Raw genomic sequence first — 72089 nt, 5'->3', positions numbered from 1 at the left:
CGTAGGAAGAGTGCTCTAGATCATATACCCGAGGGGTCCTAGTGACAAGGGTAACCCGTTCACAGACGTTTAGAACATTTTCTTGAAAGGAGAGGCAATTCCTCCATAAGGAAGTAGGAAATCGTACCAAATCTCTACCTTTATCCTTATTGTTATTTACTAGACATGTATTCCTGTGATCTACCGAGGCGCCCTCGTGACAGGGGTTAACCATTACAGGATTTCACAAGAATCGTCTCTATTCGATACTTAGGGATATTGACCAATTTAACTTCCTGCAAGAGCATGGACATAGAGGGTAGAAACTAAGCAATCTATGTAATATCTCCTAGTATTATAATGAAACTGAAATCCTAGAATCCATCTCCCAAAGCTCAATTCCCTCCAAGATCGATTCTCTCATCCTTCTCTTTCTCTCTTCAATCACTCTCATTAGTTTGCAAGCGCCAAAACTAACTTTCGACCATCTAGATAACTTACTTTGCGACATCTCTAGTGATTAATCAACAATCCATGTGGTTCAACAATCTTATATATTACTGACGACGAATCCGTGCGCTTGCGGTTCGTAATATGAGTGAAGTAAAAAAATGAAACTTTTGAACAATTATATCAAAAATTGGATACAAAAGAAGGGGAATGAGACATATATATAATAGCTAAAGTGGGAGAAAGGAAAACAAGAGATCTTAGTCAAATAAAATGTATTAAAGATGAATGTAATAGGGTATTAGTAAACAATGGAGAAATAAAAGAGCGGTGGAAGAGGTATTTTCATCAACTTTTTAACGAAGGTGTAGGTGACCAACTTAACTTAGGTAATTTAAGTAGGTCAAATGAGCATAGAAATTTTAATTTTTATCGTAGAATTTAAACTTTAGAAGTAAAATAAACTTTAAATGAGATGCACAATGGAAAAGTCGTTGGACCAGATGATATTCCGATACAGGTATGGAAATATCTAAGGAAATAAGGTATTGAATGGCTTACAAAATTATTTAACATGATATTAAAAATGAAAAAATATCTGATCAATGGAGGATAAGTATTATAGTTCCCTTATATAATAACAAGGGAGACATACAAAATTGTACAAACTATAGGGGTATTAAACTAATGAGTCATACTATGAAACTTTGGAAAAAAATAATAGAAAAAAGATTAAGGAAGGAGACCACAGTGACAGAAAATCAATTTGGGTTCATGCCTGGAAGGTCCACAATAGAAGCTATACATCTTCTTAGACAATTAATTGAAAAATATCGGGAGCAAAAACAAGATCTACACATGATATTCATTGACTTAGAAAAAGTTTATGATAGAGTCCCAAGAGAAATTATATGGAGAATTCTAGAAAAGAGATGTGTTAACGTAACATATATTGAACTAATTAAGGATATGTATGAGAATATAACGACCAGAGTAAAAATTTCAGACGGAGTAATTGAAGTATTTTCAATAAAGATAGGGTTACATCAAGGATTAACTCTAAGTCCCTATCTTTTTACACTAATTATGGATGAACTTACTGTGCACATTCAAGACACAGTACCATAGTGCATGTTGTTTGCAGATGATATTATTTTGGTAGATGAAACACGTGAAGGAATACATGCTAAACTAGAATCTTGGAGGGAAACACTAGAAGGGAAAGGTTTTAAGCTTAGTAGATTAAAGACAGAATATATGAAATTTAAGTTTAGCAATATTAGAAGTAATGAAACAATTGTTAAGATAGGAGAGGACAAGTTGTCCGGAACCGAGCTATTTAAATATTTTGGATCATTTTTGCAAAACGATGAAGGGATTGAGAGAGATGTCTTACATAGAATACAAGCAGGATGCGTGAAATGGAGGGGAGCGTCGAGTACTTTAAGTGACCATAAAGTACCTCTTAAACTTAAAAGTAAGTTCTATAAACCCCTCAGTTAGACCTGCTATGTTATTTGGAGCTAAATGTTGGACTATGACTCGAGCACATGAGTAGAAGATGAGAGTTGCAGAGATGAGGATGTTAAGATGGATGTGTGGATATACGAGGATGGACAAAATAAGAAATGAGAGCATTAGAGAGAAAGTTGGAGTTGCATCTATTGAGGAAAACTCCGAGATACACGTTTAAGATGGTAAGAACATGTACTTAGACGATTAATAAATGCTCCAATTAGACGATGTGAAACTATGATAAATATGCATATCAAATGAGGAAGAGGAAGACCAAAAAAAACTTGGTTAGCAACAATAAAATAAGATAAAATTTATTTAAATATAGATGATGATATAATAGGAGATAGAGCTCAATGGCATAAAAGAACTCATATAATATTAGTTGTGGTTAGAGCTGTCAAATGGGTTGACCTGTGGTGGGGCGGGTCGGCTCATGGCGAGCCAACTATTTGGCGAGGCGAGGTGGGTCAGCCCGTCATCTTGGTGTAAATCTCCAACCCAACCCAATTGAAGGCGGACTGCCTGTTAGGCGGGTCAACCCACTGACCCATAAAAATTTTAAAAAAAAATAAAAAAAAAGTTTCATATCTTTAACGTTTTACTTTGGAAAGATTTTTATCAATCAAGTATATGTAGAAATAGATATTGTAAATGTAAATGAATACAAACGAGTACACATATCTGATAAACAGTATTATTTTTATTTTAAAATTATAACAAAAAAAGATAATAAATTGGAATAAAACTTAGCTTACATGTGTTTCTTAATCTGCGGGTCAACCCAATCCCGTCGCGGGCCGACCCGCACAAGTCGCGGACCTAAGTCGGTCGGCCCACGGCGGGCTTGGGTTGATTAAATTTCAACTCAACCCGCTTAAATTGTTTAGCGAGGCTAGCCAACTTGATGGGCCCAACCCAAATTACGGCTCTAGCTGTGGTTATGAAGTTAGTCATTATTGTCAACAATGGGATCATGGCACAGGTGAGCATCATTATCACTATGATATTTTTACTGCTATAATAGATTTTCAAGTGATGGAACTAAATTATAGATTCAGTGAGACAACAATGGAACTTCTTTCTCTTTGTTCAACTTTGGATCCTGCTAGTTCATTTAAATAATTTAATGTGGGCGACATTTGCAAGTTTGCATCAAAATTTTATCCTGCTAATTGTTGGATCGAAAGCGCTAGAGGGGGGGTGAATAGCGCTCGTGGCTCTTTCATGTTTTTCGAAAATCGTTCGAGTAACTAAACGTAGTGGAAAGTAAATGCAAACACACACAGAAGACACAGCCGAGTTACTTCGTTCGGAGCCTAGCTCAACTCCTACTCGAAGGCCCGCGGTCGTTGACCACTTTCGGTGGGCAACAACTATAGAATCGATGATTACAAGATTAATTACAATTAAGTGCAGTAAGAAAAAATTATACCAACGAACAGTAAATAAGGAACTTTGGAGCTTTAAGTCGTTGGAGCAACAGGGCCTTGTTGAAGCGTACGGAGCAGCACACAAGAGCACAGGTTCTTCTTTCTGAGAGTTGTTGTTATTTCGAAGCTGCATCCTAAGCCTCCTTTTATAGCCTCTGCAAGTCTGATCCAGATCCCCAAGTCTTGGGATCAGCTTTGACCCGAAGCGGATCGGTCGACCGATCCTCATGTTCGGTCGACCGATCAGATGATTTCCACCGCATCTGATCCGTCGATCCGTCGCTCCGCTTCGATCTGGTCAAACTCTATCCTCGGGTTCGGTCGACCGATCCCAAGGTCCGGTCGACCGAAAAGTCTCCTCTGACCCGCTCACCTCGGCCTGATCCAGTCGACACTTATCCCAGGTTCAGTCGACCTATCCCAAGGTCTGGTCGACCGATCCCTGGTCGAGCCCGGTCCAACTTCTGGAAACTTGATCTGCCAGCTTGGGGGTTCGGTCGACCGAATCCAAGGTTCGGTCGACCGATCTCGGTCAGTTCTAACCCTGCACAAAAATATTAGTTTCCTGCAAAACAGAGTTAGAACATAAAAGATAGTATATATAAATAAATTTAACAATCTCCCGACTGTCCGGGTCTGACTTCGGATTTCCAACCGAAAATCTTAGGTCGACTCGACGCCTACTGTTCCCTCTACGGGGAACGCGTCCTCACCTACTCCACTTAGGAGATTTACCTAATGTCAGTCTGGTCCTCTAAACCGACTGGACTTTTGCTCGGTGCTCGATGCTTCCGAACTTTCTGCTGGACATCCGCTTCCCGGCTGGTCCAGTCTTTCACCTGGTTCGCGACACCAGGACTTTCCACATAGGGTTACCCCCCCCCCTAGGACTTTTGCCTGAAGCACTCGACCCACCAATACTTTCCGCATAGGGTTACCACCCCCTATGACATAGGGTTACCACCCCCTATGACATAGGGTTACCACCCCCTAGGGTTTTCACCTTGCCTAACCACAGTTAGGGTTTTTGCCTAAGTACAGTTAGGACTTTCCTGCAATCTCATTCAGACTGTCAGATCACCACACACCTTAACTTTGAGTCCTTTGCCATTATCAAAACTCAGGTTCGATCGTCGGATGCTTCCCGCACCAACAATATCCCCCTTTTTTATTAAGGCAACCCAAATTTAAAGTTAAGTAAAACAAATGCAAAAAAAGGTTTAAGTGAGCAAGCTTAAGTATATAAGTTCAAATATAGGCAAAACTTAAGCTAACACTTAAACTTTGTGAAGCTCCCCCTTAATACAGGGCTTTTTGAATCAGATTTCTTTTACTTTTTGGATTTCCCCTACTCTCCCCCTTTGCCATTTATCAAAAATAAGCTAGTTTTAAACACTTTTGAAACATATTAGCCTTTGAAAATAAGGGGAAAAAAATCTATGTTGACTTCGAAGGATAAAAAGGAATTTTCACCTAAGTTTAAAAGGCTAATATATGGTTGACTTTGAAGGATGACTTTAGCCACTTTTGAAACTTAGTTACTTTTTGAAAAATACTTAGATAAATTTTGAAAATCTGTTAAAAAAAACTTAGCTAGATTATAAATAATTTTTGGAGCCAAATAATTTTTGAAAAAATTTGAAATCTCTTTTTACTTAGCAGAAATATTTTGAAAGCAATGAGTTTAAACTTTGCAAAACTATGATTTTTAATACTTTTAGCTAAGTAAAGAATGAATCTGAAGGGTAACTTAGGAAAATATTTTAGCAAGAATTTATAAAATATTCACGGTTGGCTAAGTTTGAAAAAGTTTGAAAGTTGTTATTTGAATCATTTAGCTAAGCCTTTTGCAAACAGTGAATTTTGAAAATATAGCTTAAGTAAAAAAAGGTACTTAGCTTAATTTGAATAAGACAATACTTATTGAAAAAATAGGAGTAAGAACTTGTTAATTTTTAGGATGTTGAGGGAGTAGCTAAAAAATTTAATTTAGGTTATTTATTCAGTTGGTCCTTAAGTCCAAGCCTGAATCAAGTTTAAATAGCATTCAAATTATCTAATTTGTTTTGATCAGGTATCAGAGTCTACAATACTAGCATGCTTAATCTTAATATTTCCATTTTTCTTCACCAACTGTCTAACCTTTAGTTACTTGTTGATTGCCTAGAGGGCAGCAGCTTTCACTTGGTTAGTCAAGTTAAGTCTATAGATCCAGTTAGATTTGACTAGTGCTGGAAGACTTGACTTGATTACTTACTGTTAATAAAGTATTTAACGCCCAGACTCATCTTGATGCACAGATATAAGCATACTTGAGTCCAGGCTGTACCCTATGCATCTCACGTTGTTCTATATTTTTCAAACACAAGCAAGTTATACCTAAGTGTTTGTGAGATGCTCTGGCTTAAATCTAGGGGAACAAGATTTCTAGGGTAGAGCCTAAACTAAGTCCAATTTTTGAAACTCTAGTAAACTTGGAGTTTTAAAACCAATATTTTCCTAGAATTTTAAACTTTATTTTGAAAACAAGTAAAACATTTAAGAATGAAGGTAGGAAATTGATTTGAAACTCAATACCTACTCTACCCAATACATTCCTATTTGTCTTCTAAGTGAGCTGAACTCAAGTTTAGGTAAGGGCTTTGTGAAGATGTTAGCTAGGTTTGATTTTGACTCAACATAGTTGAGTACAATATCACCCTTGGCTACGTGATCCCTTATAAAATGGTGCTTCACTTCTATATGTTTCGTCCTTGAGTGGTGAATTAGATTTTTTGTTAGATTTATTGAACTTATATTGTCAATTGAGATTTTTGTTTTATGATATTCCAGTTGATAGTCTTTGAGAGTATGCATCATCCATAGCAACTGAGATGCGCATTCACCTAAGGCTATATATTCAGCTTCAGTGGTAGATAAAGCAACACAGTGTTGCTTTCTACTTGACCAACTTACTAGGCATTGTCCTAGAAATTGACAACTACCACTCGTGTTTTTTCTATCTAGTTTACACCCAGCATAGTCTAAGTCAGAGTAGCCGATTAGGTCAAGGGTGCCAGATCTAGGGTACCAAAGTCCTACATTTAGGGTTCCCTTAACATATCTAAGGATTCTTTTGACAAGGGTTAAGTGAGACTCTTTTGCACAAGATTGATATCGTGCACACATACCTACTGCGAAGATAATGTCTGGTCGACTTGCAGTTAGGTACAGTAGACTTCCTATCGCACTTCGATAGTATTTCAAATCTATTGGTTTACCTTCTAAGTTTGAGTTAATTGTTGCATTAGTAGTCATTGGTGTATTAATTATTTTTGAGTTCTCCATGCCAAACTTTTTTAATTAATTCTTTAACATATTTAGTTTGATAAATATAGATCCCATCTTTAGTTTGCTTAATTTGTAAACCTAAGAAGAAATTAAGTTCACCTACCAGACTCATTTCAAATTCAATTTCCATTAGTTTGGTGAATTCTTTTAGAAATTTAGAGTTTGTTGAACCGAAAATAATGTCGTCGACGTAAATTTGGGCTATGAAAATGTCATTTTCTAAGGTTTTTACAAAGAGGGTTGGATCTATTTGACCTTGGTTAAATCCTTTTGATGTTAGATAATTGGACAGACGTTCATACCAAGCCCTAGGTGCTTGTTTTAGTCCGTATATGGCCTTTTTTAGTCTGAAGACATAATTTGGTTGTTCTATGTCCTCAAATCCTGGGGGTTGACCTACATATACTTCTTCTTTAATAAATCCATTTAAAAATACAGATTTTACGTCCATTTGAAATAGCTTGAATCCCTTGTGTGCTGCATTGGCCAGCAACATCCTAATGGATTCAAGTCTTGCTACAGGGGCATAGGTCTCATCATAGTCTAACCCTTCTACTTGACTGAACCCTTTAGCTACTAACCTAGCTAGCTTTGTTTCTAACTATTTCACCTTGATCATTTAATTTGTTTCTAAAACCCCATTTAGTGTCAATTATGGATTTATTAACGGGTTTAGGCACTAATTCCCAGACCTGATTTCTTTCAAATTGGGCCAATTCTTCTTGCATTGCTAGAGTCCAATCTGGGTCTGGTATGGCTTCTTCTATGGTTTTGGGTTCGATTTTTGAAATCAAGGCTATTTGGCTCTGGTTTCTATAAGTTGACCTAGTTTTGACTCCTAAAGTTGGGTCACCCAAAATTTGGTCAGATGGGTGATTTGTACTTGTTCTTGTTGGTCGTATACCATTTGAGTCAGTGATTTGCTCTTCAAATTCGATAGGTTCAAGTTCGATTTCATCATCTTCTCTGTTTCTTGGGTTAATGTCAATATTTTGATCTATATTAGGTAGAATATTTTCTTCATCAAATATTACATTAGTTATTTCTTCAACTTTTAGGGTATTTTGATTATAGACTCTATAGGCCCTACTTGTTATAGAGTACCCTAAAAAGATTTCTTTGTTTGATTTGGGTGTAAATTTTCCTAAGTAGTCTTTAGTGTTTAAGATGTAGACTTTACATCCAAATACCTTTAAATAGTTTAAGTTGGGAATTTTATTATAATATATTTCATATGGGGTTTTATTATGAAGTTTGTTAATTAGAATTCTATTTTGAATATAGTTTGCTGTATTTATTGCTTCAGCCCAAAATTGATGGTTTAGATTATATTCGTTTAGCATGGTTCTAGCGGCTTCTTATAGGGTTCTATTTTTTCGTTCCACTAGACCGTTCTGTTGAGGGGTTCTAGGGCATGAGTATTCATGTTTATACCCATTGATTTTACAGAATTGGGTAAACCTATGATTTTTAAATTCTCCCTCATGATCACTTCTTATTCGTTTAATTTTAGTATCTTTTTCATTTTCTGTTAACTTACAAAAATTACTAAATTCTTCTAAAGTTTCATCTTTTGTTTTTAGAAATTTTACCCAGATAAACCTAGAGTAGTCATCAATTATAACTAAGCAATACTGGTTCTTGCTTAGTGACTTGGCTCCATGTGAATCAAATAAGTCAATGTGAAGAAGCTCAAGTAAAGAGTTAGTTCTTTCAAGATTAGTTGATTTGTGGGTTGACTTGGTTTGTTTTCCTTGTTGACAAGCATTACAGATTGAGTTTTCAATAAATTTTAATTTGGGCAAACCTCTAACTAGACCATTTTGACTCATTTTTGAAATGAGTCTAGTGTGAGTGTGACCCAATCTTCTGTGCCACAACTCAGTCTCCTCTTCTTGTGTTAGAAAACGCTTTATTGAGGAAGTGGGTAGATCAATTGAGTACATATTATTTTTCCTAAGTCCCTTAAGTGTGATTTCAAGGTTTTCAATATTTTTAACTAAACAACTAGATTTGTCAAAGGTAACTAAGTATCCACTATCACATAATTGGCTTATACTTAGAAGATTAAAATTGAAGTTTTTGACTAATAGAACTTTTCGAATAACAAAATCGGAACTAAGTTCGATGTTACCTCTTTCGATTACCTTAAGTTTGTCGTCGTTGCCGAATGCAACAGACCCTAAATTCTTTAGTTTGAGCTTTGTGAACTTTAATTTATCTCCAGTCATGTGTCTGGAGCATCCACTATCTAACATCCACTGATCCAATTCTTTATGTTCCTACACATAAATTGTTTGAATTGGACTCTATTTAATGAAAAGAAAGTGAAGTGATTGATTTTGTATTGGTTGAAATATAAGTTTAACTTTAGGTTAATTAAATTTGAAAAATAATTTAAAATAATTTTGAGAAAATAATTTTAAGTAATTTTGAAAAATAATTTTGGAAAAATAATTTTAAGTTAATTTTAAAAGAAATTTTAAGTTAATTTTGAAAAAAAATGATTTTAAGTTAATTTTGAAAAAAAATAATTTTAAGTTAATTTTGAAAAGTATTTTTAGAAAAAATAATTTTAAGTTAATTTTGAAAAAATAATTTTAAGTTAATTTTGAAAAGTATTTTTAGAAAAATAATTTTAAGTTAATTTTGAAAAAATAATTTTAAGTTAATTTTGAAAAGTATTTTTAGAAAAATAATTTTAAATTAATTTTGAAAAGTATTTTTAGAAAAATAATTTTAAGTTAATTTTGCAAAAAATAATTTTAAGTTAATTTTGAAAAGTATTTTTAGAAAAATAATTTTAAGTTAATTTTGAAAAAATAATTTTAAGTTAATTTTGAAAAGTATTTTTATTAAATAATTTAAATTATGAATTTAATTTTTTAATTAATTTTTTATTTTCTTAGTCATCTCACCCGATCTAAATTTTCAAGTAGGTAATCCTATAATTGTTGTGAGATGATTTGAGGTTCAATTTTAGAGTTTAGTTTAACTTTGTGTTAGATTCAGGTTTAGCTTTGGGTTCAACAAGTAAGCGTTCTTTGGATAAACTTCTGGGCTATGGTGAGTCACAAGGACATCATTAAAGTAACCATGCCTTCGAGGTTTTCCAAATAGTCCTACCCATTGAACTTAATACAAAACCTTGGTCTAACTGGTTAGGATCCATAAAGGGTAGCTTCGGTCAGTTCCACTTAGCCAAATGCACCAGGTCGAAGTCATATCTTCCTAGACATGCGATGACTAAGTTTCCCCAACGTACTATCATCCAATACTTCACCAGTACCGTGGGTCAAGTTAAATTTATCTCCTTTTAATCTAACCTTAATTACCCTGCCGGGTAGTCTACCCTTGTTTACCCATTTCGGGTAGATTAAGTTGGGTTACCCAGTTGGGTAGTTTAGTTGGGGGTGCTAGCTATTCTGGATCTTCCTTCTATTTTTATTTTTATTTTTAATTCAATTTTGAATTTTGAATTTAATTTTTTTTTAATTTAATTTCAAATTTTTAAATTTAATTTGAATTTTTAATTTTAAATTTAATTTCGAATTTGAATTTTTTATTTTTAATTTAATTTCAAAATTTTAATTTGAATTTTGAATTTTTTATTTAATTTCGATTTTTTTAATTTAATTTGAATTTTTAATTTTTAATTTAATTTGAATTTTTAATTTTGAATTTTTAATTTAATTTTGAATTTTTTAATTTAATTTGAATTTTTAATTTAATTTAATTTTGAATTATGTTTATTTTATTAATATTATTTTTCTTTTTGCTCCCCCTGGATCATAGTCTCGATATGGTCTATCGGGGTAGTGTATTTGATCCTTCGGAACCCAATATTGACCAAGTCCAACTTGATTAATCAATTTGGACTTGGGGACCTATGCTTGGACTGTTTTTCTATTTGCTTTTTGTACAAGAGATAAATAGGATTTATATTTCCTTTTTGGTTTAAATCCTAGACCAGTTCTATTGTAAACGGCTCTTTGTGTCCCAAGAATCAGGTCAAAATTCTTGGAACCTAAAGAAAATTGTTCTAGTGTTTTCTCCAAATGCTTGACTTGAGTTTTCAGGCTGGAATTCTCTTCCTCAAGTTGTTTGGGCTTGAGTTGAGTTTCCAATTTGAACTGGTTCAGTCAAAGATTCGGAGTTAGTCACTTCTTTAAGGACAGCTACTTCCTTTAAAAGTGACTTAATTTTAAGATTCGACTTAACTAATTTTCGTAATAAATAATTAACTAAGTTATTGAGGCGACGGATACTTACAGAGGGATTAGGCCCTTCGGAAACGGATGCGGATCCGTGGCTTCTCTCCGATTTTGCTTCCGACTCGCTCTCGGACACGTCGATCTGGTCCCGGGCCATCAATGCAAGAAGGCTCGTTTGTTCGAGCTCGTCGTCTGTATCCTTTTCTGAAGATTCGTCCCATGTCGCCTTTAGGGCCTTTTTCTTCCTTGATTTCATCGGATCTTTCTGATTTGGGCAGTTCGCCTTGATGTCCCCCTTCTGATTGCATCCGTAGCACGTTACCTCGAACTTCACCTTTGATTGAACTTCCTTGGACTAAACTGCCTTCTTGAGGTCCTTCTTGTTGAACCCCTTCTTCTTCTTGTACAATTTCTTTACCAGATTGACGAGTTCAGTTGTTAGTTCGTCATCTTCATCGCCTGAATCTGGTTCTTCTTCTGACTCTGGTTCAGTTCTGCGCTTGATCTTTAATTCGCGCATTCTCCCTGTTCCTGCAACCAAAGCCAACCCTTTCTCGGTCGGGTGTGCATTAATCTGTTCATGAAGTTCGAATTCTGCAAAAAGTTCATCTAATTTAATGATAGATAGGTCCCTAGAAACCTTGTAGGCATCTACCATGGATGCCCACAAGGTGTTCCTCGGAAAGGCGTTTAAGGAGTATCTTATGATGTCCCGGTTATCTACCTTCTGTCCAATTGCATGAAGACCGTTGAGCAGATCTTGAATTCGGGCGTGGAGTTGGGCAGCCGTCTCACCTTCCTGTAGTTTGATTTTAAATAATTTATTGAAGATTAGGTCTCTTTTACTTACTTTGGTGTCAGACGTTCCTTCGTGAAGTTCAATGAGCTTCTCCCACAGCTCCTTGGCACTGTTGAAGGGGTCGACCCGGTTAAGTTCTTCCTTTGATAGGCCACACTGGAGAGTGCAGGTCACCTTGGCATTAGCTTCCACCTTCTTAATCATAGATGCGTCCCAGTCCTCATATGGTAGTGGCTTGCCGGCGCTATCAATTGGTAGTTGGAGTCCGGTTTTAACGATCATCCAGACTTCAAAATGAGTCTGGAGATATGCCTCCATCCGACCCTTCTAGTACCCGAAGTTGTCTCCGGTGAATAGGGGGCGAGCTGTACTGTAGCCTTCTTGAAGGGCCATTTTAGATCAACTATGAAAAAATAAACAACAAGAAGATTCCAGGACTTGGTCATGGATTAGTAGTGCGGGAAGTATATAAAAAAAAAAAGAACACGAACTCGGGTGGTGTTGCACCAACCTCGAGCAAAAACCGATTCGAGAAAAGAATTAGAATATAGCGATAAAGCTAAATTCTAATTAACTCCGAAAAATCTGAAAATACCACGAAGAAATTGTTTTGAATGGTGGTTGCACCGATTCAAAACGACCCCGCTCTAATACCAATTGTTGGATCGAAAGTGCTAGAGGGGGTGAATAGTGCTCGCGACTCTTTCACGTTTTTCAGAAATCGTTCGAGTAACTAAACGCGGCGGAAAGTAAATGCAAACACACACAAAAGACACAGTCGAGTTACTTCGTTCAGAGCCTAGCTCGACTCCTACTCGAAGACCCGCGGTCGTTGACCGCTTTCGGTGGGCAACAACTGTAGAATCGATGATTACAAGATTAATTACAGTTAAGTGCAGTAAGAAAAAATTATACCAACGAACAGTAAATAAGGAACTTTGGAGCTTTAAGTCATTGGAGAAGCAGGGCCTTGTTGAAGCGTACGAAGCAGCACACAAGAGCACAGGTTCTTCTTTCTGAGAGTTGTTGTTATTTCGAAGCTGCATCCTAAGCCTCCTTTTATAGCCTCTGCAAGTCTGATCCAGATCCCCAAGTCTCGGGATCAGCTTTGACTCGAAGCGGATCGGTCGACCGATCCTCATGTTCGGTCGACCGATCAGATGATTTCCACCGCATCTGATCCGTCGATCCGTCGCTCTGCTTCGATCTGGTCAAGCTCTATCCCCGGGTTCGGTCGACCGATCCCAAGGTCCAGTCGACCGAAAAGTCTCCTCTGACCCGCTCACCTTGGCCTGATCCAGTCGACACTTATCCCAGGTTCGGTCGACCTATCCCAAGGTCCGGTCGATCGATCCCTGGTCAAGCCTGGTCCAACTTCTGGAAACTTGATCTGCCAGCTTGGGGGTTCGGTCGATCTAATCCAAGGTTCGGTCGACCGATCCCGATCAGTTCTAACCCTGCACAAAAATATTAGTTTCCTGCAAAACAGAGTTAGAACATAAAAGATAGTATATATAAATAAATTTGACGGTCTCCCAATTGTCCGGGTCTGACTTCGGATTTCCGACCGGAAATCCTAGGTCGACCCAATGCCTACTGTTCCCTCTACGTAGAACGCGTCCTCACCTACTCCACTCAGGAGATTTACCTGATGTCAGTCCGGTCCTCCAGACCGATTGGAATTTTTCTCGGTGCTCGATGCTTCCGGACTTTCTGCTGGACGTCCGCTTCTCGACTGGTCCAGTCTTTCACCTGGTTCGCGACACCAGGACTTTCCACCTAGGGTTATCCCCCTAGGACTTTTGCCTGAAACACTCAACCCACCAAGACTTTCCGCATAGGATTACCACCCCCTATGACCTAGGGTTACCACCCCCTAGGGTTTTCACCTTGCCTAACCACAGTTAGGGCTTTTGCCTAAGTACACTTAGAACTTTCCTGCAATCTCATTCAGACTGTTAGATCACCACACACCTTAACTTTGAGTCCTTTGCCATTATCAAAACTCAGGTTCGATCGTCGGATGCTTCTCGTACCAACACTAATTTCACTCAAGAAGAAATTCATGTTTTGAAAGCTAAATTGGAATACTATCAACTTGACATAGTTTCTGATCCTGAGTTTCAACAAATTTCTACTCTTTTTGGATTATATAGAGAAATTATTGTGACCAAAAAGAATGAGAGTTATATTATGATTCAGAGATTGATTCATCTTGTACTTCTTGTATCAACTGCGACAACAAAGAGAGCCTTTTTAGCCATGAAATTTCTCAAAATGGCACGTCGCAACAAGATGGATGATGATTTCCTTTTCAACTGCATGATTCTCTATATAGAATGGCAATTGTATGAGAAAATAGACATGTAATCAGAAATAGATGAGTTTTATACTCTAAAATCTTGTTGAGCACAACGTAAGTAGATATTGAAGTATTTTGTATGAAATTTGAACTATGAAAAATGATATTGGTATATAAATGTTATATGTTTATTAAATGTTCATTAAACATTTATGTATTATTATTTTCATAATTTAGTCTAGGGTAGTTGGAGATCCTGGCTACGCCATGGAATGCGGAACTAGGTGCAGGAAGTGAGGGAGGTGGTCTACGTTGTCGAAGATTCGATAGATGAGTTCGACTGCCATCTTTGATCGACACCCTACAACAAGTGTAGAGTTAAAGATTTTTTCGAGCACTTCCTTCGCTACATAAAATCATTGAAAGCTCGCCATGGCATCACTCTGGAGATCAAGAAAGTGAAGATTCAAGTACACTATAAAAAAAACCTGAATTACCAATGGGTATTTCTGTCACTAGCTGGCTTTGGCGACAGAATTTTGACGACATACTGTAGTCGAAATATATTGGGTCATAGTAGGTTTTGCCAATTTAACTATGGAATTAGTTTTCCATCTATAAATACCGACAAAATTTATTATTCCATTGGTAATTAGTGAACGAAAACTTGTTCTCGTAATGCCAATTACCGATGAAATAGTAAATTTTGTTGGTATTACCGATGACAAAGAAAATTCCATCAGTAATTATTTGTGAAAAAATGTGAAAACATTTGCAATTTATGGATGGAATTACAAGTTTTGTCGGTAATTACTGATGAAATTTACTATTCATTAGTAATTATCACAAATATAGAACTATTCCCATTACAATAATTACCGATGAAACTAACAATTGCATCAATAATTATCGACAAAACCTATAATTCAGTCTGTAAACTATAATTTTTTTCACGGATTCCACTCTAAATTTGCAATTACCCTATTTACATTTTTCATAACAATAAAAATCCTCCAACCCCTATTTACATTGCATTAGATTATACACAACCATTTATAATCCATACACAAGCAAACATAATTCATTAAACTATACATTCACAATCTCATTATAATCCATACATCAACAATCAAATCTACTAAATCTACTATCCAAATCCATACAAACTAACACAATAAACTATCCAATAACGATACACAAATTTAAAGACATGCAAACCATGTCCATAATCTATTACAAAGACATCCAAATAAAATCTTATAAGATAGTACTATTAAATCCTATAGAAAGCAAAATATGATAGATTAGTATCAGAATCATGCGAGGCAAATTGATTCAAAAATTAATAATGAGAAGGTACATTATAAACATGAATGTATAACTAAGTTTACAGGTTAAAAAAATACCTGAATAATATTTTGGATATCTAATGGGGGAGATATATAAATCGACGAGTTGTCTTGAGGAAATGTAATACAATTAGCATATTATAACATCAAAACCCACTAAATATATTTTGCATATCTTATGAGTGATTTAAAAAATAACTAAGTTTAAGTTGAACACACCTCATAAAGATGCTACTTAGTAGGGTTCTATGGGTCTTGAGTCTCCTGTGATTCAAAATCATGCTGTGATTGGGTAAGTTCAGCAATGACTACTTGCATCTCGGTCAAGACAACATCATTTCTTGCATTCCTTTCAACCATCCACTCCTCCACTACCGTCAGTTGATTCCTTAGGTCTTAATTTATTTGTCTAAGCGACTGCATCTCATTAGTAGAAGAACTAAGACGACCCCTGGGCATCCTCAAATGATCATATGCCGCTTTGGCATAGGAACCAAGGCCATAAAGGGTGGAGTTCTTTGTTCTTCCATCGACAACATTATAATAAATATTATTTGTTGTGGATAAAGCCTGTGATTCTCCTCCCTCTACTAGTGGTGCAGATGCCTATGTCACTCTATTAGACATTTCTGTCACGCCCCAGAAGAGTCTCTGTCCGAAGAAATTTTGACAACATCTCGCCTGTACGGATGACAATCTGAAACATTACTACATACAAAATATACATCAGTCACACTCGGCTGGAATATATACACAATAGAAATAATATAACCACACAATTGATATACATAGCCTACCCGTCTGGACATAAATGAATAAAAACAACCAGTTAACAACAGCTCGCACGGCTGAAAACATGCACAGCGGAAGACAAAATAATACGAACGTAAAACCAACAACGACACCAATAAAAATACCTGTCATCACAGACTTGACCCAAAATTCACATCGACTTGTTCAAAAGCAAAGTACACAAAATTAACATACAATCCAAACGATAACAAAACCAAAACGAAACTATCCTCGAGTGTGACGTAGGACCCAGGACTAGAGGCCGACATCTCTCCAAGCATCCATATCTCATCTATCTGTTACCTGGCGAAAGAAAAACCATTTTACGGGATGGTGAGTATTGGAACTCAGCGGGTAAGGAAAGAGATAGTGCATGAACATAACATATAACTAGAAAGTGAGTCAAGAGTATACAGTCTCATAAAAGAAATAGCAGATACTACAATAGAACCAAAATAAGCACTCATACCTGAAACCATATCCTAGGCTAGGTATAGTAGGGCGATACAGTACTACTCATAACTACAGAGACAACAAGCAAGGTATATCTGACAATAACAGTATGTAAACAACAACGATAAATAAGCAATAAGATATATAAACAACAAGCAAATATAATAACAGATGTATGACGGATGGCCACTCCGCCCACCTCTCCGCACCCGATGATGGTCGAGAGGCGGGTCGATGATCGTACACCACTCCTACCACTCACACGAGTGGCCGAGGGATTGCATAGTAGCTAACTAGCTACGTCTGCGATGGGGTCCCCGCTGCCCGCTACCACTCACACAGTGGCCGAGTGCGGCATGGCAGACAAGCGGCATCAACTCCTACCACTCTCACGAGTGGCGAGGATGCAGCATGCATGCAATGATGCGATCATCATCATCATATATATATATATAAGCAGAAACAGGTATGCTACATGAAGCCAGCATGCTCAATATTGTACATGAATAAGCAACGGTCAAAACATACAACATGGTATCTAGTATCTGCTTCTGATCATGGACAACAACAAGAGACTGCATAGATATGGAAACGAGTTTCTCAAAGATCACGTGGAAATATCAAGCGCGGGAAAATAAGAGTGGAGTCAAGGTAAAATAATCCTCATCCAAAAATAGATCATGCACCAGTTCAAAGAACTAAAAGAAACAAAGCAAGAAGTACCCGCCTTTACTTGTCGATCGTGCTAGGCTGTCTCCACTTCAGACCACTTGGCTCATAGCAGTGTCCTAGAAAATCAATACTGAATCCATCCATCTGAATCTAAATCATCATGGAGAAACTAGACTTTTAGTAGGAGGAATCACAACTAACCAATTCAATTCAGCCATTCCATAACGACAACAGAGTAAAGCATCTTTGTTAAAGCTTAAAACTCCATCACTCTGTTCAAACCTTCAAAAACAGGAGGAAGAAGAAAGATATCATCTAAACTAGCCGTACCTACTAAGAACTTGGACCAAAATTTTGAAATTCAATAAGCAGAAAAGAACAGTACTGTCAAGAGATTCCGTCCAGAAAACTTGATTCCTAATGACGAACAGAACAACATTTCGATCAACCTCATTCTATCCACATCTAAGAACCCGATCCAAAACTCTCAACAGTGAACAAACCAAAGGCTAACCATCAACAACTTAAGCTAGTATACTAAACTTATTGTCTAAAACCCAATCTAATCCGAGAAAATAGAGCAATACCAAAACCGACAATCCACAACCAAATTGAAGATTAGAGCAACATAGATCAAAATCGGAAATCCTCTCAATCAATTCCAAATCCTTCCAAACGAAGCATAAGCAGATAGCAGAACAAATCTTCTTGGAGTCAACCGAAAACCAAGCCAAACCTGATCCCATGAATGTCCTAATTCCGTGATGAAACTGAGAGGAAACCCACAATCGCTCAAGAACATCCAAAAGGAAACAGTCGAATCACATCCATTATGAACAGAACACCTCACGTTCAACCAATCAACATCACAATGAAACCATGCAATCCACAAAAAACCTGATTAAACTTCTCTAAACAGGGCAGTAAGTTGAGCAATGACACAAAATCCGGACCATCCTCTACTATCCTACCAAATAAAACCTACATACAAGGAACTACTTACTGGATCAGTTAGGGCACGGCTCGGAGAGGGAGAGATCGTCGGTCGTGCTCGTCGTGACATCTCTGGTGCGGCCGTGAGGAGGGGTCGGTAGCATCCAAGGGTGCTCATGCGAGGAAGAGAGATCGCCGCTGTAGCAAGGGCAGGAGGCAAGGCCGGCGGCTGGGGCTCGTCGTGACCGACGGAGGTGCGGCGTGGGCGAACGATGGCGACTGGTGGCGCGGCGCCAATGTCTCGGGTCGAAGATTTGCAGCGATCGGACGAGAGAGGAGAGGGCAGCGGCGCGAGAGGGGAAGAAGAAGCCTGGCGCCGGGGGGAGCTAGGGCACGGGCAAGGGCAAGGGCAAGGGCAAGGGCAAGGGCGAGGCAAGGGTTTGGCGCCGAGGGCTCAAGGGAAAATCCAGCTTTTATAACTTAGGCTTTTAAAAATTTAACCCTAGATAAACCTCTCGATCAATTCCCATTTTCGGATGTTCTAAACAGACTTTTTCTCGTCCATAAGTACATCCCCTCTAAATACGTCACACGAGCTCCGATTAAATCTCAGAAAATTTCTAAAAATTCTATTAAAATTTTTCGTCTATTAAATCTTATTATTTAATTATTATTTGATTACAGTATTTTACAATTTCCTCCTATGTGAAGAACTTTAACCAGGAAAAAATTTCTCAACTTTATAGCAAAGAAAATTGAAGAAAGAAAACAATCCTTATTAGTCTTCATCTACTGAAGCTTTCCTTCTTGACTTGATACAGTGTTTAGCAGTAGGGGGAGAAGGAGAGAATTCACATGGAACAACAACGAGTTCCATTTGTTGAAACTAATAGATGAAGAAAAGAAATAGAATAGAGAATAATTATTTAATTTGTATTTACTAAAGTCAATAGATTTATTTATATAAGTTGTCCAAATAATAATGGAAAGATTAAATATGATATATTTGTAAGTATAGTAATAAATATAATAGATTTGAAAGTATTATTTTTTTTATTTGATTCATGTCGATCCTAATTGTGATGTCAAATATAATAAATCTCAATTGATTGAAATCAATTTGAGATTATTTTTCATTATTGTCATTATCCCCCGACAAACTCAACAAGAGTGCCTGAATATTGAGTTTGAATGCTAACTTAGTGAAACGCTGTCTGAATAATGGCTTGGTAAATATATCAGCAATTTGATCTTCAATAAAGATGTAAGAAACTGAAAGTTGTCGAGTCGCCACACGCTCACGAACAAAATGAAAATTAATTTTTATATGTTTGGTACGAGCATGAAAAATAGGATTTGGCACAAGATAAGTTGCTTCAATATTATCCCACCAGATTTTAGGCGTAGTAGTTGGGGAAAAATGTAATTCTGAAAAAAGAAATTTTAGCCAAATAATTTCTGAGATCACGTTAGCTATAGCTTTATATTCAGCTTCAGTACTTGAGCGACAGACTGTAGGTTGCTTCTTTGAAAGCCAAGAAACAAGATTTCACCCAAGAAATATGGCATATCCACTAGTAATGTTTATCTTCAGGAGATCCAACTCAATCTACATCACTATAGGCAATCAATATATGATTGAAAAGAGCTGGGGGGTGAATAACGCTCGTAGCTAATTCGTTCGTTTTAAAATAATCTAAGTAATTTCTGGTTGTCTTCTTTTTTTTCTATAGTTCTAAATAATGGATTGTTGTTTGTGTATTTAGCAATTCATGTTCTAGGCGGATGGCCTTGACCATAATCTCTTGTTCCCATGAAATTTTCAAGATATCGTATTACTCCAGGGGATACATTTAAGGGTGTCCTGGAGGTCCCGATTGATTCTGTCGGATTCATAGATTTACTTGTTGGAGTTATTTTCTGTCAATGATATTTTGCTCATCATCATAATAAAGTTCCCAATCTTGATTTAGTCTTTGCTGTTGTTTTTCAAGAGTTTCAAATTCTATTATTTAGTCTAATGTTTTGTAGGTTTGGTGTCAGCTAGATTATATATGTGGTCATCTAAATCATCATAAAATCCTTGAGCTTCTTGTTCTTTGCTACTAGGTATATTTTCAATATTCATTAACTTCCTCATTTGTATTTTGTAATGTAGAAGGTTGGTAGTCATTAAATTTTATTATCATCTCTCTATGTCTAATTTTATACATGATAGATTCTTGTAGGCCTAAGTGTTTGCTATTATGGGTTGAGTTCTAAGTTAGATTCCAATCTAGTCCTGCTAATATTTCAAAAGAAATACCTTTGGGTTTTAGGAAAGATATACCTCGAGAAGTCAAAGCTTTAATAATAGTATTAATCATTACTTTAAAAAAATGTAGATCCGCTACATTAACGACCCCCTAGTGTAAGCCTCACAGATATAGAGGGAGGTACATACAGATACACAGGCGTCATGTGCATGGTGAGGTAAACCCTAAATGTCAGTTCCTGAGAATCGACCCCTAGTCATTACGCTAGAAATGTCATACGTGTGTTACGCCCTGGGTCATACTTTAAAGATTGAATTGTGTAACGTCATTTTATATTATGGTAGTATATTTTTCTTAAAAATTATATCAATATGTAGGTTATGTTGTAGAATTTCCATAACTTTTGTCTTTGACTACTGCGACTTTAATATGTTTTACAAAATATGTAATTGTCATCATACAATTTGGACAAAAATATGTAATACCAAGATAGTTGTTTATGTCTACCTCAATAAATCCTATAATTGTTTTTTTAGTATATGAAAATCTGGAGTCATATAAGACTAAAAAGACTGTTGATCCTATTTTTTTTCTTGTTAATCCTATGAGGCCAAACACTACTCATCCTAGCTGAATATAATTATCTTTTCTTTATAAAAGTATTCTTGGAGAGAGTTGCTCGGACACTAGAGAGTCACTAACAATGGATGTGTAAGATAAAAATCTTTTATATATATATATATATATATATATATATATATATATATATATATATATATATATAGCGTTTGGTTTCTATTTTTATTTTATAAAAAATATACATTTTTTTTTATATTTTTCATAAAATAATATTTCCTTTTAATAATAAATATAGAAATTGTCGATCAAACAATATTTTTTATTTTCTTAAAAAATAAAAATAAAAAATTTACAAATCAAGTGCTCTCTTAGCATTTTTAAAATTATTTTAATAAAGTATATAAAATTAAAAATTAATGATTAAACTGAGTACTGAAATATATTTTTAATTTTGAGTTTTATAAATAATAAAAAAATAGCGATAGATATGCAATAATTACTCTAAAATTTTCAGTCTTCACAAAGAGACAATGGATTCTTGTATAACTTCATACTTAATGAAATGGTTTTTCTAAAACTTGCCACCATCTCAAGGTGAGGCTGAAAAATCTACACCCTCACTCAAAAGCCAGCCATAATCATCAACAAATTATAACTTGGCGGCTCTTCATCATATATAACCTTGCTGAAGATCTTTTATATGCCGCAACATATCAGAATTCATAGCTCATCATCCTCGGCCCTTGAGCATTTGGCAGACGAAGAAGTAGCACTGATGATAGCGTCCGTGTCCCTTGTGCTCGAAGGATCAACTTCAGGCATCTTCCTTTTGGTAACTACTTGCTTGGAACTTTCTTCTGCTTTCTTTGGATCAATGGAGCTATCGGTTTTGATAGTCATGTGAGTCGGCAGATCAGAAGATGCACTTGATGGTTCTCCTGCAGTGGAAGGAACATGGAGTGTGTCCATGGTTGACTTGCATTGCTTCTCAAACATTATCTGCAAGTACTTCCCTTGCTCCTCAATTCTGAGTTGGAGATTTCTCTGAATCTGTGGAAAATAATGACAGCAAAATGTCGGTGAAAAATATTATTAGTTGCTCGTAGAGATTAGTAGATGAATAAGATTCATGAACTTGACCCCAAATAATTGGCCGTGTATGTGTAATAATGTTGATGGTACTGAATTAGTGGAACATTAAACTACTGCAGTGCTCTATGTTGGCTACAAGAAGTTATCAGGAAACAAAGAAATATACAAGAATAGCCTCTACTATTTTTTGAAAATGAGTTGTAGAATCAACCATTGGAGATTTCAAATCTGCCTTAGTAATGATACGCTTAGGATCTCTGTTTCAAATTATAACGTGTGAATATTGCACGAAGTTGTCCAAAACCTAAGGGATCAGTTGCCACTCTCAGGACACCAAAGTCATCTTGGTCATTGTATTTGTCCTATATGTCACTGTCCAACATCAAACTCGCCCCTCGTGTATGTACAAAGCACATACCATGTAACTAAAGCTCATCGAGGAAGATATCACATGAAATTCAACTAGTTCATTGCCTTGATCATATAGGACACAGTTGTTTGTCACTGAACAATGAACAGTACCTCAAGTTGTTCATGAAGCCGTTTTTGAACTTCCATCTGAAGCCGCAATGCCTCTGTTAGATCAAAACCTCTGAAACAAGACAGGACACAAGGCAAATCATTTAAACAAGACAGTTTCTGACCTTCATGGCTAGAAAAGCAAGGATAAGATACGGCTAATAATTCTTTGTTTTGCTATTAAGATAAAGTGTACAAAATATGCTGAAAACTGAAATTAGCCTCAAATAATTTATCATTTTTTATCATAATAGATGGCATGTATACGCAAAATATGGCATTGAATGGGAACTGTTAGCTGAATATTATTGGTAAAATATCAGTGTGTTTTCTTTATTTTACATTTATCAGTGAAGTTAAAGACAAGAAAATTTATATGCATTTTATTCAAATAAGAATTAGCAAACCATATGTATAGATACTTTACAAAACATAGGCAACCAGAAATGGTGAATTCTCAATGAAGTGGATCATTATTCACATCTTTTAAGGCTTCATTTCCCCTTTAGATAGTACACAGAATGTGGTACTTCTTGAAAAATAAAATAATAATAATTATTATAACAATAATACTACTACTACTACTAATAATAATAATAATAATAATAAAATGTTTAAATGGCCAATAAGATTATACTTCAAGAATCCTTTATGAGGCAACAGTTAACTCACTTCTTGAGATCAAGAGCAGGGAATTCCTCACTCTGAGTTGCTTTCTTTTCTGATGTCCCTGATGCATGAAGGAAAACATATTTAAATTCAAACATAACACAATCCAAACTCTGTTTGATCTCTTAACATTATTATGCAGCAGAACCACAATAGTTCAGAAAACAAACAAGTATTCACACCATTGGAAAATGAATAAATAACATCAAAAGATATGGTCAAAAAATGGAAGCAGAAACAAACAACTTCAACAAACCTTCTGATGAATCTGAGCTATAGTGAGCTGTTCTGTATTTCTGAAAAAAAATGAAAAAACGAAAAAGGACCTATTAACCATGGTATGGCATAATTAGTCAAAAGGACAAAAAATGTGAACCTGTAAATGACTCTTCACATGGTATATTGTCAAACCTTCCACTTTCATGAGTTTCAGTACCCCTTTAGGAGTAGCTTCTGAAGGTGTACAAAATGATGAATATGGAAACTAGAATACCAACAGAAAACTAAAAAGAAGAACAGGCATAATGGATGGAGCATACTTTCACCACCACCAAGTTGATTGACAGCATTTACAAAGCATTCGTGCAGTTCTGGAGTCCACCTCATACGTGGCTTGACCGCAGCAGCAGTAGTAGTAGACAATGGACTAGTGACAACTGTAAGATCTCCAGAAGGACATGGAACTGACTGATAAGTTTGTGAATGGAGAACAGATATATTCTGGGAGGTTTGTGCAGCCGGGTAAACAACCTAAAGATAGATCAGTTGCTACCTTGAACATCATAGTTATAATGTAGATTTGATATGGAATTCATGTGTAAATGAAACAGCTAAAGATGATTATCGAACTTCATAGTGACTTCAGTCCTTGTGTAATATCTAGCATAATTTCAAATTACATTGTGTCAATCAGCATGAAACTGTCAGTGGACCAACATTGGAACTAGATCTACACAAGCAAACCTTAATGATTTACTCGTGATGCTTGATATCAATCATGTATGGTCCATATAAAGTGATACTGACCTTTGATTAAGCTTGTATCAAGTGATATAAAATCTAACTGCAACCATGAAAAGTAAGTGAGCTACTAGATGCTCTTTCATCTCTCATGATCTTAGGGTCCACTCAATTTGTCATTTCACCTTGTCAGATCTCCTACTACTCATTGCACATTCATACAATACAACCATATGATCATCATAATAAAATAATTGTGTTCTATCACTTGTTGATCTCTCTATGTGTGTGTGTAATCTCATGCAGATGTGTAGCAGGAAGAGGGGGGAAAGTCAACCAATATTATTCTTCCTTATGTTGTTTTAACAAAATTAAGTTGTTCACAATGGAACCTAGTTCAGTTAAAAATGATTCTACATAAGAATACAATTGCCCTATCTAATCTTCTGAACAAGCCTTCAGCTTCAATCAAAAAGACCATAGATTAAGATTCAGTTAACAAATAAATTATCAATGCTAACATGAAATATGATGAGATGAACTATGTAAATTTTTCTTAACATGCTATTGTCAAACTTCTTTAGCTTATAGATAAAGCAAGCACCTTTGGTTGAGATTCTACAGCAGTCATGTCACTAAGAAGCTCCTTCCAGTCTTCATTCTCAATATTGTTCCACCATTCTTTTTGATTACTAAGATCATGAGTTATCATAACTGAGCTGCTTTGGATAGGATTACTCCCAGTAATGTCATCATCTGAGTTAAGAACTCCCTGAACTGAATCTAGACTCCAGGTCACTTCAACTGGATCTTTGGAGAAGTTATTAGTTGATGCTTGAAAAGCTCCTTTGTGTGAGGAGTAGGTTGACAAAGAGTTTCCAGCATTAATAGCAGTATTATTTGCATTTGTATGCCTCTCATGGGGAAGTCTTGGAGGATATTGATGAACTGAAGAAGATCCTGAAGGTGATGAATGCAAGGTTTGAACATTTCCAGTGTTGGCAACATAAGAACTGTAAGGAGAAACCAAGGGATTCCCCATTTCATCCACTGGAATCTGATGGGAATCTGGTAATTCAAGGAAACTTTCTTCCACTGTGATTGGTAACTGGGGTAGAGATGATGGCATAACGCCAGAATTTCCAGACTTACAGAGTTGTTCTATAGTTACCTTCCCTGCTGGTAATGCTAACCGAGTTTCCATTTCTTTCCATCTATGCATTGTCTGTACGAAAACAATAAGAAATGTTTAGCATCAACTGTTAAACTTACTTCCATGGGACAATTTCTTGTTCTAGGCAATTTGGAGATATCATCAGCAATTTTTTAACAAGTAACAACACAATTATGTCAGCACACAAGTAGAATAAGTTTCTGTCCGGTAACATAAAAATAGTAAACAAAATCCCACTAGGATAGGAAAAATACATCAGAATGTTATAGATAAACCAAGGGAAACCTATCGGAACTCACACAGCTTGATATAGCCTTATTAAAAGTATGGAGGATACAATTTATGTAGTTGAGACTAATGATGATATTTATATTGTTGATGCAATCAGCAAAACTGTTCTAACCTCTCATAATCAGTAGGGGCAAACAATCAAGGAAAATTAGATTGGGTGAAAGAACAATGGAAGCTAACTTTATAAAGGAAGAACATTTATTTGAAGACTTCAACAAGCGGTATCACTAACAAAATTAGATTGGCTCGCTATACCTGTATCGTATAGGAGCAGTAAGAAGAGTAGTAATCTGCACGAAAAGGGGGTTTGAGTGAACTTCTATCAGTCTTTAGCATCCAAATCAAGAATGTATTCAGGAGAGAATTGCTATCATAATTCACCATCCAATTTTGCTCTATACAGAAAACCAAATTCAAGAAGAAGAAAAAACAGTTAGCTATCCTTACCTAGGCTAGACTACAGCTACAATTCAGAAGAAAATTCCTTTCGGTAATTATCGTCCAAGAATCATTCACTAATCAAACAACACACGGAAAAAATATATATGAAGACTCGGATTCTATGCAAGACCCAGAGAGGTAAAATAAGAAGTCTCGACCTGCAAAGTTATTCCGAATAAATCCTAGAATCGAGATCCGAACACACCAAGATATGATTTTTATATCTTATCAAAAGGGATAAACGGCAATAAAGTGGAAACATCATACATAGAGCAGCAAGAGACAACCAACAAAATCTCCCAAACTAAGATCGATTCGCATAAGAGAGAACAAGTAACGAAAAATCCAGAACCTGAGCCAACCTTTCAATATTCTTATCCAGAAAACAAGCAACATGAGAAAGGATTCCTGGGCCACGAAGGAATCGTTCCAAGGGCGCAAAGAGAAGCCTAATCAAACGCCGGTTCGAGTTGCTCCCTGGGCGTGCGCAACTATAGGCGACGATTCGAAGACGGAAAGGCCGGGATTTGGAGCGTCGGGCGGGAGGAGAAAGCCGAGCACGTGGTCGTCGCCGTCGCCGTCGCCGTCGCCGTCGTCGACGAGCTAATACGTATCGGAGAATGCCGGCGTCAGCTTTCCAACGCGGCTTCCACCGATCCCAATTAAATATTCGCAGAAGAGAATTTTATTTTCTAATTGCCACCTTCTCAATTTCCAATTTTATAAATAAGTCCCTAAATTTGGAATCTCCATTTCTAAATAACCCCATATGCTTGAAAATTTTAACTTATCAGAATAAAAATTAAACAGTTAATAAAAAAACATCTTTGTTATTATAAATTACCTCTTTTATCCTTCGACAATGCTCAAATTCAAGCTAGTCTATGCTCGTGCGAGTCTAATGCATCAAACTGATTTGATCAAAATCCAATCCAACAAAACACATGGAACAATCAACATCAAAACATCTAGATCACAAGAAAAAAAACAGCCAGCACAATACTGAACAGGTTCTGCACTGACAGAAACCTACTCAACTCCACAAACACAAAGTCTGAGTCAGATTCAACTTGCAGTTTTTCCTCTCCATGAAAAAAAACTTTTAAAACAGGAATTGGATGAGATTCTCAAGAACAGTTCTTACTTTTTTAGTTGAGACTATGCTATTGCTCAGTGGACCATTTACAAAAAAGATAGATTTTAACAATGAAAACAAGAACAGAGAAAAAAATTATTCAGATTACAGTCTCATGAGAATGAATGAAAGCAACTGCTATGGAAAAAGACTGAAGAGCTGATAGAGTTGGCTCAAAGTTCACAACATAAATGCCTTTGCTGACATTCATCAGTTTGAGAGTTGGTTCATTCTTCTTTCTACCCTGAAAATTACATCCCTAATTAGCATTTAAATCCACATTAATCATGCCAAAAAAGACAGTTTAATCATCTATATCTAATCATTCCATGTACCTCTATGAAAAGTTCAAAGGGCTTGCAATGCTCTTCCAAATCTGTCTTTGAACAAACTGAGTGGCTTTTCAGCACTGTCAATGGACACCCAACATCCCAGCCTCCACAATCACAATGTCCGCCGGCCTTCCATCGATCAATAAGACTCGATGGACCGCCGTCTTTCATGACCTGTCCACCGTGTAGTCCCGCTGGGAGTAGAACATTCAAGTGTTTGTGCCTTTCTTCGTGACTCTCATTCAAGGAATTCTTAGATTCAATTTTCTCAAGGAACTTGAGGCCCCAACCACCGAAAGCTTCTCCTTTTGATTCTTTGTACCCGTAATCTCGGATAACTATTGCGGCTAGCTCAAGGATCGGTGAAAGGCCATTTGCAACGTGATCTTGGCACTCTGATTCGTCGATCATTTGTGATTTAGTATTGTGCTTCAATGTACTACTTGGTCGAAATATGGTGGCAAGCTTTTTCAATTGTGATGAAGACACATCTTTTTCCATTGATTGTTCTCCCTTGCTATCGAACAAAACAAACTCAGTCTCTATGAATTTCGATCTGTTCAAGCTCACAATGAGAGAACTCGAGACTGTCATCCTTCCAACAATATGTGGAGCATATGTAACACTCTTGTTTGATAAATTTCCGCTTGCTTTCAGTGAATGGAAGCTATAAACATAATCCAAGGACTTGTTTTCAGAGGGTTTGAGCTTCATAGGACTTGCCACAATAGTTTCACAACTACAATCATCCGCAATGAACATGAAATAGGGAAGCGAGTTTTCTTCACTACTTGTCAATCTAGAAGGTGAGATTTCTTTGAGGCTCATTCTCTTCGCCATGCCTTCTATAGGATCATATATAGTTGAAGGTATCATGACTACATTTCCCGATCGAACAACCGGTGAACACTCAATGAAGAACTCATTCTCAATCATACTTTGAGTAGTCTTCCTAACTTGGTGGTGGTTGATACTGAACATATACTCAGAAAAACTTGATAATTCTTGGCTCAAAGGTAGAGTTTTTTGGATCTGCCTTAATCTTCTCCTAAACTTTGGTGGTTTAGGATGCAAATCCAAAGGCGGCTTGCCTATAAACTTCTCCAAATCATATCTGATTTCTGAACAATCGATTTCTGAATAGTTATCTTCTCTACACTCTGAACTGTTTTCCATACTGATCTTAGAACTAGCATGAACTATAGTTTCATGACCTTGATGCTGCAATGATAATTATGCAGAAAACATGCAGATTTCATAATTGTGATAGTGTAACAGATTGAGAATTTGAACAGATAAATGATAAAAAAGAAAGTACTAAAAATTATAGAAACAAACTGAAACTTGACCATTTATAGAAACAGAGACAGAGAGCACGAACAAGAAGAACACACAAACGATGAGTTTTCTTTTTGGTGAGAAGAGAAAATTACTGGTATAAAGGAAGATGAGACTACTGTATCTGTTTCAAAATTTCTGGTTCAGTTTCTGCATCGAGCGTTGAACAGGAGCAGCTCGCTGAGAATTTAGAAGGAAACAGAAACGGCAAGCAAATCACGTCGGCAAGTGTAACCTCCCAATCCGCCATTAATGAAAGCTTCAGCGGCGGGAGAAAAGTCAAAAAAGGAAAGTTAAGAACTAGAGAAGGAAGCAATGGGAAGTCAATCTGCTCAGCGGCCATGTGATTGGAACTGCAAAATCCGATCTTTCCCTTAAAAATCACAACAAAATTGGATTTTTACTCGTATAATCGCATTGAATTTACCATTTGGTAAATTATAAGAATAAAATATAGTATTCAGTTGGCAGTCTCTCTGTTTTTTTTTCTTCTCCTACTTGAGTTCTACTCTATCTGCCCAAAGAAAAGTTCGATAGTGAAAGATTAAGAGACAAGAAAGTTGTAAGATAAGAGAGGTCATGATTAAGCAAGGGAAAGCAAAAAAGTTAGTGGAAAGTCAACTCTTCACAAGTGCCAGAAAATTCAAACACTGGATTGAGGGAAGAAACAGTGTTGTTACTTGAACGTCTGACTAACTGATTGATGATGATATGATTACAAAATGATGATGAGAATAAATAAAAAAAGGTCAAAATTAAAAATTACGCCCTATTATAGCAACACTACTCTATCCATATATTTTTTTCCGAAATTAACTTTACTTTTAGTATTATGGTAAAATCCGTAATACTCCACAATTATAGCAATCACGGTTTTATAATGGCTATAATATATAAATACTTCAACTCAGAGCAACACTGATAAGAGGTAATGTAATGTTATCAGAATTATATTACAAAATTAATTATTTTGTTGGGTATAATTTTAAACTTGTAATATAGTGTAATCTATATTACAAAAGACAATAAATTTTTCTAATCTATATTACAAAACTAATGGTATGTAATCTGTATGTCAAATATATCGCTAGTCCATTTTTTACATCAATCTGTCGTTACCGTTGTCAACCGCAACCCTAAGATTTAACATTCCAAATATACCCCTAGTCCATTTCTTACATCAACCAATCACTACCGTCGCAGATCACTGCCATCGTTGGTCGTCATTGTCGTTCGCCTTCAATCGCCACCGCCTTCCGCCGTCTGTTATCGGTCGCCGTCCGTCGTCAATCTCCATCTGTCGTCGGTCTCCGCCGCTGCTAGTCATCGGTCACCAAAGCCAACATCGCCGCCCACCGAACGTCGTTGACAAAGGTTATTATATTTTTATCATTTTATAATAATATGAATTACATTTCTTATAAAAAAATAATAGACACTAAATAAAAAATATAATCATATTTATAATCAAATATTACATGCATAATATACAATTTTTTTGATAATATAATATTAATTACATAACAAATTTAATTATATTACAAGTTAATTACATCACGCCTAATCAAACGCAATCTAGCGAGACTATATATTTTATCGGTTATAGTTTGCAGAAGTTCCAATATATTATTTCAGTATTATATTTTAGGACATTGCTAAATGGTCAGAATCTAATCAGCCAAAATATATACATGCATATATATAATGGATATTTTAATAATATCATATGTATATATTAATTATAGGTATATACATGCATATATTATAATTAGGGGGATAAAATTTTTAGCTTGTCAATAAAATTTACTGTATATTTTATTAGCACTTTAACTATGGACTCTTATCAATACTAACATTGTGACCTAGCAATTATATAATTATTATAATATAAGTACTTTATCTCTTATCAACGTTTGTCAACCTTGATTAACGTTGATCATAATTGATCAATATTATGTTGTTCAAGTTACAGTCATATAGTAGCTGCTATAAACTATATAAGAGAGATTATAGAGATGGGGAGGGGCAATTCTGTCATTCAGCTGGTGAGGGCTTTAAGTGTGTGTGGGTGGGGTCTTCCGCCGCCGCCATCGGGGCACGCGCAAGGCAGCCATCATCTTCCTCTTCTCGACGCCGACCCCACTCTCGACACTTTTCCTCCTCATCGCCTTCGACGCCGATCATCCCTGGTCAGCGAGATCGTTTTCTCCTCTCTCCCTCTCCTCTCGTCGGCACGCGCCACGCGTCGCAGCTCCCCTCCCCTCCTGTGCACGAGCGGCTAGCGTTTTAAGCAGTCACGGTCAGATCCCGTCGCTGTCACAAGCCTCCGAGGCGCTGCCGCCATGCACCTGCACCCCCTACGGGGCAGATCTCGTCGCGCCCGCAAGCCTCCGGGACGCTGCCGCCGTGCACCCTATGCGGGTTAGATCTCGTCGCTGCTGCAAGCCTCCGGGTTGCTGCTGCCAGCCCTCCTTGGTTGTCATCTCCCGTAGCAACCCTTGGTCGGCCCACGGCCTTTGCCAACTTTATAGCACCATCGTCGTTGCCCTCTTCCTGTCTCCACCGTCTGTCCTCTCCGACACCCCTACAGCAACCTTCAATGTCTCTACAGTCGACTCTGGCATCCCTGCAGGCGGCTCCAACAGCTTTACAGCCACTGTCTCCACCGTTTTTGGCGCAGATCTGACCATTGTTGTGTATGCGACCATTGAGTCGCTGTGTGACGGGCATCGAGCTGTTGTATTTCGCTTTTCGCACCATTATTATGATTGTGAGTTACTGGTATTATCCGGCCGCGTGTCGTGTTCCGGGTTGCGTGCCATGTTCCGGCCTGCGTGTCGTGTTCCGGCCTGTGTGCTGTGTTCCGACTTGCGTGCGTGTTCCGACCTGCGTGTCGTGTTCCGATTTACGAGCTGTTATGGTATTTCGGCCTAGGTGTTATTGTCATATTTCGGCTTACATGTCGCCTTTTGGATCCATGTTGCACCGGATTCCATGTCGTCGTCCTCAGATCTGGCCCCTCGCCTGACTCACACTCATCTACCCTTCAGGGCCGCGACGACTCGATCAGCATCGCGACCAACTCACCGATCCATCCGAGGGCGCCCCCGGGGCCAAGGTACGTCACTGTACTCATCCTGTATTTATTTCATTGTTCTACTATTATTCGACTGCTTATATATTCGTAGGACTCGCCTCAAGCATTAGGGTACCAGAGACCGGGACAATCCTGTTGCTGGCTACAGGCACTGTTGACTAGAGGCCCTATGATGACTTGGTCAACACAAAAGACAACTCATTATCCGGGTCATAGAGATACGGTCAACATTTCAATCATGTCATTCCGACAGTTTCGTCTTATCAGATTTCCAACAGGATCAGATAGTAATTATAAAATCATAACTACTGTCATTTTAGAGTAGTTATAAGATGTTAGCTACTATAATTGCATGTATCGTAGCTATAATATATTGCTATCATAACATAAAAAATAAAAATAGTTACACCGGATGGATCCTCTTTTCATAATAAACAAAAGAGTGGCGTTTTTTTTTACAAACTTAATAAAAAAATGTTCTTTTACTTTTTCCAAAAAATAAAAATAAAAAAAATGTTAAATTTAAGAATTTAAAACACATTTCATTGATAAAAAAAATGAATATTGATAGTGTTACAACAGTGGTGAATCAGAGCCGCCGCCAAATAGCCTGAATCTTTCCTTAAATCATACAGAATTTTCTCTAATTCTCACTCAAAATCTCCACTCAACTAAAAACGAATACAGTAAGATTACAAGGGTCCTAATTAATTCTTTGTTGCAACAACAGCAACAAGCTCTCTTATTGGCCTTTCAATTAAAGGATAAATTAAGATCGAACTTAATTTTCTCAAGAACAGCAGAAAAATCAGATTTCTGAAATATGATTTTCCGGCAATCATATCCATGATTCCAAGCCAGTACTGTTGTAACTGTACTTGAATGAATCCATTTGTGCAAGGATCCCTGAGGAGTCAAGAATGTCTTCTTCCTTGATCACCATCTGCAATGCAAAATTAATTATAGAATAAAAATTTGTATTGGTGCTAGCAATTTGAAGTAGCTATTTCATATGAGAATTATTACTTCATCTTCTTCCTCATCGAACTCATGGCTGCTGCTGGAGCTCAGCCTTGTGGTCACCTCCCCGGCTTCGTCGATGTTCTTGGCGAATCTTCCACGGACTCGCGGCCGGCTGTCAGCCAAGGTTTTCCGGCAAGCATACTGCAGTTGTCATCTTGAATCATTGTTTCTGATGAATAAAGTTGTGTTGGTGGTTTGTTTTTACCTTAATTTTCTTGGTGAAGTTTCTCTGGTTCCTCTTCTTCATGTACCTGTGGATCTTCTCCTTCCTCTCCTCCACTGAGAGCCTACCGACTTTGAAAGAGGAGGAGGAGTCTTCTAGCGGTGCCACGACGTCGGACGTCGAGGTCGCCGGCGGTGGACGGTTGCCCGCGCAACCCATCATTAGATGCTGAGTGCTGTTGCCGCCAAGGCCCTGTTTTGAATTCACAATTGAAAAGGAGTTAGTTTTGAAATTGAGTAATTTGAGGACCAATTAGGTGTTAATTTTATGGGAAAAGTTGATAATTACGTCCATTTGAGCTTTTCAAACGATTACATTTTACCTCCTGAACTTTAGAAATTTATGTTGAGCTTTTATATTTAAAAGCCATTTTATTTTGTCTCATTTGTTTTTTATTATTATTGCATCAATTCATTATTAACAATTAATAATACTAAGAAACACTCCTAATTATTAATAATAATGACTTAGGGCATATTATTTCATTATTTATAGTGAAATATCATTGTTTTTGATCATTTTGAAATTTCTAACTATTCCTTCTCCTATGGAGAAGGATAAACTAAAAATTCTATAAAAACATAGGGCAAATTGGAATTATGTTTAGTTTTCTGGTACCTGGAAATCGTTGGAGTTGTAGACGCCGGGCATCATCGCGTCATGTCCGTACGATGGCAGGACGCCGCCCTCCGACACGTCACACGGAGCCAACGTCCCGGCTTCGATCACCGACCTCCCTCCGCCGTAGAGCCCCTGCATTCCGTCGCAGAACAGAGCGCCCATGCCGGGACCGTCGAGGAACCCCCACGGCGGCATCGGAGGCGGCGCCACCATGCCCCCGGCGCAGTAGCTGTTGTCGGGGAAAGCATGCGCCGGGACCTGGAACGCCATAGCTGCGGCAGGGTCGAGCGAGTAGGCCCCGATGTGATCGAACGGGTCGCCGAGGTTGTAGGCCGGCGGCAGGGCGGAGAACATCACCCCCGGGGGCTGCAGCGGTGGCACGGAGGCGGAGTTGGAGGAGGAGGAGGAAGGGTATGGCGCGACGTCGGGCTCGATGTCTTGCGGCGGCGGAGGAGAGGCGTCGAGGAGGGCGTAGAAGGAGGGGATGGGGGAGAAACAGAGGGGCGGACTGCTGGGCGCGGCCGCGGTGGTGGCGGCGGTGGCCGCGGCGGCGGATGTGGAAGACGAGGACACGTCGATGTCTTCATACTGCAGCGGGAGGAGGAGTTGGTGATCTTCAGAAGCCGGGAACAGATCGTCGCCGCCGCCGTCGCCGTCGTCGTTGTCGCAGAAGTCGAAGAGTTGCGCGGCGATGGGACTGGAGATCCCCTCCTGCATTTTATTCAATAAATGACTCAAAATTCAAATAAATATTATATTTTTCCCACAAAACACATCCGAATATAAAATTTGCAAAATAACAATTGATTCACTAGGACTTGAAGAATTTGGGATTCATTTAAACTGACAATGTTTTCTTCATTAGGAGGAGTTGATGAACCATGCCAAACTAAAAAAATACCTTTAATACGGATTCAAAAGGGTTTGTTATACACCATCTTATCCTATATTATAAGAAATTGTTTTTACTACTCGAATATATTTTATATAGTTCAAATGCATGCTATCAAATTGAGATATGAAAGGATTTGATCGAGAAGAACGGTTAATGAGATCAAACCATGAAGAGCTCCTCAGGACTTGGCTCCATTGTTTCTTGCAACATATCTGACTCTTTATGCACAAAATGGAGCAGCAGAGCAGAAGAAGAAGTAGAAGCAAAATTATATAAATCTTTCTAATTGTTCAGTGGTATGATCATACAAACAATCGTTTTTTCGTCGTCGTCTTCTTCTTCTTCTTGTCGGAAATGAATCATATAACTGCATCACTGGAATGTATATATGTATATATAGATATAGTGATTAAGCGATGAGAAAAAGATGGGAGTTGTTGCCTTAATTTATATAATGACAGACTAAAAATGGCAATAGAAGAAAAGATCAACACAGACTAAGAGAGAAGCATCAAATATTAGGAAGGATTGCTCCAACAGTTTCTAAATATAACACTCATATTCCAAATAGAATAATAATTCTTAGCTATTAGTATTATTATTAACCATGAGTGGAATAAACTAATCAAGTAGAACTTGATGATGAATATTAATTAGGTATGAATAAAATTTCAGTTAGACCAAAATGCCAGACCCAATCGAATTAATTCAAAATTTTGGTTTGATTTATTCAGAAATCTTCAATTTTAATAATAAAAATCTATTTGTGGTCACTTGTGGAGCCGAATGGAAACTAATCCCTTATTAATCTTATACCCATGTATAAATCTTCAGTTTGATGTGTTGTTATTTGAGATTACAAATTAAATAAGGAAATAAGTGTTATAAAAAACAGAGCAGCTATTTAAAGCAGATTTTTCATTTTCAGAAACGAAAGAAGTGGTAATAATCATTTTTGTTGGTGTTGATGAATTGTTTCCAAGTGTTTACTAATGAATTCACGTCCAAGCTATCAAAATTCATGATAATATTGATAAGAGAAAAAAAACAGAAATATTCATCTTCTCCTGATTCAAAACAATGTAATTGAAAATTTTGTATTGAAAGAAAAACAAGAACTTGGGATAAAATCACCAAGAACAGTATTCAATTTCCAATAGTGTACATATAATATCTATATTACAATGTGATCAAATTATCATAATACGCAAGAAGCTGTAAATCTGGGCTGCTTGACCATCTACATGTATCTTATCCATTCACAAACAATCTCGGCATGAGAAGATTTTGATCTAAAAACTTAAGTCGTCAATGACTCTATCTGCTCAAGCCACCCTTGTGCTGACCATAAATCATATCGCCATCGCAATAATGCAATGCTTAATGGACAATTAGGCAAATTACATCCAACTATGAACTTTGCAAGATGGACGCGCCACAACTCTCATTTGGTAAACTAATATAGTACTAAACCTAATTTCATACCCTAGAAATCTCTATAACGACATGCAAGCAAATGCTGAATAAAACTTTCGAAATCTGTATTCCTGAAGGAGTCTGGTTCACCATCTTTCATCACCTACCCAGTTGTTTTTTTCCTTCGGTCCTGTGGGTCCTTCCTCTCCATAGAGCTCCACTGGGAGACTGTTGAATATATTCTCCACTGTATTCCTGATATTGAAGGGTAGAAAATTGAGAATTCTGTCGATTTCAGACCTAGAACTATACTTTATAGTTGGCCCCCATTCTCGCATGTACCGCAACCAGAATGGTTCCTCCACGACGTCTCCAAGATACTCTGCTGCAACAATCTCATACCTAGTGCTGGAGTCAATGAAAAACTTGCTCCGAGCAGCATCGTTTCGGACACCGATTCCCAGTTTTTCAGAACCCTGGAGATAGTTTCCCGGGTGAGGGAAGCTCGCATGGCCACTCTTTGAGGAGTAAACTATGGCCTTGTTGCCTCCGATGAACTCCAAGCCAGATGCATCAACCCATTCCCCTCCACTATGCTGGGAAAAATATATACTCCAAAGTTCACCATTGAAGTTGCTTATCCGGAGAGTGTAGTGCTCCCAATCGCCAATGTGCCGACCAACTTTGCTTAGCGGAAAGTTTGCCACTCCGACTTTGATTGTAGCAGGGCCATTGAATGGGCAGAATATCCACATTGCAATGTCAGTGAATGTTCCTCCTAGGGCTGGTTTCACATGAGTATAAAGTTTAGCAGTTTCTATGTTCCCTTTCTTAACAAAATTATCCCCATCGTCGGGAAGATCTATCCAGTATTCACCATCATTTTGGCCACCTTCCGGAAGGTTTGAGCCTCTTGCATCTATGATCTCTCCTGCTTTAACATCCTTTTTATAGAGAGTAGCACCGTTCTTGAAAAACCATGAAACCGATGAAGGAAAATAATCTTCTTTTGGATGAAACATAAGAGTCGGGCCATAATGTTGAATGAGAGCATGAATCTGCTCTAAATTCGGCATCCCTCTTAGAGAAGAATCTAAGTTCTTCAAACAATGAGCACTCAATATGTCTAGAGAACTCGAGTCGGTATTGCAACAGAATGTCCCTACAGGAATACCTGTTTCTGACATTCCACGAGAAGAAGGTCTTGTCTTCCAAACTTGGCAAGGGAGATGTGGGAAAATCGCCTCCATATCAATCATCAATTCATGAGCTTCGCTCGAATCAGTAAGATCAACTCGAACACATCTAACTTCTTCAATGGATGGCTTGTTTCGTTTACTCGTAACCAACATGCCCAATTCCTGATACCCCTCAGGTGGAATTGGAAGCCAGAAGTAACCGCAACCACAATCATAGTCCTCTTGCAAGTCATCTGAACTCCAGAGAAGTTCATAGTCAAGTGGTTTCGCAAGAGCTGGTAGGCCAGTTAACTGCTGAGATTGTGCATTTTCTCTCACAACAAGAAGAGAACCATGTAGAGGTTGGTCGCAACGCTGACAATAATGACCGAGGCTGAAAAATCCATCTGGTATCAACAAGGGTTTGTAGAATACAGCTCCTTTGCCCTTTTCTTTCGGGGAAAGACAATTCCAGATGCACTCAAACTTAGTAATTTGTAGCACTTCCAGTTCCCCAATGCATATTGTTCCTTTAGCAAATTCTCCACCTAAAAATTGAGGCAGCTTAGTGCACAAATCTAAGTAAAACAACAAGAACTAGTATAACAAAATCCATGCATAATAAAAAAGATTCACTTCTGCATCTAGAGAAATTCATCATATGGAGGGCATATGCATTCAGGAAGGTTAGTTTCATAGTTACAAGAATACAACTTGATGATGATGATGTAATAGAACTATAGCCACCAATAAAAGCTGAGAGAAGTAAAGAAAAATAAGTCCAACCAAGCAATGAAGTAAACATTGATGACAGCGAACGCATTTGAAGGCAATAATTGGGAAAACATCAAAGAATAAACGAACTGGAGATGCAGCAAAGTGCAAGCAAATTTGTCAAGAGGCGTTGTCGACCAAATTCAGGAACAACCTTAAACAAGAATGGATCTTTTTCTTGAAAATTTCCCAAAGGCAGAAACCAACGTCTCTCGATCACAAGATCAATCCCTAAAAGACAGCTTCCGTTTGGAATGTGTTAAAGGGCGCATCGAGTGTCTCACAAATAAAGAAAGAATCACAAAAATAGGAAGAAAAAACATCGGAAATCCGTGACATAGACTAAATCTCAGACATGATGGAAGAATAACAAGGGGGGAAAAAAATCTCACCTTGAGGCCATTCAGGCATCGGGGAAGGGAGGAAGAAGGGGGGCTCCGGCTCGAAATTGTTGGCACAGGGGACGATTCCTTGGCTCCAGCAAAACCAATTCCACCTTTCCATCGCCGGCAATCACGGAACGCAATTCACCCCCTGCGCCACCAAACTGGTGGATCTCCGCCTCGTGTCAGCCTTCTCTCGATCAATTACCGGTTCATCCTTGCCGATCGAAGCGCCAAAGGCGACTCTTCCCTCTACGATTCCGAGTTCAGCTTAGGGTTGCAGCTCGACCACGGAACCGAGGCGTGGAAGCATCCGCTAGCGTTCCCTTTTCACGAAAGACTTCGCCGACGCCGTAATCGAGAGGGGATTCGAACAATTTACCGGCGGATTATTGTAAATAAACGTGTTCCAAGCCGTCTTCTCCATTGCGGGGACGGACGTAGAGAAGGGAACAGTTTACCATATGCTGCTCCGCGGGACATCTCATTTGGAATTTCCATAGAAAAAGGAGAACAAGCTCTTTGATTGGATAATGAAGACAAGCTTTATTAAGTTTATTTTAATAACAATATTAATCATTTATATTACATAATTTTATTTTTTTTTAAAAAAAGTTTAATTAATTTTAACCATGTAAGAAGCTCCGAACCTTAATTACTATTTTCCACCATAATGTTGTGGTGTTCCTTTTTCTTAATTGTTGCCCATTTGGTGGTTTAACTAGTCATTAAGGTTTGTCTTGTTTCTAAACTTTAATTAATCAATAACCTTTTTAAGCACTAAATCAATGTTTTTCTCATTGATTTTGGCTAAGCACATCAAATTAGATAAATATTTAAGAATAGAAAGTCAAAAACACTAGAGATAAAATCTAAGCACAACATTCCATTACATGGTTGAAGATCCTACTCATGGGTTGAAAACGAAATATTTAAAGGACCATGTCAAATAAACTCTTAGCTTAGATCAATAAATCAATTGTGCAATGTGCAAAAGGAAAAGTGCTCTTCTTATCCCTGGGGACAAGCTTGAATCCTTCCAAGATAATCGCTTTAACTAACCCTAGTTGCCAATAACTTACTCTGAAAAATGAGGTGTAACCCTCGTGGCACTCCCTTTTTCCTCGTCATTCTTTATTTTTCTTTCAATGAGAAGTGGAACCATGAATCGTCAGTTGCTAACTCTTAGTCTTTTGTATGTTTAATAATGAGCTTGGTGGAAGCTTGATCCTTGAAGCCTTTGGGTAATCACTCGGCCAAGCCCTCACACCCCGTAACGCTTCAAGATCGATGGAGAAGAAGCTCGGTGGAAACCTATTATGGAGGAGAGGAATTGGGAGGAAGAAGATGAAGAAAAAATGAAGAAGTTTGAGCATGTAAGGCAAGTCTAATGCTTGGCTCTGGGGAGGGGATTTATGTCTCGAATTAAATCCCTTTTCCCTCCTTGTTTGGAATTATTTGTTCTTCGAGTTCGAGCTTGTGATTGAATTGTGATGTGTGCGCTTTTTTTAATGATTAAATGTGTGCAAGGGTTACTTAATGATTCAAAATGATGGATTGTGAAGTCATATTAATATGTTTTTTTTATTTAAAATAAGATTAGCTGATCAGATTCGACCGGTAATATATTTTTTTAATTAGCAAATAGAATGTGTTGATCAATAATTGCTATTATTAATGTTAATCACAAATGAAATAGATGAAAACTTGAGATTTGTGATAGATTATATTTAAAAAAATACCTGTGAGGTTTAATTAAATGCTTTATAATTAAAAGGGATAAAATATATTATTTTAGAGATTCTAAGATTAAATTTTAAAGATTATAATGAAAACTCAAATTCCAGGATTATCTTAGAAAAGTTAGGTAAGACACAAGGTGAGCACAAAACAAAATAAGGACAAGACACTAACAAAGATGGATATAAGATAGAATTGTTAACTAGTGCAAGTGTACAACATCTAACTCTTATTCCATTAAATAGAGTTGACTATATAAATTTTTTTATGCTATTAAATTTTATTTCAAATTATATCATCATCTATAGTTAAATAAATTTTATTTTATTTTATTATTATCAATCAAGTCCTTTTTGATCTTCCTCTCGTTTAATATATATTTGTCATAATTTCATATTACTTGAAACATTTATTAATCATCTAAATACATACTCATATTATCTTAAGCATATTTTTCAAAATTTTTCCTTAATAAATGTAACTACAACTTTTTCTTTAATGCTCTCATTTCTTATTCTGTCTATATCCACACATTCATCTTAACATCCTCATTTCTACAATTCTCATCTTTTACTTATATGCTTAAATCATAGTACATTAAAACACCCGACATTCTCTATCATTTCAAGTAACATAAATATTTTAATTAGTAAAATAAAAACTACAACAGATATTTTATATTCTTTCTTTTTTAATTTGTTCATTTTATTTTTTTTTCCCTGTTACTCTTTACTTTACCCAAGTAAACAGTTTCAATGGACTACCCAGAGATAAAGATGACACAAATACAACCTTATACAAACAAAATTATATAAACCCACCACGATAATTTATACACAAACAAGGAGGGAAATAAGAAGATTCAGGAACAGCTAAAGCATCTAAGAAAGCCAAGCAAAAAGCCAATTATGCCAGATGGTTGCGCTGCAGCCTGAGTCGATTTCTTAATGGGAAGATGTTTCAAGAATGCCCTCACGGCTCCTGAAACACCATCTTCAGTTTCCATCGCCTTGGCCAATTCCACAGCATTATCCTTCACCTGTAATATTTTTTTAAGTAGATGCAAGCTTTTTAGTTGTAAGATCATAGGAGAAAAAACTAAGATTCCGGCATGAAGTTCACCGACAAAAATAAATTAAAAAGGTTAAAGATCAAGCTTACTAACCTTTGGGTCCATCATGAACTTGATAGAATCAACCAACTTTTGCAGTGAAAATTGATCGATGGGGATGGGTTGTGGCCCAAGTCCTCTAGCATGCACTCGATCACCCCAGAAAGGTTGATCACCAAAGAAAGGCACAATAGTAGTTGGGCACTACAAAACCAACGCTTAAATTTTAGACAAAATGCTTAAGCACTTTACCATTACACAAAAAAGAGAGATGTAGAGAGAGCAAGATAGGAAGTACAGCAGCCTTAAGCCCAGCCGCTGTTGTTCCAGCCCCACCATGATGTACCTGAACACAAAACACACGATGTACCTGAGAACACACAAAAAAAAACACTACAAATTATTAATCTTAGTTACTAGGGAAATTTTCATTTCACCTAAGTTTTCCCTTTCCAACAATTCCCTTCGGAGTTTTAAAATCATCAAAATTAAATACCTCTAATATTTTCAGACTCGTCATTTCATACCCCCAACTATTAACACCATTGCTCTACTTGATGGAAAAATACCATGGCACATAGGTGGCATGCCCCGTGTCATTATTCCGTTAAGTGAATTAACAGTGTTCACAATTAGGGTGAAATAATCAGACGGCAAAATGAAAACTCGCTATTTACTATTATAGAAAAAAATAAGCTTAATCTTCTGTTCATCAAAAAAAGGTTGGCCTTAAATAATATCTTTACAATAGATCCGTATATTCATATGTAATTTTGTAACTTTTTGTTTGTAGGGATGATTAGTTGCATTAAGGCTAATTAAGCTCTCACCACAATATGGTCATGTAGCCAGACTACTAGCTAAGCTTGGTCAAGCTCTAGGGAGGGCTAATGCAGCTCATCCTACGTGACTATAGTTTGGTTGAGGTGCTTTGTAGGCTTGTTGAGTTTGACTGAGGTAGGATGCACTTCAACTACGGTGCATATGGCTTCTTGGAGATGAAGTTCAGTACTTTGTGTGAAGAAGCTTCCAAAAAGATGCCCCTGGTACTATAATATTTACTATTTATATGTGATGGGAGTTGTCCAATGCCCTTCTCTCAGCATCTAGTTGTGTGAGCTTTTATAGCCACCAGTGAGCTTTATCAATATCATCACTCTTAGCAATGAGTTGTGTGAGGCATGCTGTGCGAGAATAGCGTCAAGGTTAAACAACCAACAATAGCACCATTGTAGAATGTATTACAATCGTGACATCCAGGGGTAGTGATTCATAAACGTGAAACAGCAAAATGTAGCATCATTTTAAAATCTAGACCGATCCTGAGGTTTCGGTCATGGAACGATAAGGTTTTCATGCCATATCGTGAGCAATATGGTTTTAATATTTTTTAAATATAAAATATATAAACTAAAAATAAAAAATTAATTTAAATATCAAAAATTTTATTAGAGTTTAATTAAGGCTATTTAAATTATCCCAACCAACTATAACTAGAAGTAGATTGAAATTATTAACTTAAGTTTTTAATTAAAAGATGATTGTTCCTCTTTTCCGTTGCTCCGCACCATGCTCCGCGCAGCCAATGAACGCGAGGCCGCAGGTGGCATATATGAGGCTCGCATGAGCCCTCCACACATGGCCTCCACGGCCACTGCACTCGCGAGGCCTCCGCAACGGCCGCGAGGCCATTGCAAGGCCTTATGGCAACCGCGAGGCCAACGCATGGCCGCTCACATGGCCTCTACGATGGCCGCAAGACCCACGCGTGGCTTCTACAGCGGCCACAAGGACCACGCGTGGCCTCCACGATGGCCACGAGCCCTCTTCAGTAGCCGCGAGGCCATAGTGAGGCCTCCGCGAGGCACACGCTACACCTCCATGGCTACCGCGGGCCTGCCAGTGTCAATTTCGGTCAATGGATGAAACAAAATATTTCGTTCGTAACAGGCAACACGACATGATATTTTAAAATTTGACACCATTATTGAATGTAATTATGCAATCCTATTTTCACCACAATGGTCTAGTTGTGACACAATATTCTAACTATTGATGCAGCCAATCCCAAGAATGTGTAAAAATAGATGCTTGAATGTGTTTAAATAATGATTGTGGAATAAATTCAACAATTTGGCACGGCTGTATAGTTGTTTATCTTTCTTTTTTTTCAGTTCTTGGGGCACATTCGTTGATCCAATCTGCAGCTAACAAAACCAACATAAGGAAATGCCAAATTGGAAGGCTTACCACTGCCTTGCACTGCAGGAACAACCAATCATGAGGAACATTATCCAGTAGATAAACGTAGTCCTTTGGTTCTGCCACTAAAAATAATATAAAAAAAAAACAATAACAAAGAAGCGGATTAAGGTTAAGGGAAAAACACCAAATAAATCAGTTATACAGAAAACAAACTTACAGTTCCCAAGTCCACCCCATCCCTTGTTAATGATGCCTCGTTGTCCAGTTATTCTCAACGCTTCCACAATTATCTCAGTCATTTTTTGAGGTTCTTGAACAGGCTATATACAGAAAACACTCAAATAAAAAAGAATCCATACTCGTAAAACTCCATATAAGACTTTAAACGAAGATAAACCTGAACTCCCATCGAGACTAGCCATCATGAGGGTTAAACATGAACTTTTCATAATGGACGAAAGAAAATAGATATCTAAATTTAAAGTCCGTATAGGCACTAAAATGCTTTTTTTATTTTCTAAAGGTCTAAATTATCATTTTATTCTATTTTCTATAAATTTCAGTACGCCTATCATAATTTTTGTTGGTCTTTAATGAGAACAAATTCTTATAAAACCTATAAAAGAGGAATTTTAGAAATAATTAACAATATTTCCAATTGGTTAATTAGCGATATTGTTAAGAATAATAAGAATAACAGACTTTTGTAATTGTATTTTTTGAAAAAATAGTTAGTCCTAAAGGTTATATATACATGGGATTGAAAAACTTTTTATGGAAAAAAAATAATAATGTTTCCTCTCTCAGTTTAGCTAAAATACAAATAATCAACCTTTAGTTCTAGATTTTGACAACACGATTAATGCTTGTGTCTCCAGAACTCGGGTGCTGTGTTAAATATGCAAGAGTTCGCGTTACAAAGTCCTGCTTTAACGTATTGGCAAGGATCGCTACATCTCTATGAAAACTTGGGTGTAGTGTTAAGCAGGCAAGAGTTCTTACACCATATGTTAGATAAGATAAAATATGATAGAAAAATTAATAGTCTAAGATTTGGAACATAGGAACTCTCACTCGTAAATCAATGGAGGTAGTAGATACGATGATTAGGAGAAGAATTAGTATTTTATGTATACAAGAGATAAAATGGGTGAGAAGGCAAAGATGATAAAGAACTCAAATTTTAAGTGGTATACAGGAAAGAGTAAAATAAGAAATGGAGCGGGTATTATTGTAGATAGTTCATTAAAGGATGAAGTTATGAAGTTGTAGAAGTAATTAGAAAAGGGGATAGAATTATAGCCTTTAAAATAATAGTGGCGAAAGAAACTATAAACATAATTAGTGTATATGCACCACAAGTAGGATTTGATGAAGCTGTCAAATCAAGATTTTGGGACAACTTAGATGAAAAATTACAAAACATTCTGTCAAATAAAATGATTTTAATAGGAGATGATCTAAATGGGCATATCGGAGTGAAAAATAAGGAATATGAAAGTGTACATTTATATTAGCTAATACATTTATGGATTTGGAACGAGAAATAAAGAAAAGGAAACTATATTAGATTTTGCGATAGTATATGACCTTATATTAGCTAATACATTTATATTAGCTAATATATTTTTTAATAAAAGAGAAGAGCACTTAGTTGTTCAACAGTAGGAATAATAAATTGCAAATTAACTTTCTTATGGTTAGGAAAAATGATAGAAAGATTTATAAAGATTACAAGGTCATCCCTATAGAAAGCTTAACTACGCAACATACATTAGTAGCGTTGGATATACGCCTCAAGCACAATATTAATAAAAAGAAAATATATACGACTCCTAGAATTAAGTGGTGGAAGTTAAAAAATGGGAAGCAAAATATATTTAAAAAGAAGGTACGAGTACAAGTATTAGGCAAGATAAGATTATATCAAAGTTGAAAATATTAGTTAAGAGTGTACTAGTCAAAAGGACATGCACCACTAAATAAGGAATCTTAGTAGTGGAATGAGAAAGTACAAAAGAGAAGTAAAAGAAAAACGAACAACTTATAAGGAATTATATATTTGTAAGAACGATAAAAACTTAAAAAATATACACAACAGCAAAGAAAGAGGCTAAAAAAAGTAGTGAATGAAGCAAAAAATAAAACTTTTGAACGATTATATCAAAATTTGGATACAAAAGAAAGAAAAGAGACATTTATAAAATAGCTAAAGTGAGAGAAAGGAAGACAAGATATCTTATCTAAATAAAATGTATTAAAAATGAATGTAACAAGGTACTAGTAAACAATGGAGAAATAAAACAGCGGTGGAAAATATATTTTCATCAACTTTTTAATGAAGGTTTTTATGACCAACTTAACTTAGGTAATTTAAGTAGATCAAATGAGTATAGAAATTTAAATTTTTATCGTAGAATTCAAACTTTAGAAGTAAAACAAGATTAAAATGGAATGCAAAATGGAAAGTCGTTGGACCATATGATATTCCGATATAAGTATGGAAGTATTCAGGGAAACAAGGTATTAAATGACTTACAAAATTATCTAACATGACATTGAAAATGAAAAAAATGTCTGATCAATCGAGGATAAGTACTCTAATTCCCTTATATAAGAATAAGGGAGACGTACAAAATTGTACAAATTATAGGAGTATTAAACTAATAAGTCATACTATGAAACTTTGGAAAAAAATAATAGAAAAAAGATTAAGGAGACCACGGTGACTGAAAATCAATTTGGGTCCATGCTTGGAAGGTCGACAATTGAAGATATATTTTTTTTATACATATAATTGAAAAATATTAGGAGCAAAAACATGATCTACACATGGTATTCATTGACTTAAAACAAGCTTTTGATAGAGTTCTAAGAGAAATTATATAAAAATTTCTTAAAAAAAAAAGGTGTTAGCGTAACATATATTGAACTAATTAAGGATATGTACGAGCATGTTCAGGCGGAGTAACTGAAGCATTTCCAATAAAGAAAGGATTACATCAAGGATCAGCTCTAAGTCGCTATCTTTTTACACTAATTATGGACTAACTCACTACACACATTCAATACACAGTATCATTGTGCATGTTGTTTGCAGATGATATTATTTTGGTAAATGAAACACGTGGAGTAAATGTTAAACCAGAATTTTGACAGGAAACACTAGAAGGGAAAGGTTTTAGACTTAGTAAAATAAAGACAGAATATATAAAATTTAAGTTTAGCAATATTAGACGTAATGAGACAATTGTTAAGATAGGAGATGACAAGTTGCTCGAAACCGAGCTTTAAATATTTAGGGTCATTTTTACAAAACGATGGAAGAATTGGGAGAGATGTCTTACATATAATACAAGCATAATGGTTAAAATAGAGGAGAGTGTCGGGTATTTTATGTGACCATAAAGTACCTCTAAAACTTAAAAGAAAGTTCTACAAAACCACAATTAAACATGCTATGTTATATAGAGCTGAATGTTAGGCTATGACTCGAGCACATGAGCGGGAGATGACATGAGAATGTTAAGGTGAATGTGTGAACATACGAGGATGAACAGAATAAGAAATAAGAGCATTAGAAAGAAAGTCAGAGTTGCATCTATTGAGGGAAAACTCCAAGAGATACATCTTATACGAGCATGTAATTAAACACCAATAAATGCTTCAGCTATGACAAACACACATATTAAACGACGAAGAGGAAGAACAAAAAAGACTTGGTTAGCAACAATAAAACAAGATAAAATTTATTTAAGTATAGATGATGATATAGGAGATAGAGCTAAATGGCATAAAATGATCCAGTCGACCCCACCTAGTGGGATAAGATTTGGTTGTTGTTGTTGTTTTATATGAAACTGGCATATATCTATCATTCAAGCAAAACTAATTTATTCTGATACCTAGTGTAGACGGTAAAAGTAAAAACATACGAAACACTGCAACTAGAATAATAACTCATTGAGAAGAATCACAATTTGCAGAAGAAGAAACCAATGTGATTCAGAACCAAGATTTCAGATACTTTTAGGCATAAGTTATATATACACCACTCGACTTATCAGCATTACATGTACCTTCCATATTTTCTAAAATACCCATTTTAGTATAAATTACTAATTTAATCAAATTTAATATAAGTTAATATATAGGTTATATCTAAGTGTTTGTTTTTAAAAACCCTATGTTGTCAACAACCATATCTAGTAGAAAAAAGTTATTAGATATTATAATATGTTCATTAACTTATGTTAAATTTGATTAATAAGCCAAACTATTGGCCAAAGTGGATAATTTACTCTCATATAAAGTTTTCAACTAAATTTGACCAAATGTTATAACCACAAGAGCTTAAGATGATAGCTTGACCCTCATGGTTGAAAACAACTAAAGTTTGGACAATAAGCTAAGATGGTGGAATGGAATCAAGCGGAGAGCCAAAGCTGTACAATAATATCACTAGGGGAATAAGCATAATAATCAAGTACAGGTGAATAACCAAATAAATTGCTGGTGGAGGTTTTAGATGTGTAACATGTGCACTAATACCATGTAATAATTTGATTAACCGACTATAATCACTGCTTTAAAAGTTTAAGCAACTAGAAGCTAACTAATATCAAAAATTTTGCAGTGCAGGATGCTGATCTTATTGCCCCAAACAGGTGCCTGTCCAGTAGAAACTTACTTTATGATGAGATGAAATGCAAAATAAAAATTGTCAATGTTAATAAAAGGCATGTAAAAAAGTAAAACTTTATCGGAGAGTAAAGAATCATTTAAGAGAGGCTAAAGCATCTCAAAAGAACAAATTGACATACAAGGCTACCAAACCCAATGTAAATAGGTTTTTCACCCGCTTCAAGCCATTCCACAAGCTCTTTAGGGGGTTCATAATTGGATGCAAGGTCAAGGAAGCAAAATCCAACCACGTCAATTTTTGAGCCCCAATCTGAAAATGAGTAACCACAATCATGAATCATCACATTGAAGCTAGCCCCATCAAAAGCATCGTTGATGATGAGTGGGTGTATTTTCTATAATATAAATTGTCATTTTGGCTTCTTTCACTGCACTGATCATTAAGATAAAAAAATTTATATCATCATTCAGCTGTTAGCTGAGAGCGAAAGAATATGAAAGGCATTGAGACACCAAACTCATGCAGAGCTATTAAACTTGGATAAGAGATTTTTGTCACTGTATGTGTTTCAGTAATTAAACCAAAAGATTGAACATGATGGTGAAAACAAAGAGACCTTTTGGTTTTGGAACAAGATGGGGGCTCCAGATATACCCATGAGGTATGTCAGAAGTAGAAGCTTGTGCACCACTTAAGTAAGTGACAGGTCGCAGTTTCAACTTTTTTTTCCTGAATTCATTTATCATATCCCGTATTCCAAGCCAAATCATAGAATCCACGATTTGATATGATAGCTGCAGAAACAAATGATAAATAAGTAGAATTTTGTGACCAGGAAATCCAAAAAGAAAACAAGGATTGAACTATATCAACAATCATTAAACAATTCCAGTGGGACAAAAGTAAAAATGGCTCAAATATATAAGGAAGATCATGAATACGAGTTATCAGAACTAGTTAGGGAAAATGATAAACCCTAGGGGTGTGAAAACTTCAATATACAAGACTAAAGAGAACACTAATTGATTACTAAGGGATTATACAATATGATTAACAAAAAAATGCAATTATGTAAATGTATACTGATATAGATGTTGAACTGCAGCACGCAAGTGGTAAGCTTTGTCATGGGTACAGAGGTGCATACATAATCAATATCAAGAAATAACTATGTTTTCTCATTAAGAATAATTTAAACAGTTGTTAAGAACTTAATCAAAATAAACCCTCATAAAAAAAAGGTTATGGCTACCATATAAAGATCAAAATACAAATAAGATTCAAGTTTTTAACACTTAAAATAAACAAAGAATGCAATGCTCATGCAAACAACTACATAAACTGAAGTGCAAAAATTGCAAAGCATAATTATCACTTGAATTCAATGTAATCACCATATTCCTCTCTAGGAGGCATAAGTGTATCTGGGGACTTTTGGTTGGTTCTTGTAAATTATGCATCAACTTTTCACATGCTTAATCCTCATAGATAATCAGATAATCAATAAGCTAAAGATAATCAGACAACCATTTGTTCGCAATTTCACCATCTTTTCAAAAAAAAGTAAATTTCGAGCTTCTTATTGTATTGAAACTTTATATTTATACTATATTAAAGAAAATCTAAATTTGTCAATTTTGGTCTAATGTATTTGTGTATGGGACATAATTGGATAAAACTAATAGATCAGTTTGTGCATTGGCATATGCAGGTATATGGAATGTAGTTAAGCACGTGCATGCTCTCATGTCTATATAGAGAGTTTTTTTAGAACAATGGCATGCAATTGGTTTACCTTAAATATGCAATTAGTATATGTTTCATTTGCATATACAAACATGCAATGCGGTGAAACATGCATATGCTTATATGGCCATATAGAGTGTTTTTACAACAATGGCACGTTTTTTTATTTACTTTATATATGCAAATACATAAAAGCATTAACATCTAGACTATATTAAGTAGAAAAGTCAGAAGCATCCTTTAATATGTTAATGAAAACAAAGTGTCATTTGATTTCTCTTACCCTATATCCAGCAGGTTGTTTGACACGGGAAAGAGGATGTTGAAACTCACTTGTGGGTCTGAAATCAGGAAACAGAAAGCATGAAATAACTCTAAGTGAATATAAGAGTCCGCCATTAGAGAATTTCCATGCCCTAAGTATCAGCATACTGAAACAGTTTGAGAGAGAAAAAGGGAGAGAGTATCTCACGTCCATGGCATTGTGAAAAATATGTGAATTGGTACTTTCAATGCCTCAGCCACATGAGTATGTCCTGAACAGCCATTCATCCAGATTGATAGTTAGAAATTTTCAACTTGTAAAACTAATGAATCACTAATCGATGAAAAAAATGAATTACAAAAAAAGCCACATAGTTGAGGGTGAAATGATCCATTAGAAAATCACTGGAATAAATGCAAGAACCAACTCGCTGAGAGCAAATTATAGCAACTAAGTGAGACCAGAAAAGACAAAATAAATGAGCACTAGTCATGTGAAGTTCAGTAGCAACACAGATGTGTTTTGGTTATAGCTTGAAATGTGTCAGAATAAGGAAATGTGATTGAAGAATAAAGATGGTTGTCAGTGTGAATCGCCCAACACTCCAATATTGATGTTTTCAAATTTCTGACATCTTGTCATTGCTTTATAAAATTCAAATTAGTCTCAAGCAAGCAATTTAGAAGAAGATGATGGAGATGATTTGTTCCCATCAGGACCGATCAGGAACTGGACATTGCTTTATCAAAAGTGCAAATTAGTCTCAAGAAAGAAATTTAGTAGATGAAGATGATTTGTTCTGTCAACACCAATTAGGGGAAGAACAAGATGTTGGAAGAAGAAGATGACGACGACGATCAGAAGAACGACCACTCTCCAACATCTTCAGGTTGCCCTTCAACTTTCCACTAAAAATCCAACTTTTAATGTTCAATGAAAAAACCTCAACAACATACCAGATTCACTTATATGCATGAAGTTAGGTGTTGCCCTCCACTATCTAATTCCATGACTATTAATTGGTAGCCACACTGAAACAAATGCCCCTCAGAAATAGGCATTTCTCCTTGGATTGCAGGCATGATTCATTGACCTTATTCTGTGTTTGTCTCAGTTACAAAAAAAAAAAAAATTTGCTTTGCAGCAATTAAAATAAAATTTATTTATCATAGACTCAACAGGCATTTGCCATATATATTAAATTATGACAGCCTGAATAAGAAACATAGTTTTGTGCTGCCAAACAGTCAATTTGAGGTACGACTGCAAGCACTTAATTCTGTCATCTGTTATACCATCACAAGGCAACTGTCGACAGACCATTAGTATTAGACTGCATGCACAAAGAAAACAAGTATGTTTTATTCATTACCAAAATTAACAAGTGATTTTCGTGCAAAATATCAATGACCAAAAGAAGAAAAATAGAAAAGTTACTCTCAGCTAATTGCATGGAGATTCAGATGAAATCTAACCATAAGCAGGTGGATTTGCAATTATAGCATCTGCTTTGAAAGGGATGCTGGTGTCAACATCTGGCTCCTTGCACGCTGGGAGCAAGGAAAAAATAATTTCCCTCATCTGTTTACGCTGGATAGGTATTTCCGAAGGAGCAGAAGGTAAGAAACCTTTATTCTTCACCATATCTGGGAAGTTGACAATCCATGAATAAAGAAAAGAAGATGGAATACACATTAGAGCAATGCCAGTTAACAAGCAACAGATGGTGTTCATACATTCAGCAAGAATTTTTGGGTCTCCACCTAGAGGATAAAATTCCAGACCAGCAGATAATACAAACTCCTTGAAATTTGCATGAGTTGCCAGTCTAACACGATGTCCATAATCCTGAGAAGTTTATTTCATCGGTGTGATGTTATTATAAAAAAGAGATTAAATGCTGAAATATATGTTAATTTTTCTCCATGGAGGATTGCCAACGGATAATGAGCTAATCACCCAAGACTAAATTTAACGAACAGAAAGAAAAAAAAAAAAGAGGGAACTAATCAGAAAGAAAGAACAAAGAAGAGTGTGTCATCAATTTGTTTTTATATAATCCAACTGAAATGAAAAATGTTGATTTCCTCCACTTTTTCCATGTTACAGTTGTTTACCATCAACAAAGCAAATAAGCTGCCTAATCAAACAAGGGACCACATAGTTATAGTGTCGTCTTGAAGAATGAGAGATACTGCCTTTATGAATTTAAATATTGACAACATAAATATCCAATAGAAAGTATACCATTCTCTCTACTTTTTCCATGCTACCTATGAAGGTTCAGTCATTGAACAAAATGTCATTACTACATTTAAGTTTCCATACTCCAGAAATAGCTTGGAAACATCTCTTATTGTAGCAAAGGTGATTACGCTCACCTCAGCTCACCTCAGGCAATGGAAACATTTCTCTTAATACCTTACCAAGGAAGAAACAATGACGAAAATATAATAGAAATGGTCAATTGACAGGTACAAAGAGGCTGTCTGAAAAAGTGTGCCTTGAAATGAAAACATCAATGAAAAGGCATAAGAAGATTAGTACTGAAATGATCAATGGTTTAAATTTATTTCACCAAATTTCAAGATACAAAACTTGAGATAATGAAAACTACAACCAACATTACGTAGGGGCAAAACAGGAGTGTTGAATTAATTGTGCACAAGCAACTCAGAAGAGCTAAAAAAAGATAAATCTACAATATAATTGTCAAGTGCTTCTAAAAACTTCAAACTCAAACATCTAGTGAATTGGTTGAGTGACCCTCCTTGCTGCATACTGAAATGAAATCCCGAGACTAAGCATTGAGATAGCTAACCTGCAAGCATTTTCCAATAGCAACAAACGGCTGAACATCACCTCGCGTACCAACAATAAGGATGACTATCTGCATAGGAGGTCGGTATTGGGAATCCATTGAATCAAATGGCTCATCATCAGCTGCTTCACCATTTCCATCCTCTGACCCCAATTCCGATGGTGCAATTTCAAGATTGCTAGGAACATCAACAACAACAGTCCCATCATCTTTCACGGTAGCTATTCGATTTAGCATCCTGATCTGTGTTAAGCAAGGTAATGGCCAAAAAATAGAAGAAATAAACTACCTTGCAAAGTAAAAACAAACCAACCTTAATGAAAAAGTAAAAAAAAAAAGAAGAAGAAAAGGAAAACACAAAAGAATAACTAGATAAAAAGTTTTTTAAAAGAATTTAAGAAAAAAGTTGATGAAGCCCAAAAGATGATGATGAGAAATATGTAATAAGAATTTTTTTAATGACATCTCAAGTAATTCCAAAAGCTAAACAATGTATTGTCTAAGCGTAGTTCTAAAAAGATTGCCATTAGAAATCTACAATCAATCATCAAAAAACATAGTTGATATCTCATTATTTGCTTCAAGGTTTTACATCCCTAGAAATTTGTCTTGATTGATCATGCCAAGAAATAGGGATGTAACAAACAATAAATCTTCGATCCTAGCCAACTAAGTTAAGAGAAGTTCAATCAAGGGAGCACAAAATTGATCTCTTATTATTCACATCAAGGTTTTACATCCCTAGAAAATTGTATTTTGATTTATCATGCCTACAGATAGGAAGATAGAAAACAAAATTTATGAATCCTAGACAATTATGTCAAGAGAAATACAATCAAGTCAGCACTAAATGGTATTGTAGCTTTACAAAATTGACAGAAGAAGAGTAACAGAGTAACAGAGTAACAGTCTGACATCACCCAAATGCAGTGACAAAGATACATTCACAAGAAGAGTGAAAGAGAAAAAAAAAACCTTTTCTTTATTAGGAACTTTATCACTGAACAATTTAACTGTTGGGTCTTCAATGGAACTCTGTATATGTTTCTCAGTTCTTGACCTTTTTAGGTTTTCTTTTCCTAAATGTGCTTCTGAACTTTCTGCACACTCTGTTCTTCCACCAGGCATAGTATTTGACCTAGGAAGTCCTCTATCAACTGAAACAACAAACAGAAGAATATTGGTGCATATTATAGTAACACAGCAAGTGTTTGACTTTAAAAAAACAAATCAGATATTTGAACTTCCAATTCGTAGAGGTCCCTAATTATAAAGTCCTATCAATCAATAGTAATTCAGCATCCGTTTTAACTGACAACAACCAGAAACATCAAGGTGTTAACACCAAGAAAAATAGCCTTAAAATAAAAAATATGTTACATCTCAAGAAAATAAAATTTTCATGTGTTAGTTCAACCAACATCATCCATGAAAAGCAATATGTGTACCCTGTGATAACCTATGAGAACCAAATGCTAAGAGTAACTAAATTATCCACGGCATTCAATATCAATTTCATAATTAGCTAAATGCAAAAGGTCTTAGTTATCTCCCTCCTCTCCATTTCCATCTTCATTTCCTCTATGCATACAAAAATCTCATAATTAACTTCAAGAAACTCAGAGCATAAGATCACAGGGATCCTGCATGTAGCAGACTAGCAGTAACAGTTCACAATTTCATTAGCAAACAGATCACTGACCCCTAATAATCTTCATATAGCATATTTTATTCATTATTAGTGCTTGTTTTCTCTACATCCATCATCTGACAAACTTATTTAGTTTGTGCAGGGTCAATCAGTTCAAAATAAAATTCCTATAACAAGTATAATGTACAACAACTAGTATGCATCCTAAGAAATGGAAATAATTATCATAACTAAGGTGGCGTTTGGTTCTCTCCTAGGAATCGGAATGGGAATGGGTATCATAGTATTGTGGAATGGGAATGAGAATGGGTATGAGCTTGGGTATCATTCTTAAAAATAACATTTGGTTAGTTGAATAGTTTCAATCGGAATAAACATAAATTTTCATTTTTACCCTTAAAAGAAAATAAGAGAAAAAATTAGATGGAAGAGAAAGTTGAATGTGAGATAAACATATAATGAGAGAATGATGAGAGAGAAAGTGTGATGGGAAAAAATGAAGAGAGGGAAAATGTGATGAGAGAAAATGAGGAGAGAGAACGTGATAGGAGGGATTGAGAAGAGAAAAAGTATGATGAGAGAGAAAGTGTGCTGAGAGAGAAAGAATGATGGGGGAAAATGAAGAGAGAGAAAGTGTGATGAGAGAAAATGAGAAAGTGAAGAGAGAAAGTATAATAAAAAAATGTGATGAGAGAGAAAGTGTGATGAGAAAAAAATGAAGAGAGGGAAAGTGTGATGAGATAAAATGAGGAGAGAGTGTGTGATGGAAGAGAATGAAGAGAGAGAAAGTGTGATGAGATAAAATGTGGAGAGAGAGTATGGTAAGAGATATTGAGGAGAGAGAAAGCACGATGAGAAAGAAAGTATGATGAAAAAATAGGAGAGAATGAAGAGAGAGAAAATAATGAGAGAGTGTGTGTGATGAGAGAGAATGCAAAGAGAAAATGGTAGAGAATGTGTGATGAGAGAGAAAGAGGAGAGAGAAAGTACGTTGAGAGAGAAAGTGTGATGATAGAACGAGGAGAGAGAAAGTATGATGAGAGAGAACGAGGAGAGAGTGAAATGAAAGAAAAATTGAACAAATATACTAAGGATATTTTTGTCCAAAACTTAATTCTCATTCCATTCCATCAAAACCCCAAGGGAGGGGATGAGTTTCATCCATACCCAAGTTTTTGGGTTTCATTCCAAAATCTTGATTTCATTCTCATCAACCAAACACAAGGTTTAGGAATGAATCTATTCCCTCATTCTCAAACCTCTAAACCAAACGCCACCTAAAAAATGAATAAGATTTCCAACAACCAAAAGCCAAAGGTGTTTAGTGTGTCAAGACACCTAAGCGTAGCAACCATGGAGATATTTCAAGCCCTTTCATTGACGTGGCTACTTGAGCAGCTACTTGAATAAATCAATAAAAAGGGAACAACAATGAAGCAGCAGCACTGATAACAAATCACTTCCAACTTCAAAAAGGAGCATGACAACAAAAGTGGTCATTGAATAACTAGCCCGATATCACCTGCTTGACAAATTAATCACTTCTAATCAGGGAAAGGGACATGACACCGAAAGGGATTATTGATTCATTGAATAGCTACTTCGCTACCATCTGCTTAATAAGTTCTACTCCCGATGGTGGGTAGACTGATGAACAAGCAGCCACCTTGAGAAAGTAGTGAGAGCAACATTTTCGACTAACTTAACGATCAAACACCAGTATCACCAAGAAAAATCCAGCTACACCACTACTAAAAAAGAGTCGAACTGACGGGACTCACGAGAGTCCATCTCCAAAAATAACTGTATGCCTCTTTCTGGGATCAAATCCACTCAGTTACTTGCTCGATGATCAATGCAACACAACCATTTCACAAACTACGATTCTTCGGAACCCACTCGTTATAACATCATCATTGCCAGATTAAAAGTTCCCTCTCCCACAGAAAAAACCGGAAATATCTATCAATAGAAGCACCGCATACACCCAATCCTCTAGATCTCCCAAATACTACTCGTAAAAACACCTGCCGACCCAAACGACGGCAAAAAAAAAAGGAGGGGCGACAACACGGAGACGGCGGGCCAGAATCCAAAGCATAAAAAGAAGGAAGCAAAAGGCTGGATAATTACCAACGGGGGAGGCAGTGAATCTGACGCTTTTCCCGTTCCCCTTGCTCTCCTCCACGCTGGTTCCATTCTCCGCCATTATTGGCCGAGAAACCAGGCGACTGAGGAGCCGAGGGAGACACGAATAGATCTGGCGGAGCGCAGTGAGAGGAGAGGGATCTCCGGACCAGCAGCGATCGTAACCGTGCACGCCCCCGGTTACAGTCTGCTCACGGAAGGACACGTGACGGTGGCAACACCAACTCCACTGTCGAAAGGCCCAAAAAAACAAAAAAAACGGGAAGAGACGCAGCGGGTTGCCGAAAGCGGACGACATCCACTACGAGACCGTAAATATAGGACTTGTCCATCGGGTTTCAGACACAATGGAACGGAATTAAATTAAATTAAAAAAATATATAACTTAAAATATATCAGATTCCTATCATTATTACATGCACAATAATTCAGCAAGTGTATTTTTTTTAATTTGAAGACTATCAAAATTTTTACTAAGAATAATTAATAATTTAAATATATTTAAATTTTAAAATAATAATATAGACAAACTTAGCAATATAACCATATTAATTCGAATTTGATTTTATAATCATAAAAAAACAAATAACTACCACTGCCATAGAAGAGTAATTATTCAGATATACAGAAAGTTGATTATGGATAATTAAGAATAGGATTCATAATATCTTAATCTCAAAAATGATTATTTATCCTATTTTTAATTTTATCTCAATCAATTCAACCCCATTCTATCATGCATATTAAACGAAACCTTAAAGTAATGAATAATAAAGAATTTATAGAGGATAGTAATACAAATAAAACTTAGTATAATAGACTCCGCAATGTGTTCATTGAATATCAAAATTAAAATTTTAAATCCCATGATTTACCTCCGACAGTAGGGATAGGGCTAAAGAAATATTAATATGTAATTTGTATTGTTTGAATTGACTTTGGCGGATAAGATCTAAATAAATACTATGTTTTTCCAACTTAATTGACTCAACTAATATTATTTTAGTCAATCGAAATCCTTTTCAATTAATTGAAGTTGAAATAAGTTCATTTGTCCCTGTCTTAGAAAAAATTTTGTTCCTGCACATTCAAATTATTTTACACTAGTCATCACCTGCACATATAATCCATAAAAATACATAAATTATATAAAATAAATATTTATTGATAAATAATTAAATTGTATTATTCTAGTATGATTTATTATATAAAAATATTACTCTAAAAATAAAGTAAAATTAAATTATTAATCATATGTTATACAACGAGAATATTTTATATCACTAGGGACAGATTAGCGGGAGATCTAAGAGCAAATGAATCATCTTTTTTGTCCCATGTCACATGAGAATGTCTTATATCACCCGAAGACAGGGGCGTAGCTATATAAGGCTCAGGGGGTGCGGTTGCACCCCCTGGAATTCAAGGAAAATATTAATACGGTGGGAGAAAAAATTAAAAAAAAATTGTATAGTCATAAATTTTGAAACTTTCTCGTCTTTTTAGCAAAAAATTCCAATTAACACCTTTTCAACCTAACCCATTTTTCTCTTTTCCCAAGTCAATTTTTTTCTTTATCCGTTTTCTTCTTCCTCCTCCATTCCCAAACTTTTATTTTCCTCTTTTCATTTCTTTTTCTTCCTATAATTTCTTTCATATTCTTTTTTCTAACTCTAATTTTACCCACAAAATCTTTCACAACATGTCACTGCCGTTATAACCCAAGTCACTATCGCTGGACACCGATTGCTACCATCGTCACTGTCATTTGTTGCATGGTCATTGTCTTCACTTGGCTAACGTCGTCGCTTCACCAATGCTCCATAAAAAACACCTTTTAATTGAGGTGAAATTTACTTAATTGATTTTTTTCGCTTAGCTGACACCGTTGTTTGCTGCTAGCATCACTATCATCATTCGCCGACTATGTCGCTTTGCCCCTCCCGAATGAAAATCCTAGCTACACCACTGCCCGAAGAACCGATGAGATATAGAGATGGATAAAAGTAGCTGTGATTTTTCCTAAAGAATCGATGATATACAAATGAATTGATGTGGTTGTATCGATATATACAAGAGTCGAAACAAATGGATTAATGTGTTGTGATATAAAAAGGATAAGAAGAAAAAAGATATAGCAAAAATTGGAGAGAGAGAAAATGATGAAAAATCAATAAAGATTGAGGTGGCGAGAATAAACAATGTAGATAGTAAAAATGAAGTTCTGCGTACATAATTTGAAAAAGATAAAAAGTTGAAATTACTAATAAGCTATGATATTATTTTGTATGTGAAAAAAAATATTAACGTACTTTATTTTTGGACTTAACAAAATTAATTAAGAGTTAGTTATTAAAGGTCATATTCTTAAATAATAAGATAAAGTAAATAATAATAAAATTTCTTAGTTTTTATAACTCATTCCCCTAAAAGAGATCATGTGCGGGAATAAAAAAAGATAGGATCTAAATAAATTAAATAAAAAAAAAAGATAAGATAAGTAAAAGGTGAAATTGTCATCTATTCCTCCATGATGACCCCTCACTATTTGGAAGAGAAGTAAATCACGAGAAGTTTCGTCTATCAACAACAATACATTTAAGGAGGGGTTGAGGTTGTAAGTGTTGGCGTAGTAGGGGCTGGCAAGAGGGGGGTGAATTGTCTGCAAAATTAAAGATACCCTCCTCAAGACTTTCAACTCAAAATAAATAGCAATAATAATAAAGTAATAAGACAAAAAGAATCAGAGAAGACCAGAAGTTGACTTGGTTACAACCAAGATGGTTGTTAATCCAAGACGATGAAAAGCGCACTAACGATTTTCTTCTCTAAAGGCGGAGAAGCATTTTACACACTAAAAGCTCAGAACTATTGCTAGAAATGAATGTAGAGTTGATTGCTTGAATGATTGAAAAGATTTGGACCAAGGTTTTATTTATAGCTTTGGTCGGGGCACCCTGAAGGGGTTCGGGTGCTCTGGGGAGATAAAATTTTATCCTCCAACGTTCAGATCGAGTTTTGACTCGATCTGGTCAAAATCCAACTCCGGGCGCCCCGGGCTGTTGCGGGCGCTCGGACATAAAAGTCAACATAGGTTTGACTTTTGGTCCGGGTCTTTTCCGCTCCGGCTCCGTTTGCTTGGGTGATCTCCGCTATCCGGAATAGGGCTTGTTGGTTACTACTCGAAAAACCTAATGGTTCCACTGTACAAAATTTTGTACAAAGGTCTGAACTTTTTCCTAGCTACCATGTGTTCTTTTAAATTAAACTTGGATCGCCTGCGGAACTTAACACGTTTGATCCAAAATTTAATCTATTTGTTCTTTTAGGTTTTGACTTGGATCTCCTGCGGAACTTAACACGTTCGATCCAAATCACCTAAGTTATTAATTCCATTAAATATTAATTTCCATAATTGGTTCCCAGTACTGACGTGACAAGGCACATGACCTTCTTGGATATGGGAGCAACCACCACCGACTAGACAAAACCTATTTAGGAAAGCTAATATTTAATTTCCTAAAATAACTTTAGGTCAACCGAAAAGAACAATCAAATCACAAGGAAAATAAAAAACAAAGGAACACTTCATCGAAAGTAAATTCGAAACACTAAAATTATATGTCTCTTGTATTTGGTATTATTTCAAAAAATAACTAGTATGATGCGGAAAGGAAAAATACTAGTTATACCTTTTAGAAAAAACCTCTTGATCTTCTACCGTATTCATCTTCTAACCTCGGACGTTGTGTGGGCAACGATCTTCCGAGATGAGAAACCACCAAAGCACCTTCTTCTCTTCCTTGTAAGATTCGGCCAACTCCACCACCAATGCTCCAAGGAATATAAGCTTTCTCTCCTTCTTCTCCAAGCTTGTATCCAGCCACAACTTGATCTCCAAAAGGAAGAAGAGGTTCGACCACAACAAGGAGAAGAGAAAGCTTGAAGGGGCCGGCCACACCAAGGAAGAAAAGAGGGAGAAGAATAATAGAAGTTGTGTGTCATGAAGGCACCCCAACCCCCTCTTTTATATTCCTTAGCTTTGGCAAATAAGGAAATTTAATTATAATAAAATTTCCTTAACTTTCCTTGACATGAATTAATTGGGAAGAATTAAATAAAACTTCCTCTTTATCCACACAATGGCCGACCACAATCAAAAAGACAAATTAGGAGAGTTTCAATCAACAAATTAAAACTTTCTAATTTGTTTCTGGAAATTTTAAAAATAAAATTTCTCTTCAAAAATCCCTTCATGGTTGATAAAAAGAAATTTCTATAATTTTATTTTTCAACATGTGAATAATTTTACAAAGAGAATAAAATATCTTTCCAATTTACAAATAAGGAAAGAGATCTAATCTCTTTCTTTAATCTTTTGTAGATCCTTTTAAGAGAGATATTTTAATTTTAATTCTCTCCAATAAATTATATCTTCCACATAAGAAAAAATTAAAATTAAAATTCTTTTTAATTTCATTAGGGCCGGCCCCCTTTAGCTTGGGTTCAAGCTAGGGCCGACCACCCATAAACCATGCTTAGACCGGCCCTAGCTTGATCCCCAAGCTAGCTTGGCCGACCCCCTTTAGGTGGGTATAGAAGGTGGGTATAGGTGGGTATAGTACTCTATAATTAAGAGGCTACGATAGGGACCGAGAGGAGGAATTTGTTTTGGTTTCCCGATAAAATTAAGTATCCCGTGTTCGCCCCGAACACACAACTTAATTTTATCAATAATAACTCATTCCACTAGAGAACTATTATTGAACTACCGCACCAATCCCAAATTACATTTTTGGGCTCCTTCTTATTATGAGTGTGTTAGTCTCCCTGTGTTTAAGATGTCAAATGTCCACTAATTAAGTGAGTTACTAACAACTCATTTAATTAATATCTTAATCCAAGAATAGTACCACTCAACCTTATCGTCATGTCAGACTAAGTCCACCTGCAGGGTTTAACATAACAATCTTTATGAGCTCATCTTGGGGACATTATCAACCTAGATTACTAGGACACAGTTTCCTTCTATAATCAACAATACACACTATAAGTGATATCATTTCCCAACCTATCGGGCTTATTGATTTATCGAACTAAATCTCACCCATTGATAAATTAAAGAAATAAATATCAAACATATGTGCTTGTTATTATATTAGGATTAAGAGCACACACTTCCATAATAACTGAGGTCTTTGTTCCTTTATAAAGTCAGTATAAAAGAAACGACCTCTAATGGTCCTACTCAATACACTCTAAGTGTACTAGTGTAATTATATAGTTAAGATAAACTAATTCCTAATTACACTACGACCTTCCAATGGTTTGTTCCTTTCCATTTTGGTCGTGAGCTACTGTTTATAATTTATAAGGTACTGATAACATTATCTTCTGTATGTGACACCACATACTATGTTATCTACAATATAAATTAATTGAACAACTACAAACAAATGTAGATAATTTGACCAAATGTGATTCTTAATTCAAAATAAATGTTTACAAAAGCTTAGACTTTCAGTATACATTCCAACAGGGCTCACCCAAACCCATCTTCCGGTCTTTTCCTCGAGCAGGCTTCCATCTCGGCTTCTCGTCCCTTGAACGCCGCGCACTTTCTTCTCATCCACCGGAGTACTCTTCTGTAGCTCTCTCATCCTTCGGACGCACCGAGCCCGTCAGCTCCCTTCTCGTGTCATCCTTCTCGCTAGCTGCGTATTCCGCTCGACTTCCTAAGTTCATACACACTTAAACACAGGGATCAAATAACAAGCAGGACCTAACCTAACTTGATTGATCACATCAAAACAACCATGGGGTTCAACAATCTCCCCCCTTTTGATGTGCATCAACCCAAGTTCAAGTTAGGGTATAAAAACAAATAGTAATTTGAAAGAAATTACTAACTAACAGTTTAAGCATGAAAAGTACAAAAAAAAATTTGTAATACCAAAAAAAATTAAATTTGTCGATTTTCCTAACTCCCCCTTAACTTGTATACCTACCTCTCCCCCTTTGACCACAGTAAAAAGAATGGGGTAAAAAGTATAAGGTAAGGGTTTTTTGAAAAATTTCAAGTAAAGTGTAAAACTTAAAAAGTCAGGTATTTGAAATTTTTTCAAAGATGATTTTGAAAATATAGATATGTTTGAGAAAATTTTAAAAAATTTCTGAGTACAAAATCAATTATTTTCAAAAAGATTTCTAGGAATTTTCTTAAGATTTCGTAAAAATTCTAAGTTAATCCAATATTTTAAGTAAAAAAAATTCTAACTTTTAGAGGACTTTTTAACTTAGGTAAAAATAGTTTTAAAGATTTTCCAAAAAATTTTAAGTTAAAAAAAAATTCGCAGGAGAATTTCTCTACGTATAGATTTTTTTTTAAAAAAATTAACTTAAACAAAAATATTTTCGAAGAAAAATGTTTGAAGCATTATTTAATTCTAATTTTAATGCTTTTCAAGAAAGTTAATTAAACATTTCATTTCTATATTTGGCTTCTAGGCAGTGGCGAGGTATTAGGCCTTCTTAGTTATTGGAGCAACAACCACTTTCTAGTCAAAGCCTCATAAGGAAATTTAATTTTTAATTTTCTCACTGAAAGCCTTTTAATTTTTTAAATTTAATCTAGCAATGTTTTTGGAACTCAGTAAAGGTTACTTCCTACTAGATTAATCAGAAACTTAGGGGGTATATAGTTTCTTGGAACTTTCCTAAGTTATCTCTGATGTTTTCTAATATACCAATTTAATTTTCCAAAAGTTCTTAGCTTTAATTTTGGAAATTTATTTAAGCATGCATGTTTATTTTTTAACTTCTCAATTTCAATTTTTAATCTTTCATTTTCTAATTTTAAATTATCATACATTTCTAGTGGGCATGCTTTTGTTAAGTTTAATTTCAATTCAGTATTTTATTTTTCTAATTTTGCTAGATCTTTCATAAGCACTTTGATAAATTTAAAGGACTGAGTAGGGGTGAGATTGCATACCTTACTTACCTCTCTTGGTGATACTTCCCCTTCATCGCAGCTTTCTTCTTCTTTTGAAGATCCTCCCCCTTCATCTATGCTCATCTCTGAGTCAGAGTCATATTCAAAGAGATGGTTGGCCATCAGTGCTACTCCTGAGAAAGCTTCAACTTCTGATTCGGATGATGAAGAATCATCCCAAGTGGCTTTCAGACTTTTGCGTTTAGTGGATAACAGTCTCTGAGACTTGTCCTTTTTCTTTAATTTGGGGCAATTATCCTTGATGTGTCATTCCTCGTTACAATTGCAGCATCAAACTATCTTTTTATAGTGTTGATGCTTTTTCAACTGCGATCTAAATTTGTTAGTTTTAATAAATTTATTTAATTTTTTTACTAGAAGAGCCGCTTCAGTTTCGTCGATCAATGCTTCAGAATTGGGATCGTCCTTTTCGGCTTGTAGAGCAATATTGAGGTTCGTCTTCTCTAGTTGTTTATGTTGGATCGAGAAGCGCTAGAGGGGGGGGGGGGGTAAATAGCGCTTGTGGCTTTCACTCGTTTCGGATTCGTAAAAACGTTCGAGTAAATGCAGCGGAATTAGAAAGAGAACAACACACGAATACAAGTTATTTACTTGGTTTAGAGCCTTGAGCGACTCCTACTCCAAGGCCCACGCTCGTTGAGCGTTTATGTTCGACAACAACTATAATCTCGTAAAGTTCAGTACAAGTATGAAGTACAATGTTAAAATTAAAATAACAATTATACCGACAATGAAAAATAACAATCTTGAAGCTTCGGGTCGTCGGGGACTTGTCGTACCTCAACCGGAATGTCTCCTTCGCAGCGTACTTGAAGAAGAATCAGTTTGGAAGTTCTGATCTAAAGTGTTGTTCGAGATGTCTTTAAATAGTCTGCTTGAGGCGCCTCAAAGCCCCATTGAGGCGCCTCAAACATGGAGGCTTATCCCGCGTTTTGTGTTGCGATGATCTTCTCGTCAATGCCTCTTATCTGCCTGGAGGCGCCTTAATCACACTCTGAGGCACCTCAAAGGAAGCATTCAAGGCGCCTCAGCCTCTATTCAAGGCGCCTCAAAGCCTACAGCGTGCAACGTCTGCTCCTTTGCACCCGAGGCGCCTCCAAGCTCCATGGAGGCGCCTCGGACACTGTTCATCCGAGGCTTGACTTGCTCCTTTGTCCCTGCAAGACATGTTATTCCACAAAACACACACATATCCTATAAAACAAAGTTAACACACATAAAATATGACAATAGAATATTCTGACAATCTCCGAACTGTCCGGTGCTGACTTCGGATTTCCTACCGGAAACCCTAGGTCGAATCGACGCCTACTATTCCCTCTACGGGGAACGTGTCCTCACCTACTCCACTCAGGAGATTTACCTTTTGCCAGTTCGGTCCTTCAGACCGATTGGACTTTTGTTCAGCGTCCTAAGCTTCCGATCTTCATGCTGGATGTCCGGTCCTCGACCCATCCAGACTTCTACCCGGTTCGCGACACCAGGATTTTAACCTAGGGTTACCGCTCCCTAGGATTTTTGCCCGAAGCTCCAAACCGCCAAGACTTCTCACATAGGGTTACCACCTCCTATGACCTAAGGTTACCACCCCCTAGTGTTTTCCCCTTGTCTAACCGCAGCTAGGACTTTCCTGAAACACTTAATCATACACATTAGATAACAATTAACTTAACTTTGAATCCCTTTGCCATTATCAAAACTTGAGTTTGATCGTCGGATGCTTCCCGCACCAACAATCTCCCCCTTTTTAATTATGACAACCGAAATTCAAAGTTAAGTAAAAAAATACAATAAAGATAAGCATAAATTAGCACAAGCATAAATAAAACATAAGTACATTAAAGCTCCCCCTTAATAGAAGCTCCCCCTTAATAATTTTTTTTTATTTTGAATTTTTAATTTTCTTTGAATTTCCTTATACTCTCCCCTTTTGCCATATATCAAAATAAATAAGAGAGAAAAATGAGTATATAAGTAAACACTTAGCTCTTTTAAAATAAGTTTTTTTTGTAAATATTTAGCTCTTAAAAGTATGCTTTTAAAAGATTTAGAAATAATTTTCAAAGGATTTTAAAATAAGTTTTTGAAATGATTTTTCAAAGGATTTTAAAATAAGTTTTTTTTAATCATTTTTCAAAGGATTTTAAAATAAGTTTTTGAAAAATCAGATTTTAAAATAAGATTTTTAAAGTATTTTCAAATAATTTTTAAAGAATTTTTAAAATAATTTTTAAAAGATTTTTCAAATGATTTTTAAATAATTTTCAAAATGATTTTAAAAAGATTTTTCAAATGATTTTTAAAAGATTTTCAAATAATTTTTAAAGAATTTTTTAAATGGTTTTTAAAAGATTTTTCAAAAGATTTTTAAAGAATTTTCAAAAGATTTTTCAAATAATTTTTAAAGAATTTTCAAATGATTTTTAAATAATTTTCAAAATGATTTTTAATAGATTTTTCAAATGTTTTTTAAAGAATTTTCAAAATGATTTTTAAAAGATTTTTCAAATGATTTTTAAAAGATTTTCAAATTATTTTTTAAAAAAATTTCAAATGATTTTTAAAAGATTTTTCAAAAGATTTTAAAGAATTTTCAAAAGATCTTTCAAATAATTTTTAAAGTATTTTTAAATGATTTTTAAAGAATTTTTAAAATATTTTTCAAATAATTTTTAAAGATTTTTTAAAAGATTTTTTAAATGATTTTTACAGAATTTTTAAAAGATTTTTAAATAATTTTTAAAGAATTTTTAAAATATTTTTCAAATAATTTTTAATAGATTTTTCAAATAATTTTTAAAGAATTTTCTAATGATTTTTCAAATAATTTTTAAAGAATTTTCAAAAGATTTTTCAAATGATTTTTAAAAGATTTTTCAAATAATTTTTAAAGAATTTTCAAATGATTTTTTAAATGATTTTTAAAAGATTTTTCAAATAATTTTTAAAGAATTTTGAAAAGATTTTAAAATAATTTTTAAAGAATTTTTAAAAGATTTTTCAAATAATTTTAAAAGAATTTTTAAAAGTTTTTTAAAGAATTTTTTAAAAGATTTTTTTTTAAAAAAATTAAAGTAAAGGTTGATTTGGTTTAGTTGATTTTAATTAAATTTGAACAATTTGAACTTATTTGAACCTATATCCATCTCACCGGATTCTAAATTATCAATCAGGTAATCTTAAGTAATTTTGTGAGATGGTTATCTTTAAATTAGGTTATTTTTAAGGATTAATTTATATTTGAGTTAAACTTAGATTTTCTAATTAGACAATTAAATATGTCTTTCCATGATTGATTTCCAGGTCAGGGTGAGGCTCTAGGCCTTTTTGGGTATGGGATCATCCATCCCTTCCTATACAGAATCACTCAAAGAAATATATATTTAATTTTCTTTTTGAAACTCCTAGATTTAACTAGCAAGTGTAAATTATGCCTAGATCCTTAAGTTATCCTAGTCTAAGCATGTATATTGCAAGGAAAATAAACAAACAAGCATCAACCAGTTCTATCTATTGGTAAAGATGGTCTTTCTATTGTCTCCCCCTGGATCATAGCCTCGATATGGTCTATCAAGGTAATGGATCTGATCCTTGGGGACCCAATATTGTCCAAGTGTAACTTGATTAACCAAGTTTGATTTGGGGACCCATGCTTGAATTATGTTTCTATTATTTCTATTTGCTAACGACAGATATGATTTATACTTTATTTTGGTCTTAAATCCAAGTTTGGATTTGTTGTAAATGGCTCGCTGTTTTCCAAGAATCAGATCCAGATTCTTGGAACCCAAGGTGAACCGTTCCAATGTGTCCTTGAGTTCTTTAATTTGAGTTTTCAAATTGGAATTTTCTTCCTCAAGTTGTTGGACTTGATTGAACTTCCAATTTGAACTGGCTTAATTAAAGAACTCGAGTCAGTCGCTTCCTTAAGGGTTATTACCTCCTTTTGGAGCGACTTGACCCGAACGTTGGATTTAGCCAACTTTTTTAGCAAGTAGGGAACTAAATTCTTTAATTCATCTATTTGAGTTTCGGCAAGTAAAGAACTTACAGTGGGGTTCAGCCCTTCGGAAACGGATGCGGATCCGTGGCTTCGCTCGGACTCGGTTTCTGATTCGCTCTCGATCTCGGATTCGGACTCGGTCTCGGTTTCGACAATATTTGCTTGTATCGGTAGAGCTAGGAAGCTTGTTTGTTCAAGCTCTTCATCGGAATCTTCGGAGGAGGACTCATCCCACGTCGCCTGCAACACCTTCTTCTTTCTAGCTTCCTTAGTCTTGATTGTACCTGCAACTAACACAACACCTTCCTCGACCAGAGTAGTATTAGTCTGTTTAAATAATTCATTTATTAAATTGTGCTTACTTACTTTCGCATTGGAGTGATCCGAGCGCCCGGACATAAAAGTCAACTCAGGTTTGACTTTTGGTTCGGACCTTCTACTCTGTTTCAGCTCGCCTCGGTCCGGGTCTTTTCCGCTTCGGCTCCGTTTGCTTGGGTGATCTCCGCTATCCGGAATAGGGCTTACCCGAACCAATCTTCCGGTCTTTTCCTCGAGCAGGCTTCCATCTCGGCTTCTCGTCCCTTGAACGCCACGCACGTTCTTCTCGTCCACCGGAGTACTCTTCTGTAGCTCTCTCGTCCTTCGGACGCACCAAGCCCGTCGACTCCCTTCTCATGCCATCCTTCTCGCTAGCCGCGTCTTCCGCTCGACTTCTTGCGCTCCTAAGTTTCTGTACACTTAGACAAGGGATCAAATAACAAGCAGGACCTAACCTAACTTGGTTGATCACATCAAAACTATTGGTGCGGTTAGCACTAACGGTCTAACTCAAGTTTTGATGAATGACAAAATAGGTTAAGTTAGTTTCGTTGTTATCTAACACTATGATCGAGTGTGCAGGAGAAGTCCAGATAGGTCGACAGGCTGACCTGATGTTTGGCATGAAGCCCAGTTAGGTCGACGGGCCGATCAGATAGCTAGCACGAAGTCTAAACGGGTTGACGGGCTGACCGGACGTTTGGCACAAAGCCCAGACGAGTCGAAGGGCTGACCAGACGTGTAACGACCCAATTTTTCCAATTTCAAGTTCTAAAAGTCCATAAAAATATTTGGAAATACTTTTAAAATATTCTAGAGATTTTTAGGAATTTTTAGAGTATTTTTACGTAATTTTTGGAGGTCGTTTAGTAGGGTTATAAAAAGAAAGAAGTTTTAAAGAAAAATGTTGAAGGTGAGATTTGAACCCACGATCTCGGGTTGGACTGACCCAAGCAAAACCGGCCCCAACCAGCTGAGCTACACGATTTTTGTTAACCTTATATGGAGCGAAATATATATATGCAGTAGCTGGAACGTTTGAAATAAATTGAAGAAAAAGGGGCGCGACTGAGAATCGAAGCACATACCTCTGGCTTCGAGCAAAGCCCAACGGACCAACTGGGCTAGCGATCGTTGCTAATTAAATAGGCTGCGGCAAATATATAAGCTATAGTTGGAACCAAAAATAACTCAAGTTATAAGGAGAGGACTTAAGTTATTTCCCGTGACCTAATTCCTTCTCACCTCTTCTCCTCTCACGCACGCGCGGCGCGGCGAGGCGATTTTCTGCTCTCGGCAGAAGAAAGGGCGACGGAGCTAGGTTTCCTCCTTCCGGCGCCGACGAAGCTGTTTTCCGGCCAACCTCATCCGTGGTGGTCGTCCCGACAGAGAGGAGCACGCGTGAGCACAAGAGGAAGCCGAGGACTTCATCTTTCCGAAGCCCTAGTGTTCGTCCCGATTGGTTGTAAGTCCAAGTAAATCACGGTGAGTTGCTACTCACCTGCAGTAGGAGTAGTTCCGCGATTTCGTTTTTCTTCTTTGCTTTGCTTTCGGATTCTTGTTTCCTTCTTTGATTCCGGAGTTCCGAGGTTTATTCCTTGATTCCTTTCTTTGTTCCCGAAGTTTTGCCTTCTGTTGAAGTTGCTTCCGAGAATCTCAAAGAAAGGAGATAGTTTTGTTTGCTTAGCATGTGGTTTGTTTTTCTTGAGTTGCTGCCGTGAGAAATTCTTGAATTGGATGAAAGGTTTCGATCTTGATGTTCTCATGGTTTCCTTGAAGTGGAATTTGTGTTCACAGAATCGGAACATAGGGTACAGAATTGAGTTGCTAGGAATATAACTTATATTTAGCATACCATTTTTGGATTCCATGTTCCATGTTACTGCCGTGAGCAGGATTGAGTTGCTAGTCTTCATCTATAGTAGCATGATTAAATAATCAGAAGCTTGAAGAGATTTAGGTTCTTTGTTACTATGTTGAGCAGAATTGATACATATATATGTATAGTATTTGAGTTTAGGCTTTCTTTGCCGTGATATGTGCTGTGAAAGGGGCACGAATTGTATCTTTTGAGCTTACTGTTTAATTCAGGTTTATAGGGGGAAAGTGATAATGATGAAGCAATATGGTCCTACCCAATGTCTTTTATGAGTGCGAGAGGGCCCTTGCAAGCATGACACTGATAGTAGATGCCGGTGATGTGATACTAAATAAAGGATTGTTGTTATCGGATATGTGTTCAGAAGTTCTAAAGTAGATGGCTCAAAGTACGTGCTAGGAATTAGTGAAATTATCTCCATTAGTTAAGAGGGATAGAGAAATGAGTGGGGGTGTCGACTGTAGCTAGAGCTGTAGTTTTCGAGCCTACTCTTTAATAGAGATGAAGACAGTGTAACTGGCATTGGATGGCTAACTAGTGGTCCATCATTTAACATTGGATCTGACCGAACCATGTGAGAGATGATTATAGGATGAGATTGTTTTTATAAGTATGCAGATTTTTTAAGTGTGCAGATTTTATTAAGCTTAGTATAGTGCAGATTTTATAAGTATAAAGTGCAGATTTTGTAAGCTTATAGAATGCAGATTGTTGTTAAGTGTGCAGATTTTAGTAAGCTTAATATGCAGAATTTTATTAGCATAGTGGGCAGATTTTTGGTTTAAGCCTTTCAAAGTTAGAATTTGCTTAAACATTTCAGTTCCTTTTAAAGAAGTATTCTTTTAGAAATATTAGAAAAGAATAAGAAAGATAAAGAAAGGAAAGAAAAAGGCCAAGGCCTTAAGTAGATCCCAAAGTCAAGACTTTAAGGATTTTGGCACACGAGGTGCTTATTAAAATGCCAAGGCATTTAAAGAAGAAGTAAATAAGATAATAAGTATTTTACTTTTAAAGGGCATGTACCGGACACAAGGTCCAAGGGATGGGCTCCAAGTTGCCCCTAGGCACAAGGCCTAGAAATATCTTAGTAGTTTCGGGATTAGCTACCTCGATTCTTATTAAGAATGCGCGCAAAGTGGTACAATGCCGGGCCCAAGAGAAGTTGATTATTATTTTAATCTATTATGTAAATAGTTTTCAAAACTTCACAAATTAGTTATGTGAATACAAGTTAGACTCAGGTTAGCATTAATTAGTTTAGCTTAGGTATCAATTCAGTTTCTTATTGATACACATGATAGTTCTATGATTAGCTATACATGTTTAGTATTCCAGTTAGTATGATTCCTTTATTGGTTTATGAGCATGATTTGCTATACATGTTTAGTATTTCAGTTAGTTAGATTCCTTTGCTATTTATGAGCATGATTATCTTTACATGTTAGCTTTTCAGTTAGTTTCCTTGCTATTTATGAGCATGAGCAGCTTTACATGTTAGCATTCAGTTTTAGCATGTTTTTATTTATATACATGCATATCGAGTTTTTGTGAGTAGGATAGCGCTCACTAAGCTTTTAGCTTATAGATACTATTTTCCTCCTACTGCAGATAAAGGAAAAGGAAAAGTATAAGAAGGAAGGCGACAAGGAGATGCTGTGACAGTGTGTGTGATGCCAGGACTATGGAGAGATCCAGAGTTCGCTAGCGAATTTTCCGGACCTACCTGTTTAGAGTTTTAGTTTATGTTATTATGAAGTTGAGATTGTAATTGAGTTATTCCGCACTTGTAGCTTGTTATGTCCTATCGTTGGAGTTCTATCTGTTTACTATTGCTAGAATAGTTTTTTTTTTTTTTAGTTGTTGGTCATTATTACTGCGTGGTTGATTAATATATAAATGTTCCAGCCGCCTGTGGCTGATGTATAC

The 72089-nt window shown here is 36.1% G+C and overlaps 4 protein-coding genes and 1 long non-coding RNA gene across 9 annotated transcripts; all 5 read right to left on the bottom strand.

Annotated features, from left to right (window-relative positions):
• Positions 1-17074: 17074 nt before the first annotated feature.
• LOC122039766 lies at positions 17075-18681 on the bottom strand. Its single transcript, XR_006128370.1, has 3 exons — positions 18292-18681; positions 17490-17570; positions 17075-17404 (listed from the first exon to the last, which is right to left on the bottom strand). It is a non-coding gene; the product is annotated as an uncharacterized LOC122039766 (long non-coding RNA).
• A 2856-nt stretch (positions 18682-21537) lies between these two features.
• On the bottom strand, positions 21538-29535 carry LOC122041454 (protein PHOSPHATE STARVATION RESPONSE 2-like). Of its 5 annotated transcripts, XM_042601142.1 has the most exons (9): positions 26564-26855; positions 26016-26155; positions 24900-25520; positions 23875-24085; positions 23712-23788; positions 23592-23631; positions 23339-23396; positions 22670-22739; positions 21538-22105 (listed from the first exon to the last, which is right to left on the bottom strand). In XM_042601142.1, exons 1-9 carry the CDS (start codon positions 26595-26597, stop codon positions 21776-21778), a joined length of 1581 nt encoding a protein of 526 aa, XP_042457076.1. In that variant the 5' UTR covers positions 26598-26855; the 3' UTR covers positions 21538-21775. The 5 variants fall into 5 exon arrangements, 4 of the variants coding, with proteins under 4 accessions (XP_042457076.1, XP_042457078.1, XP_042457077.1 ...); XM_042601144.1 differs by lacking the exon at positions 26016-26155 and having other exon boundaries at positions 26564-26854; XM_042601143.1 differs by lacking the exons at positions 26016-26155; positions 26564-26855 and adding an exon at positions 26469-26543.
• A 3406-nt stretch (positions 29536-32941) lies between these two features.
• LOC122043780 lies at positions 32942-34687 on the bottom strand. Its single transcript, XM_042604361.1, has 4 exons — positions 33968-34687; positions 33332-33541; positions 33130-33267; positions 32942-33046 (listed from the first exon to the last, which is right to left on the bottom strand). The coding sequence occupies exons 1-4, from the start codon at positions 34685-34687 to the stop codon at positions 32942-32944; spliced, it is 1173 nt and encodes a 390-aa protein (XP_042460295.1).
• Positions 34688-35936: 1249 nt separating this feature from the next.
• On the bottom strand, positions 35937-38967 carry LOC122041453. The gene is made up of 2 exons (XM_042601141.1): positions 38626-38967; positions 35937-38007 (listed from the first exon to the last, which is right to left on the bottom strand). Exons 1-2 carry the CDS (start codon positions 38735-38737, stop codon positions 36428-36430), a joined length of 1692 nt encoding a protein of 563 aa, XP_042457075.1. The 5' UTR covers positions 38738-38967; the 3' UTR covers positions 35937-36427.
• A 2182-nt stretch (positions 38968-41149) lies between these two features.
• LOC122041452 (sterol 3-beta-glucosyltransferase UGT80A2-like) lies at positions 41150-57168 on the bottom strand. Its single transcript, XM_042601139.1, has 14 exons — positions 56934-57168; positions 54125-54306; positions 53150-53392; positions 52065-52176; positions 51804-51974; positions 50536-50599; positions 50347-50404; positions 48934-49111; positions 48496-48626; positions 43890-43992; positions 43718-43794; positions 41766-41813; positions 41522-41671; positions 41150-41395 (listed from the first exon to the last, which is right to left on the bottom strand). The coding sequence occupies exons 1-14, from the start codon at positions 57007-57009 to the stop codon at positions 41219-41221; spliced, it is 1770 nt and encodes a 589-aa protein (XP_042457073.1). The 5' UTR covers positions 57010-57168; the 3' UTR covers positions 41150-41218.
• Positions 57169-72089: the final 14921 nt, after the last annotated feature.

The sequence above is a fragment of the Zingiber officinale genome, chromosome 2A (genome assembly GCF_018446385.1).
Source record: "Zingiber officinale cultivar Zhangliang chromosome 2A, Zo_v1.1, whole genome shotgun sequence".
Taxonomy (NCBI): domain Eukaryota; kingdom Viridiplantae; phylum Streptophyta; class Magnoliopsida; order Zingiberales; family Zingiberaceae; genus Zingiber; species Zingiber officinale.
The sequence above is the reverse complement of the archived record's forward strand: the minus strand, read 5'-3'. Positions and strand labels throughout refer to the sequence as shown.

Bases quoted from the DNA above. Each gene is read 5' to 3' on its own strand.
- LOC122041453 (XM_042601141.1), bottom strand. From the start codon at position 38,737: ATGGAAAGGTGGAATTGGTTTTGCTGGAGCCAAGGAATCGTCCCCTGT. The intron at 38,008-38,625 runs GTGAGATTTTTT...CTCAATTTTTAG, and splicing joins GATGCCTGAATGGCCTCAAG to GTGGAGAATTTGCTAAAGGA.
- LOC122043780 (XM_042604361.1), bottom strand. From the start codon at position 34,687: ATGCAGGAGGGGATCTCCAGTCCCATCGCCGCGCAACTCTTCGACTTC. The intron at 33,542-33,967 runs GTACCAGAAAAC...AATTCAAAACAG, and splicing joins ACAACTCCAACGATTTCCAG to GGCCTTGGCGGCAACAGCAC. The intron at 33,047-33,129 runs GTAATAATTCTC...TTTGCATTGCAG, and splicing joins TCGATGAGGAAGAAGATGAA to ATGGTGATCAAGGAAGAAGA.
- LOC122041452 (XM_042601139.1), bottom strand. From the start codon at position 57,009: ATGGCGGAGAATGGAACCAGCGTGGAGGAGAGCAAGGGGAACGGGAAA. The intron at 54,307-56,933 runs GTAATTATCCAG...TTGTTGTTTCAG, and splicing joins ATTCACTGCCTCCCCCGTTG to TTGATAGAGGACTTCCTAGG. The intron at 49,112-50,346 runs GTAAGAGAAATC...TTGTTTCTGCAG, and splicing joins AACAACCTGCTGGATATAGG to CTATCATATCAAATCGTGGA.
- LOC122041454 (XM_042601142.1), bottom strand. From the start codon at position 26,597: ATGTTGCTTGTTTTCTGGATAAGAATATTGAAAG. The intron at 23,397-23,591 runs GTTTGTTGAAGT...TTCATGCATCAG, and splicing joins TAGCTCAGATTCATCAGAAG to GGACATCAGAAAAGAAAGCA. The intron at 22,106-22,669 runs GTACTGTTCATT...TATTTTCCACAG, and splicing joins GGCTTCATGAACAACTTGAG to ATTCAGAGAAATCTCCAACT.